Source organism: Elgaria multicarinata, chromosome 7, assembly GCF_023053635.1.
Source record: "Elgaria multicarinata webbii isolate HBS135686 ecotype San Diego chromosome 7, rElgMul1.1.pri, whole genome shotgun sequence".
NCBI classification, from domain to species: domain Eukaryota; kingdom Metazoa; phylum Chordata; class Lepidosauria; order Squamata; family Anguidae; genus Elgaria; species Elgaria multicarinata.
The window spans coordinates 4,333,779-4,394,726 of record NC_086177.1 but is presented as its reverse complement, the minus strand read 5'-3'; the positions used below and the strand labels follow the sequence as shown (position 1 = coordinate 4,394,726).

The following is a 60,948-nucleotide window of genomic DNA, read 5'->3' as shown; positions in this document are numbered from 1 at the left end:
TTTAAATTCAGTGTGTTGGCCATAGAACCTTGTTTAACTTTTTGCTCTTGCATTAAAGGAAGACTTATGATAGTCAGAAATAGAACTACATTCCAGTTAAGCAATTTCCTTCCCCTAACATGCATACACATCTCTTCTCCAACTTCCACAATGATCAAATGGGTAGTAATTGGAGCCCATGCTTCTAAAATAGGAGGTGGTGGTTTTGTTAAAAACAAAACAAAAAAACCGCACGGAACCCCCATGTGAATCTTATCACCCTTTCTCAAAAGGAAATTGCATTGGACTCAGTTGTATATGTGGGAGTAGTATATTGCTAGCTAGGAAAACCAATGGAGAGCAAATCTGTCAGCTTCAGTGTTAAATGAGGCTAGCAAAGTCCTATATTCGAGATTTTCCTCCTACAAGCGAGTAAAAAAAAGTGTTGAATCAATTGATGCCGCACCCCCTTCTCTCGCACTTCTCGGAGGGAGGGAGTCGCCGCTCTTGGGTTCTTTTGTCAAGACTATATAAGAGGAGGAGGAGGAGACCATGCTGAACTTCGGGGGATGCTTTCCTTCTTAGCAGAGGAAAATGGGGGGGGGGGGGTCGGGTCGGGTCGGGAACTTGAAGTTGCCCTCTGCGTTGGAGTCCAATTCCCAGCTTCTCGATAGGTCCTCAAGAGTGTCAGGTCCTCAAGGCAGATGGATGGGCGCGCTCCTCCAGAGATCCCTGGAGCCCGGCCAGGATGCAGCCCGGCCAAGAAACCCCCCTCTCAAGCCATGTTCCAGGTGGAATGCCGCAGTCCTCTGCCTCTCACAACGAAGGTCCTCCTGTTCGCCAGCGGCAGCCAAACAGGGTGGCCGCACTCGTCTTCTCTCTCCAACCCAAGGACGTGCCCAGCCTGTATTTCGTGCCTAGGCGAGCGTCCCGAACTCCCCTGTGATCAACCCTTCCGCCTCGCCGAAGACCAAGCAGTGCTTGCGAGGGGCGCTAGGGAAAGAGGGGGCTTTCTGTCCCATCAGTCCGAATCTTCCTTCGTCGGCAACCCCACTGCAGCGGTCTCGGCCTGCAGCAGCCTAAGGAGTCCTGCCGGCCGATCAAGCGCTGCGGAAAGGAGCCCAACGGCGAGGAAACCAACTCTCTACTCGCCACAAAAAAACAAAGGACGGGAAGATAGGGCAGGTTTCCTTGGCTCCAACTTTTTGAGGGCTAGGTGAGAATGTTCTATGTTTCAGAATACATCTGGTGTGCAAAGTGCTGAAGACCAGTTCATACCCTCGTTTTTAACTCTGCATTTTTCAACTTGCAGGTATTTGGGGTCGTCCTCAGTGGGAATGAACACTTATTTTTCCAGGTGCAAAGGGTTTAGAACTTGCAGGTTGTCTCATTGGTAGCCCAAGATCTGCAACTGTCCAAAAAGGATGTTTCTCAGATCTGCTCCTAGCAGTCTGAAGGACTAGTCTTAAAGGAGGATTAAGAAGGGAGGCCTGAAAAGCAAAGGGGTGTTATGATAATGTTTAATAGTTAGGGTCGTTATTATGCATGCTTCTATTTCTGTTCCCTTGTATACCAGTCTACTTTTCATTGTTTACATAGGACTACTATGTGGTGTATACACACTAATGTATCTATCCTGCTATGAAATGGAAAATGGAAAGGATCACAGTGCATCACAATCACAGGCCATGAACACATGAGCAGTTATTTTGTACCTAATAAGGATTTTGGATTTTTTCCTATGGCCAATATGGCTACCTTTGTTTTTAGTTAAAGACACTCAGGCACACTTTATAAATCCCATCAGTGGGATTTACTTTGGGATGTACATTCATGGGTTGGGGCTGCCGGTCTTTAATGCTCTTTCACTCCTCTACTGTTCTACAGAGGCTGTGTTCACCTTAGCTTAAGCAACAAGGGCTCATGCACTAGCCCTGAGAGGAAGGCCAAAGTATTTGGGGGTGGGGTAGTTTTGGGGGGGGGGAAATATTACCATTAGATACCGTTATAAAAGTATTAGGAGGATTCTAAGCACCTGTGAGTTCATGTCCACAGGCAGTACACCTCTGAGAGAGAACCAGATGACAGGTAACTTTGCCACTTGTCCCTACAAAGAGGATCCTAAGATGTCCTCTTGGAAGTGTCCCTTTTCTCCATGATGGTCAGAGGGCACCTGGAAATGATAGTAACAGCAGCTAATATTCAGGAGGAGGGGTATTGCTACTTCTATTTTATTCTATTGAAAAAGAAGGCTTTACTCCTCCTCTCAGGGGAAGTAAGAAGATGTGTAAACGGTGGGTTATTTTTTTACTCTTTAATGTGGACGGACCAGGACAGTTTTGATGCGATAGGAATTACTCCGGATAATAACGCTTACTACTTGGGCACATCATTTTAAGGGGGTGGGGGTGGAGAAAACACAATACCAAGGTTTTTGAATTGTGGTTTTAATAGAATGGAAGCCTGAGTTAGGGACTGTCTTATCACTGATCTTTGAAAGCTGCTCTGGGAGCCTTTATTTAGCTTAAGAGCGGGGTAAATAGCCATCAAGTATCTAAGGCTATAATCCATTTTCCTGGGTGTAAGCCCCAATGGATTCAATAGGACTCCCGGTTGGGTAGACATGCATAGGATTGGAGACTGACTGATGGAATCCGACTTTTAATTTTGGAGCCTTGGACTGGCAGGAAATCTTTCCTGAGGTAATAAATTCCAGTAGGATCAACCTGTGAGTCTCTTGTAGCAAAAGTAGCTTTGTGAGACCTTAAAGAGAATTTATGTATTTATTTATTTATTACATCTTTATACTGCCCAATAGCCGAAGCTCTCTGGGCGGTTCACAAATTTCTGGTGCCACAACAAATCTGATAACCTTTCAAGTACTATCGGGCCCTAGGATGTATAGGACTTGCTGGCCACTGACATATATAATGAAAGAGAAACATGGGTTCCTGGACAAGCTCTCTCTTTTTGAAGGTTTTTGCCTTCTGAGGTCTTTTTAAAATATATATATAATTGATGGCGTGAATGAAGTACCGCCTAGGATTGAAATACTTGAGGGGTACAGAAGACGAAGGTTTGGGTCCTTTTATGAGTGGTGGGATAATAATAGCGATGAGGTGGAGTGGGGAGGAAGTGGGGGAATCGGTTCTTTTATCTCGGTGTCTTTTTGGTGAAGAAGTGTGTGACCATCTGTGACAGCCGCCCTCATGGATGGAGAGCCACGTGAAAACCGCTCTTGTCTGAAGAGGGAGGAGGAGAGTCTTGCCGAAGCCGATTAGTTTGGCGATTTTGGCGCGTATTTATATATTTGATCAGAGGCCCCCGCTTGTCCCGTCCCGCTTCCCCCACCCCCCTTGTCTTTAGGAAGAGGAGGAGGCCTCGGCCTCGTGTGTGTGTGTGGTGTGTGCGCGCGCGCGCGTGTGCGCGAGAGCGAGCAGGCGTCGGACGGCGCCTGGGTCGTCTGGGTCTCGCCTGGCGCGGCGCGGGCGCAGAGCGAGGGACGGGTGAGGGGGCCTGGTCGCTGGCTGACGGGCGGCCGTGGCAGTGTGGCGCTGAGGGGAGAAGGCGCGAGAGCCGAGCGCAGGGGCAGGTGGGTGGGGCCTCCGTGCCAGGAAGCGAGCGCCTCCCTGCCCTCGCCTAGCCTGGCCCAGCCCGGCGGGGCGCTGCGGGCGGCTGCCGCCTCACATCCCGGGGCTCCCCCTCCTCTCTCTCTTTCTCTCTCTCTCTCTCCCTCCCTCTCCCGCTCTCTCTCGCTCTCCTCCCTGCCCCTGTTACTGTAGGCAGTTGCGCGCCTCTCTCCCGCTCTGCCATGTTAGCCGCGCTCTCTCTTTCTGTCTTCTCCACAGATCTCGCGAGAGCGGCCGGCTGCTGCTGGTGGCTGCGGAGGGGGTTGGAGCGGCGGCGGCGGCGGCGGCAGTAGGAGCAGTAGCGGCGGCGGGAGGCGGCGGCGGCGGCGGCGGCCGGGGGGCGCAGGCAGGCGGGCGGGCGGGCGTCGGGCAGCCCGGCAGCATCATGGCGGACAGAGACAGCGGCAGCGAGCAGGGTGGCGGCGGCGGAGCGCCGGGCTCGGGCCCGGGCGGCGGCGGCGGGCCCGGCAGTAGCAGCGGCGGCGGCGGCGTGGGCCTCCAGCACGAGACGCAGGAGCTGGCCTCCAAGCGGGTGGACATCCAGAACAAGCGCTTCTACTTGGACGTGAAGCAAAACGCCAAGGGCCGCTTCCTGAAGATCGCCGAGGTGGGCGCCGGGGGCAGCAAGAGCCGGCTGACGCTCTCCATGTCGGTGGCGGTGGAGTTCCGCGACTACCTGGGCGACTTCATCGAGCACTACGCGCAGCTGGGCCCCAGCCAGCCGCCGGAGCTGGCGCAGGCCGCGGACGAGCCCCGGCGGGCCCTGAAGAGCGAGTTCCTGGTGCGCGAGAACCGCAAGTACTACATGGATCTGAAGGAGAACCAGCGCGGGCGGTTCCTGCGCATCCGGCAGACGGTCAACCGCGGCCCGGGCCTGGGCTCCACGCAGGGCCAGACCATCGCCCTGCCGGCCCAGGGGCTGATCGAGTTCCGCGACGCCCTGGCCAAGCTCATCGACGACTACGGCGTGGAGGAGGAGCCGGCCGAGCTGCCCGAGGGCACCTCCTTGACGGTGGACAACAAGCGGTTCTTCTTCGACGTGGGCTCCAACAAGTACGGCGTCTTCATGCGGGTGAGCGAGGTCAAGCCCACCTACCGCAACTCCATCACCGTCCCTTACAAGGTGTGGGCCAAGTTCGGGCACACCTTCTGCAAGTACTCGGATGAGATGAAGAAGATCCAGGAGAAGCAGAGGGACAAGCGGGCTGCTGCCGCCGCCGCCGCCGCCGCATCCTCGTCTTCCTCCGGGGGTGCAGAGCAGCAGCCGGAGACGGAGAGCAGCAGCAGCACCGCTGCCGCCACCGGCCCGCCGGGAGCCTTGCTGCAGGCCGAGGAGACAGAGGAGGATTGATCTCCATCCCTCCTTTTCTCCCTCCTCCTCCCCACCTCCCTCCCCACTTGGCTGCCTCCTCCCTGCCCTGCTGCACAGAGACACTCGTAATAATAATGACAACAACAACAACAACAACACAGAGAGAGAGACTTTATACTGTAAACGAGAGAGAGAGAGAGAATCAACACCCACACACCGCAAATAATACATGCAGTTAAATATACCTGTTGTTATAACTCCAAGGGGAGCACCACCCACCCACCACCAAAACTGACAGCCGATCAAGCAACTTCTTTCTCTCCACCCCATCGCTGGATTGTTCCTTCCACTCTTGCCCATCGTATAAAACAGTAAGCAGCTGCTAAAAACAAACAAAAAAAAATTACAAAAAAAGTAATAACATTATATATGATGAACTGTGTTTCCTACTTGATTAAAAATATAAAGAACTGAGTGTTTATTTCCCTAATTAACCAAGAACTTTTGTACACGTTTAAGCTATTATTATTAAAAAAAAAGTGTTTGCAAAAATGGTCAAGATTAAAATATTGCTGAATTATATTAAAAAAGAGAAAATGTCCTTTTCATGTTGAGCTAACATTTGACTTTAGCACAAAAAAGAGATATTTTAGAACACGTAAAATAATATTTTTAGTTTTTCTTCTCATTTTGTTACCAAATTTCAAAACCTTTCATGGAGGTTATTATAGTATATTTGACACCCTATATACCTGTGATTAGAGATGTGTATATATATATGAGGGCTAGGCATGCTGTGTGTCTGAGCTTTGTCTAAATGTTATGCAGAAGTCTGTAGAGTTAAAAGGTACGTAGGTTTAATTCATGCAAGGTAAACAATAAGTGCTCTCTTTTATACAATATGCATTGCATCTGGACCTTAAACATATAAAATGGTCAGTGAAACTTCTGTGAACATGAAGAAAAATTATTAAAAAGGCATTTAAATGAAATTTGCTAACTTGTGATTTTTACGGTTTGAACCAAAGGTATTCAAATAGTAAAAAGAGAGAGAAAGAGAAATGTTCTCCCATATTTTTCTGCACCTGTTTGGTTTACAACTAAGTAGGTATATTGTCATTATTGTGTATATGAGATGTACTTGTATTGTTCATAATATATATTTTTTAATGATGTGTACTTAAAGAACTTTAACGTAAAACAATTTCAAGTAAACCTGTTTTTGAATAACAGGTGGTGAGGGTTTTTTGTGTGTGGCTACTAGCACTATCCCCTTAACTTGTTCAAGTCTGAATCAAAACTCCAATTTGTGCTAGTGCTAACTAACTTACGTAGGCCTGTTATAGAAGTCAGTGCAACATGATTATAGTGTAATCCTACTGAGCCATGGATTTTGAGTTTCCTTTAAAAGTAAAAGCCAAGTTGGTGTGTTGTAAAGAAACTTCATGTAGCTGTGGTGCTAGTTATTACTGGCTACATACTTTATACATGTAGTAGCGATCCCCGAGTGTGCAAGCCTTCAGTCAAAAGTATGTACTTTTGTGTGGTATATTAAAACTGTAGGGTATGAAAACAGTCTATAGGAACACTAAGCTGTCAAATGGTGTTCTTCAAATTGCAATTATTTGTAGTAATATACTTTACAGGTTTTTCTTTAAAAAGTGTTTGTGTGCTTTTAATTGACTAACTCCTTGCTGCTGTATAGTAAAAATATTAATATATTTTTATCATTAAACTGCTGCATGACTATCATCATTGCAAGTGAAAATAATATGTTATAAATGATGCCTTAAAACAGTAGGAAAAAATAGTTGGAATTCTGTAGGAAGAGCTGACAAAAGAAGAATCTGTTTGATTCTTGAATTTTGGAGCGTACTCATTTTCTCAACATCTTTGACAAATTTAACAATGTAGATTTAACTTGCTGTATGTAGAAGATGCCACCTGTAGGAACAGAAACATTTTATGCTTCTCATTGATTGTAAGAGGTTGGGTCTAGGAAAGACAAAGATTGTTCAAAGGAAATGTGTCTTTTTTGTTTTCATTGATTAAAATATAATTCCCTTTTTTGGAGATGTACTGTAAGATATACTGGAGATATAAAATCTATTTCCATTGTATCATCCATTTCCAGTTAAACAAGTTTGCTACTGGTGTCCATAGAACACCTAATGTGCAATAATGTTGTAGTAGTTAGGAATTTTTGTTTAAAGAATCACTGGAATTTATTACCTTATTTTCTAAGATGCACTTTCCCACATAGCAAAAATAAGCTTCCATAGTGCACAATGTGATAACTGAAATGGTTTTTGACTTCATATAAGCTTTGAGTGGTAAGCTTGATTTGTTTTAATTGGAAGGTTTGTTAAGAAGTTTCATACTGTATTTGAACTGTGATGTGGAAAGGACTGTATTTTCTATGCTACAGGTAGTTAGGGAAGGTTAAATTGCTTTGATTGTACTATTTGCTTGTCCTCATTTTCCTATTCTCTATAATTTTAAAACTTGCAGTACTGCAGTTTGGCAGAAGTTTTGTTTTTTAGCAATAACGTGTGGGTCACTGTGTGCAGCAAAGTGTCTTTTTGTTCTCTTTGAATTAATTCAAACTTAAAGAGTAAAATCTTTTTTGGTTTTTAGACTAGACACAAACAACAGTCTTTAAGGCTGCAGTCCTGTGCGTGTTTAGACAGAGAAAAGTCCACCTCCCAGCATTCCCCAGCCCACCATACAGACTGGAGAATGCTGGGAGCTGCTTCTCTGTTTAAACATGCATAGGGTTACATCCTAAGAGTGCTAAAAGTGATTTGAGAGTGGCTTCACTTCTTATTATGTGAACACACATTCTTTGTGTCCCACTATTGCCTTTGGCCAAACAGCTAGTTTTGCAGGTTTATGAAACAAGACAAACACCTGTTTATCAGAGACAGAAGTAGGCTGAATATACATATTACAAGCAGAGATTTCTCTTTCAAACTACCTTTGACTGTCTGAAAATATATTGTCTGGTTCCAGACAACATTTGATTGATTTATACATAAGTCAATAGAATCAGCATTTTGCTTATTTCTTTTTCCTGAGAATCAAAATTCATGAAAGGGAACTCTTCTTGACCTAAACACCTGAGAATCCTATCTTTAGCCTGAGTGAGTCACAGTGATACGTGGATTGTGAAGTTCTCCTTGTATCATCACATCTTACCACAGTTATAGCGAAGTTCCGTGTCCTGAGTGTGAAAATGGTTTGATTTATAGACATAATATAGACATTCTAAGACTTGATCAATGGTAATGACAATGTTATGTTGACTATGAATTACGTTTTTTTGAGTTTCACTTATTTCCAATTGAGGTGCTCAGTACTCTACTAAGGTTCTGTGGCTCACTGTTGAAAATAAACAGTAGTGAGAGGACCTTGTTTTAAGGCCAGAATAAAATAAATGGTATATTTGACCATATTTGGTGTTCTAAAAACAGTATGCTCAAATGTGCCAATCAATCCAGCTTTTGGAAAACATGCCTTATTTTCCTTAATATGTTTTCAATGTCTTGTAGGAAAGATCCACAGTCATAATGCTACTTTATATGAAGTGCAAGAAAACTTGAAATCCACTGCAATACAAACATAGTTGCTTTTGTTTTGTTTTTTAAGTGAAAGGGACACTGTCAAGTAACTTACATTTAAAACGTGACCTCCCTTTCAGGTGATTAGAGCATGGCAAATGTCCTCATTTTAAGTCCACTTGTTTTTTTTTTTTAATTGCTCTGTCTGAGAAATTAAATAAACAAGTTAAAAATTAGACACTGTTGATTCATGCCTCTTTATTGTTTTATGCTGTAAAATACAGTTTTCAGCCAGAGGGGGAGCTAAAGTAACTAAAAAATAAAAATAAAATCTGAATAGTGCTGAAATCGTAGAATTTGACTGTGCCAGAGGAAATGTGCCAGGGAGGAGGGAAAGCAGAGAATCCAGCATTTATTAAACAAATAATTGAGGTTGGAGGTAGGGATATTTTCAAGTTCATAGGCAAGCCTTGCATACAGATGGTGGAAGACTTGTGAAAATGTACATATTTAACGTACAAATACTTGACAGTGTCACTTTTAAAAGTATCTGTTGCAGGGGTTGCAGCTTGCTCCATTAAGCTCTCTTTGAGAAGTACTACGAAACAGAACCACCCACTCAGAACTTTGGAAAATGTAGTAGATCTGTCTACTGTGCAGACAAAGAACTAGCATATCAAGCAATGAAGAAAATATATGAGTGTGTACAGTAGGACAATACTTTCATTTGAGAACAATTATATTTTTGACTTTTCAAAACCGCACTGTAGCAATTTCTTTGATCAGCCATGTCCCCTTTAAGCTATGCAAACTATTGTATATATTGTGGTCAGTTGACTGGATGGGATTTGTGCACTAACAAGTATATATAATTATAGTCATTAGTGTTACTTTTTATGCTGATAACAAACTATAACAAATCTACCTATTCTGAATGGTAAATATAATACATCCTGACTTCTGGTAATTTGGAAAGAATAAAATATCTTCCTGCAATGGGATTATGATATTTTATAACTGTTTCCATTAAATATTTTTTTTGTCCGTTTTTATTTAACTTGTAAAATAATTTTTGCTTTGTACTGGCATACATAAAATAGGGTATTGGTATATTTTTGAAGCCAACTGATCAAGTACATTTGTAATAAAAAACACACCAATGGATCTGTTTCGGTTGTACTCACTGTTTTCATTTCTTGTATGTTCTAATGCCATAAAACTTGGGAGGGAAACTGTGAATAAAACTTGGGAGGGACAACAAAGTTAGGGAGGTAAAGGATAAATATTAACTTTACAAAAAAAACCCTGTTTTTTTATTCCTAAGTTAGGTTTATTAGTACTCACCGGCCTGGTTCAGGCATATTGTTCTAGCAACCCAATGGTTGGAAGGATTTTCAATGTCTCACATTTGTGCTTCCTTTTTCCTTCCTCCATTTCCAGGTTTCTTCTACCCACTGGTTGCCATATCATTCAAACTGAGCAACTATGTTTAGTGTTTTGTCTCCATACTGTGGGTTGCAAGTCCATTTCAAACTATTATTTGGAGGTTACCATTAACCTTCGCCTGATTTGTACTTTCTGGCAAACTTCCTAGAAGAAACCTGGAAAAATCAGGAGTTACAGTATGTGATGGAGGAGAAGCTGAGCCCATACCACCTTCCTGATTCTCCAGACCGTACTTTGGAGGCTTATATGGATTGACTCAGTAACATTAAATAAGAATTTCATTTGTATTAAGTCATATTGCTGCCCTTTAAATTTTTTGCATGAACCTAAAGTCATTCAGTTTTTCTGATCATACTCCATTTACTAAACTTTGCTACTTTAATGCGTATTGGAATCTACAGATATTCAAATGCCCATTGGAATCTCCTCCCCTTTCTGGCTATTTAAAAATATTAATTATTGTATTTATGTATTCCATTTCTATACTGACTGACCAATAGGGATCTACTTCTTTCTCAAGCTAGATTTCTTTTACAAACGTTCTTTTAGTTTCAGTTCTATGCACACTTGGGAGTAAGGCTCATTAAATACAATGGGCCTTAATTCTGAGTAAACATATATGATTGCACCGTTCTATTAATGTAAAATACTTATTTTTGGATGGACTAGGTAGGATTAAATGGTCTCTTTAAAAAAAATCTGGCTTAGATTTTTTGACACTTGTCAAACTCAGTTTTCCCATTGTCAAATACTTCAAGACCTTAGACTTTGTGTTTCAGCTTTCAGAGCACATTTAATATCTGACATGTTTAAAATCATGAAAGTGGAAATCCTGGCACTGATATACAAAATATTAATGTAAACGTACGTGAATAATAGAGAACTTTTGAACCTTGCACCCTCAGACCTCAAACTTAAATAATTTGGTTATTTAAAGAGCTACTTTAGGTTTGCCCAGGCCTTTGGCATTCCCAATGGGATCATTGGCTTTTATATGGCAGAGCCTGATACCACATCACAATCACTTATGAAATTCACCTCAGTTTCAAAAGAAGTTTATCATGCTGTATGGAGAGATGCTGTTTGAGAAATGGAAGTTCCTATGGCCATGCAGAACTACTTATACGTTTCTTTAGATCCAAGCCTTTGAGTATCATGGATTTCATTGAAAAGACTGCAAGCTTTGTATACTACAAATTCTATTTTAAAAATTGGTTTATGTTTAAATATTCATCAATTGTTTTACATTCTTGTCCATACGATTGGAAATGCATTTCAAATTCTAAGGAACTTGGCTTTTTGTGTGTGTCCCGATCTGTTCACTAAAGCTTATCCTGTGCATGTAGAAGTAAATCCCACTAAATTTAATGAGGCTTAGTCCCAGATGTGCACAGCATTGCAGCCTTGGCTAAAAACCCTGCCCTTGCAAAAAACAACAATGAAAACAATAAAAAAACCATACACATTTTAGTGCTAATATGTTGACCTATTTATTCCCCATAAGTAGAGAAAAGGCAATACAAAGTTATCACCTGAACAGTTAAAGAAGAAGAATTTAATACCCTTGGGAGGGGAATTTAAAATATTCTCCCCAGAAATGTCTCCAAAAGGATCCAACTTTGCCCATAAAGTTTATAGCATCTGCAGCATATGCGTTATCTTCTACAGTACAAAACCTGATCCAGTTTTTCAAACACTGAAACTCTCTACAGCTGTAAGGGCACTGGTTCTTGCCCTTTGGTGCACCATAAGATTGGGTAGGCTAAACCATGCCTAGATTACCTGATTCTGGATAGCAGAATAACTCACTGCAATCTATTAAAATTTGATCCTTGATAGGAATTTACAGAATTCTCTACTAAAGGTTGAAACACATTTTTATTTGTTTCTGTGATTTGGTGAACTAGTGTTTCAATTTCCATTGTTAGTTTTGCCAAAAGTTGAGGCTTTCTAATGTAAATTATGTTTTTACATGATTATGAAAAGAAGTTTAAAGGTTTGGTTGAGTGGTATGGCCATAGGAATGTCTTGCTTCTCAATTCATTTTCTGGTAAACGTGCACCCTAACCTTGAGCGATGATCATGAATGATGCCAATGCTGATTTGGTTTTTATTTCTCTAAGTATGGCTACTTGTAATGATTATCTTCGGCATTAACTGTAACACATTGGAACAGCTTATGAAGATAGCTTGGAAGCTGCAGCTTATACAAATGCTGCTGTTTACTTCTTGATGAATATTTAAGAGATAGACACATATTACACCAGTCCTGCAATAATTGCAAGACTGGTGTTTATCTGATTTCTGGTGATGGTGCTTGAAAGCCCTTCTCAGCCTGCAGCCCGAATACCTTAGGGCAGTGGTCTTCAACTGGTGGGTCATGACCTGAGATCAGAGGTCATGGCAAAGCTGTTGCCACCATGTTGGGCATGGAGAAATATTGGACACAGGTCCCATGTGGCAGGTTGGTCGTCCAAAGTGGGTCTTGGGTCTGGATTAGTTGAAGACTGCCTTAGAGACTGCCTTGCCCTATATCAGACCGCACATTGTTTTTGTTCAGCAGATCAGGCCTTGCTCTGTGGACCCTCATTTTATGAGGTCAGAACGTTGGCTGCCAGCAGTAGAGTCGTTGCTGCAGTTAGTTGCCCTTGTGGTGTTTCTCCTTCTTTGTTTCCTGGAAAGATTGGACCTTCCTGTTTCAGCTTTCATTTCAGGCAAACCTGGCTATCAGTTCCTCTGCAGGCTTTGCATTTTAATCTTTTAGCTGCTGTTCTGTTTTAGTTAGTTATTAATCTGTTTAGCTTATTTTGTTAATTTTTAGTGACTTTTAAATAGGCTTTTATTATTTGTAAGCAACTTTGAATACTGGAAAAGCAGTATATAAATGTTTTACCATTAAAATTAAATGTTGCTTCAGCTGATAGCTATTTGTATATATTTAGTATATATTTTCATTAGAAGTTGCTGACTAGAGCTCATTCTAGCAAGTGACATCTTTCCTTTAAGTTCCTCGCAACTACATCTTTTTAAAAAACCCAGTTACTTAAGTCAGTGATGGACAGCCCACGCGCTGCATGCGGTACTCCACCACGCTCCATGCAGCCTGGGGAGCCCCACCCACTTTTCCCCACAGCCCAGCTAGAATAGCGATGGGGTAACAGCGATCCCAGTCAGGGTCACTGGGGACGGGAGAGGCTTTAACCTCCTGTTGCAGTAGACCTGGCACTGTTGAGATCACCACTAACAGTAGCCAAACAACTATCTCAGATGGGATGGCGGGGGTGGGAGGGGGTGCACACTGAGATGTGGAGGGCCGGGGAAGAGTGTGAGTGTGCATGTATGGACATCCAGCCGTGGATGCAGCCCTTGTGGCCTAAATGGTTGCCTTCCTCTGTCTTAAGTAGATGAAAAGTTAGTAATTTTTAAAAAAAGTTTCGCCTCCCACCCATGGTTTATAAAAAAAAACCACAAAATTATCAGCATTGTTTTCTGAGTATTCCTATATTGATCAAATATTTTAACTTGAAATGTTTTAAGAGTTTTTGCCTTTAAGGAATTTGAATGATGACCATCTCATCAGCAAAATGTAAAGCAACTGAAAGCATGTGTATGAATCTTTCAGTTGTAGAAATCAGCTTCAAGTGAAAGTGGTGGATGTATTTTTTTTTTAACCGGACTAGACAGTTCTGGACTAGATGGATCAACTGCCTTGCTTGTAAAATTCAGCTATCTAATTCTGTGTAAAACTGGTTCAGTCTTATTGTGGCCGTTTGGATTTCAAAAGAAGTAATCAACCTAACTGGATTGTAACCTGGCTTGCTTAAATGTCAGAGATTCATATTTTTAGGTTTGTTAGCATGTGAGTGTTCAAATTGTTTTTTGTTTTCATAAAGTTTTAATTTCCTTACGTATAAAAACCAAATATCTCTGGCCAAGATTCTTAAATTGTTTATGATGCTACAAATCAAAGAACGTTTCTCCAAATAGTGTTGTCAGTTGGTGTTAGTCTTAAAATGGCTCATACCTTAGTTGTATTTTTATTTACCCATGAACAACCCAAAATGTTCAGATTCAAACGTCACACAGCAACCTACGATCAGTCCAATTGGACGTTGCATATTTAACGAGACAGCAGCACATGCATGGCATAGCAAATCCTGGGTAATTTAATCCAAGATTTTCCACAGTTACGTGCAAACTGGGTGTTACTGTCTCTTCCCTGCCTCTATGTGTGTGTGAACTTCAGAGGTTTACTACTTAACTTACAAAAGTTCTGTAACATGAATGATCACAGTTTTGCAGTTGTTATTACATCTTGTAGAATGTTTGAGTTTGACCCGGTTCTTAGGTCACAACAACACCACAAAAACCTGGGTTGTTATAAATGAAGCAGGAGTGAGTTTGCTGGTTCTCTGTGTCTGATTACTCCAACTACAGCCAAGCCAAGTTAAACAATGTAGGGATGCCTATGGTGGGTTACAACTATGGGTTCTTTTTTGTGATCTCTGTGCGTCACACATATAGGCTCAGTGCCTGCGCAGAGCTTGTTTCGGGAAAGCTGAGGCAAATGTTTTGGCAGGAACCCTCCCCCACTGTCCAGTGTGCATGTCCTGTTGATTCCCGCCCATCTCAGTTCCTTGAGTCCAAATTGCTGTCCCATGGCAAGGAGATGCACAGTGCCAGTAGGCGTGAATGCATAGATGACCACTCAAAGAACCAGTTACAGATAAGCAATCTGTTCTTGACCCCAACAACCCAGAATACCAAATTTGCACATCATAATCAACAGCCCAGAGATGGGTTGTTTAGCTCTGCCCAGCTACAGTGGGAACAATTGGGTGTAAATAACCAGCACACTCCTGCTTTGTTTACAGCAACCCAGGGTTTACTTTTATACAGTTCATAACGTTTTTATACACTGATTGGAGATAAGATAGCTGAGGTTTTCAGTGAACTGGCATTATAGAGCCTGAAAATTCTTCATGGTCTCTGTGCATCACACTTATGGGATTCTGCGCCTGTCTGGAGCCTCACTCAGAAAATTCCAATAGCTGAGGAGAATATTTTTTTGGCGGGAACCCCTCCTCCACCGTCATATTGCGACTGCATATGCCTGCTGTGTTCCTGCCCAATCCCTCAGTTCCCTGAGACTGCCGTTTCAGTCTCGAACTGGAGGATAGGCACGCTCCCAGTATCGACATCCTCGACATTGACTCCAGAGCGGCGGCGACGGTGGGAGCGTAGTGTGACTGCACAGATGACAACTTGAAGAGCCACAGTTACAGGTAAGCAACCCGTCTTTGTTCTTCGTGGTCTCTGTGCATCACACTTATCGAGCGATTGACTAGCTGACTTACTGGACGTGGGTGAGGTGTCTATGAAAGGATGGAGGCCAGCACCGCTCTTCTGAATCGACAATACAACCGGGATTGGACATCAAGTTTATAATGTCTAATAAATATTGAATGAAGCCGCCTTGCACAAGTCTGACAACAGAATCCCTTTCAAAGGCTGTCAATGTCGGCCCTTCACGAGTTGAGTGAGTTTTAACATGACAGGGGATGTCCCATTTAGCTATTTGACAGGCTAATGTAAAAGTCTGTCGAATTCATGATGCCAGGCGCTGGGATGGCACTGGGAGCCCCTTTTGGAACTGACCAAAGCAAATAAAGAGCCTTTGGGTAGAGTGGAAGGTCTCAGTCTTGGACTTATAGAAAACCAGCGCCCTCCTCACATCCAAGGTATGGATATCTGTTGCGTTCCTGCCCAATCCCTCAGTTCCTCTTCGACCGCTGTCACAACTACCTCATCGGGAAGTTTTTTGGTCTTATTACCACTTTAGAAAATCGCTGAGGCTGTAAATTTCAACTTACCTCTTCCATCTTTTCCTACAAAAATAAATACATTCTTACACCCTTTCTATCTTTGCTCATTTGAGCACATGGCCTTGAAGGCCCTATTCACCAAATGCATCCAATGCGGCAGTAAATAACCCCCCTCTGATGGTCACACACTATGTTTATTGTGCCTTGGAGAAATGCATATTGTAAAGACTTGGAAGTTTTGTATGTCCTTCTCCAAACAAGCTAGGAAAAACAGCAGACTGATTGAAAGCACTCCTCTGGCAGGGGGCATTAGAAGTGGTGGACACTCAGAAGATCATGGCCCCAATCTTAGGCATGGTGATGCAGGAGAGACTGGGCCCCTCTACACCAAGACCCACTATCTTCAGACCACTCGATTGTACAGTTGGCAGCCAAGCAAATAGTGAAAAAGGCAAAGGAACTGAGGACACCGGCTGAACCAGCCACTAAAAAGAAGAAGTCTGTTGGGGGCAAAATAATTCACCACCACCCTTACTTGACTTCTCAATTTGGGTGACACTGGGCTCTCTGATACCACTGATTGTGATTGAGCCGATCTCCACAGTGTCAGAAGGAGAGATCAGAGATCTCTCCCTGCCTCAGGACTCCGCTCTGATACTGAGGGACTGATCTTGAGGCCCATCCCAAGAACGCCCAACTCCACCGCACCAAGACCAATGGGCTCCATTGCCTCAATACTGGTGCATGCCATCGCCCTTGCAAAGTGGGACATTAAGCTCTCGATACCGATCTCCGTCGCGTTCTCGTAGTAGAGATTGGGGAGTGGGAAGATACTATTAGGTAGACTGCCGAGATTGGACTACCGAGATTGCACAAAGTCCCCTCACAGAGATTCTGACCATTTCTCAGATCGGTCATTTTCACCTTGAAGTTATTATCATTATGATGACTGGGGCAGACATCACAATCGTTACCTTTTTTACGATCAATCTTGGTAGTGTGAGAGTGCTTCCCCGCAATGTTGACTGGCCGCATCAGAGATGCTCGCTCATCTATCAACACAGGATCCCTTCCTGCCTCCGCTATCGGTACCACGATGTAAAGCTCCATTGGACCACTGACCTCTGCCCCATGGATCCCTGGCTGCTGGGACTCCACCAATTGGAGAGTGACCCTTACCGCCTCCACCTTTTACTGCTCAGCCTACGGGCATCAGGTCAACAGGCACACAACTCCCGGTCACCACCAGTACCTCCCTGAATTTGGCAGATGATTACCAATCCAATTCATCCTCTTATTTGTCAGTGCCTCCTTCCATTCCCTCCCCTGATGATATCATGGGATCAAAAGACAGGGCAGGTTCTTCCCATCAAGGCTCAACAACAGGGGGAACGAATAAAAGATCCTGTCTTCATTGCAGTCTACACTGACTTGACCATGCCCATAGCTGTTCCATTCCTCCCTGCTCTAATGCATACAGTTTAACAAACCTGGACTGCCCATCTTCAATGGCCCCAACAGCAAAGCATTTGGAGTCCATGTATAGGATTCAAGGAAAGGAAGATGCCTTCCTTTTCTCACACCCTTGCCCAAACTCCATTATTGTGGAATTCGTGCAGGGACAAACTCAGAAACAGCACACATCTCCTGTGGACAAGGAAGGAAGAAGACTACTACATGTCCTGGGCCATAGACTATACTCTTCTGCAGCATTGGGTCTCCGTGTGTTGAATTATGAAGCAGTGATGGCCCGATACCAACTCTTGTGGGAAAAAATGAGCTCCTTGTGCAACTACTTGCCAGACGAACAGAGGGAGCTGGCCAGAGTCTTTCAAGCTAAAGCCGCCAAATTATCTTGACATCAGATAAACACTGCACCAAACTGACTAACGCCAAATTTATGGTAGGAGCTATTGCCCTAAGGCGTCATGCATGGTTAAGGTCAGCAGGCTTTACCCCTGAGGCCAGAGCTAGAATTGAGGACTTCCTTTTTGATGGGGAGGGTCTATTCAGCCTTTGAAAGGGATCCTGCTGTCATACTTGTGCAAGGTGGCTCCATGGGCTTTGCATTCAACATTTATTAGACATTGTAAACTTGATGTCCAATCCTGGTCGTATTGTTGATTCGGAAGAGTGTTGCTGTCCTCCAATCCTTTCATAAACACCTGACCCACATCCAGTAAGTCAGCTAGTCAATCGCTCGATAAGAGTGATGCACAGAGACCACGAAGAAGAAAGATGGGTTGCTTACCTGTAACTGTGGTTCTTCAAATTGTCATCTGTGCAGTCACACTACACACCCACTGTCGCCACTCTGGAGTCAGTCGAGGATGTTGATACTGGGAGCGTGCCTATCCTCCAGTTCGAGATCGAAACGGCAGTCTCAGGGAACTGAGGGATCGGGCAGGAACACAGCAGACATGCACAGTACGACGGTGGAGGAGGGGTTCCCACCAAAACAATATTCTCCTCAGTTATTGGAAGTTCCCAAGCGAGGCTCTGCGCAGGCACAGAGCCCCATAAGTGTGACTGCACAGATGACTGCTCGAAGAACCGCAGTTACAGGTAAGGGACCTATCTTTCTTTTAATTTGAAATGAAGACAATTTGTACTATCATTATTATATTTAGCATTGAGATTCTGTTTAGCGTGGTAGAAATTAGGTCAGATTTCAGGAAAAAATCCAGTGAAAGATAGTTGAAATTATAGCAGTGTTAACATTTTGTTTTGAGGTGAACGGATTGAGTGTTTCTGACAGTTTTGTATCTTCCTAAAGCACATCTTGATCTAAATTGCCAGAAAGAGAAATTTATGTCAGAAGTTCAAGAATCTTCCAGGGATCTCCTCTTATCTTGTTGGCAAAAATCTGAACGTTATGAAGCTTTGAAATGTACACATCTCTTAAACCTTAGAGTTGGATAAAATAATTGTTATGCTTATCTCTGCTAAGTGACGTTGGTTTTCCAAAAATTTTGAACTGGAAAAATTTCCAGTTTAAATTTAATTTAATTTGCATAAGGTGAAATTTTCCAATGCAAATTTCCATGGAGTCATTTGCATAGGAAAAAATTCATTTAGTATCAGAAAATGTTCTGATGCCCTAGAAAGAACTAATTGAGTGTGTTCATTTTATTTTACTTGTGTTTAGTAAGGAACACAGGTTAGAAAAAATACCCCATGATCATTTTTTTGTCCCACAAGTATATGACCTGAAATATTTGTGGAGGGGAATTAAAGCACACTTAGTGCTATTAAATATTATATCATGTAGAAGATTTTATTGGAATATTTGAAAAACAGTAAAGACAATATGTTCTTCCCTTACGTTGTTTAAATTTAAAGAAAAGTACTGAAAACCACTGACACATAATTAATTTTAGCAGCCCAAACAATTGTGCATGATGTGCTGACAACCACTCATCTACTTCGACAGTGATCAGCGCTCCTTCACTAAGGTTGTTGGGGCACCTTCAGTTTCACTGTCACTATTTGTTAATTTAATTTCACTCGGAGACATATATGTATTTCAATGACATGTGTATGCTATGGAAAATCATCTGAAAAACATTAAATGCAACAACCTAGAAGTTGCCAAGCTTCCTGAATACTGCATTTGCAATTGGCACCTATTCATTTTTTATTATCAAACTTCTGAAATGGAAAATTTTCTGTGGAAAAATAAACCACTGGAAAAATGTCTATTTGGGAATATTTCCCACCCTACATCACTGGCTGTCTTACACTGATAATCATTTAGGGTTGGATTCAGATGTAGGCATGTTTATCTGGGCTGGCAGAAGCAGATTCCCCCTTCGCAACAGCAGCCTCTCCACCCTCTAAAAATGCTACACAGGGGCCAAAGCTAGACCTCAGGTTTATCATGGGAACATCCAGGGTTCGCCCCTGCCTGAGCATTGGATCCCCTGTGTGTCACCTAGATGAACAGGTTTGAACCCTGGACGATCCAGGGCTAAACCTTAGGTCTAGCTATGGCCAGGGTGGCATCGGTCCTTGCTGGATGGGATTAGTGCATAGGGAAGGGGATCTTCAAAATTTAGCAGAGGCACCTTCCATAAGTGGAGCTCTTCCATCCACAGAAGACAAATCCTGAATCCAACTCCTAATGTTTCTACCCTGATAGTAAATATGTTTATTTGAAAATTCGCTCCACTGAGTTCAGTGAGAATTACATTCTATTATTCCTACCATTTCCGCTAAGATGAGAATGAGTTGCAAAATTTTGAGCACCAGACTGCAAGTACTTAGTTATAATTAGAGGAGGAGGTTGTTCCAATTTAAAAAAAAACAAAATAACCCCACAATTGTACAAGAAAGTGTGTATAAACAGCAAGAGTAGGCTACTAGTGTTTCTGTAAATTTCTGTTAATTTGTATCTGGAGGATGGTATAATGAAACCAAACCAAAAAGGGTTCCAGAAAAGAGGTCTAGAGAAGATTTTTTTAAAAAAAGATTCCTGAATGCAAATTGGAAGCTTTTGTGTTGGTGAATTTCCCTAAAAATAAAATTATTTGGGGCTGCTTCTTGCATTACTTTTTAAAACATTCCAACCCTTTTTTGAAGTTACTTATAAATCCCACTGTGGGCCGGCTCTCACGTCACACTAAGCCATCCTGAAAATAAGCCATGATGGGTGGGTTGTTCACAGTATGCCTGACAGATGATTGGGCTTGCCCCTCAGCCCTCCAGCCATATATCTTAGGCACTTTTGCGGCACAACCCATTTTTTCTCCTCGTCCTGGCCCCTACCATGCTCTGTTCACAACACCTTTTCATTTACCACCCTTTTCCAGTGCTTTTGGAGTACAAAAATGGGGATGTATTTTTTTAAAGTATTTTTTCTTGTACCTTATTCATTCTCGTGGTCTTCAATACCATCCGTATGCCTATGATACCCAACTTTACCTTTCATCTCCTGATTTGTCTTCCGATGCTCAGGATCGTATCTCGGCCTGTCTCACTGATGTCTCAGCCTGGATGCTTCGGTGTCGCTTGAAACTAAACATGGCAAAAACAGAACTGCTAGTTTTTCCTCCTAAACCCTCTCCTCTTCTCTTATTTTCTATCACTGTTAATAATGTTATACTCTATCCTGTTGAGGAAGCTCGTAGTCTTGGTTTTATTTTTAACTCTTCACTTTTATTTTCTTCCCATATTGAGGCTGTAGCTAAGTCTTGTCATTCCTTCTTGTATAACATCTCTAGAATTCGCCCGTTCTTATCGGTCTCTTCCACCAAGACTCTCATTCATGCCTTGGTTATTTCCCGCTTGGACTATTGTAATCTCCTGTTGACTGGTCTTCCTTCTTCTCATCTTTCCCCATTGGTTTCCATTCATCATTCTGTGGCTAAGATTATTTTTCTGGCTCGTCATTTTGATCACGTCACCTCACTTCTAATATCCCTTCACTGGCTCCCTATCTCCTACAGAATTCAATACAAGCTTCTCCTTTTGACTTTTAAAGCTTGTCATGGTCTGGCTCCTCCCTATCTCTTGTATCTTATTTCACCTCACTGTCCTGCTCGCACCCTTCGCCCTAATAACACTATGTCTCTTACTCGCCCAAGAGTTTCTACTTCTTTCTCACATCTTCGCCCGTTTTCGCTCGCTGTCCCCTATGCCTGGAATTCTCTTCCAGCGCATCTGCGAACCGCGACGTCGATCACAGTTTTTAAATCTTATTTGAAAACATTTCTTAAAAGCTTATAATCTGTAGTGTGATGAAACTAGTTTTTATTATTTGTTTTATTGTCCCCCATGCTGGTTGGCCTTTCCCCTCCCTGTTTGTTTGTTACTGTGATTTTAGACTGTAAGCCATATGGCAGGGTGTTTTGTATTTTGTTTTATTTTGTTCTGTACAGCACCATGAAAATTGATGGCGCTATATAAATAAATATTAATAATATTTAATTAATACATTTCAAGTGCACAAGAGGACACTTTTACCTATCCCAAATGTGTAGCTTTGCCTTGTCAATTTCCTTGTATGTTTCAGCTGTCAAAGAGAGTGCTGAAGTGAGAGAAGTAGGTGCACCAAAAAGGGTGGGGGGCAATGTCTCCCTCTCACTTTTAAGTGTTGAACTGACACTAGTCAGTGTCCTCTTTTCATTCAATGCTTCCCTGGGTCTCCAGCAAGTCCAGAAAGGGGAGATATTGGCTTGTTTGGATTATTGTTTTTGAAAACGGCCCAGAAATTTCAGCTGTTCCAAAATAGGACAGCAAGATTGTTAACAGACTGGTCAATGTTGTTGTATTACACCAACAACAGTAAGTGTTGTCTGCACTTACTTCTAGTCCATTTCCGGGGTCAATTCAGGGTTCTAGTCTTAAGTTTCAAAGCCCTAAATGGCTTGGGGCCAGGTTTCATGAAGGATTGTCTCCTCTGAAATATGCCTGTCCAGACTCAAGGTCATCTTCAGAGGCCCTATTTTGGTGTCCCCACGGAAAGAGCCTTTTTAGTGCTGGAAGCACAGTTATGGGATGGCATCCCCCAAGAGGCTCACCTGGCACCTACGTTGTGGTTGTTTCAGCACCAGGTGAAACCCTTTTTATTTTCCCAATGTTTTTAGTCCTTCAGTTTTATTTTAAATGTGTTAATTGGGTTTTTGGATCTTTTACTCTGGTTTTTGCTTAGGTTTTATTCTGTTTTAAACTTTTAAAGATTTCATATTAAAGTCCCGTTACTGTTGTATGCAGATGACGCTGTTCTAATGTCACTGTCCAAAGTAGGCCTTAAACGCTTACTTCGAGCCTTTATGTCTTACTATAAGGACAATCTGCTGACAGTCAATTTCAGTAAAACAAAAATTATGGTATTTTCCAGGTGTAGAGCAACAAAAAAGTGGCCAATAGAAGGACAGTACATTGAACAAGTCAAGAAATTAAGATATCTTGGTATTATGTTTTCTTCTATACTCTCCTGGGCTTCTCACAGGCAGTCTGCAGTTCAGGCTGCCCAGAATATTAGTGAGGCAATTTTTTTATACTAAGGCGTACAATTTATTCCTGCTGCCATACAAGTATTTAAGGCTAAATCTCTGGCTCAGCTGCTGTATGCTATTCCAATATGGATTCAGGGATTTAATCAAACTGTTGAAAGTGTCCTTTCAAACTTCCTGTACTCACTCTTTGGAATGCCAAGGTGTGTTCCATCTGCTGGACTACGCTTGGAAGCTGGCCTTGCATCTATAGAAGGTAGACCTTGGTGCCTTGCCTTTCAATATTGGCTAAAGGTTATATATGCTGACCAATCCCAAAGCTATCTTTATCTGCTTCAAGGGATGTTTTTACAAGCTCATGGTCCAAAGGCTTCATGGCCAAACTGTCCTTATTAGGTTTATCTGTGGATTTTCTCTATACACGAGTTTACCCTGTGGCAAAACCTATTGTAGAACAACAGAGTAAGGACATAGATCTTCAATATGCTATGTCAAAAGCATGTAGATCCTGCTCTCCATTACACCTCAGTCTGTATTTTGAATTTCCTAGATATTCCAGATATTTGGACTATTTGACCATCCCCAAGTACCGCCATATTTTTTCAAGGGCAAGATTCAACTGCCTCCCTTCTGCAATATTAGTAGGGCACTTTCAGGGCACACGTTATGAGGATCACTTGCATGGCTGTGGTGATGAAGCAGTTGAATCATTAAAGCATTTTTTTTTTTAATGTAGCCTCCACAGGGAGGAACGAAATAGACTTCTTGGCCCCATCATGAGGAAATGCCCTGGAAGGTCATCTGAGCAGTATTTGGAATATTTCCTGGTAGGGATGTACAAACCAACAACAGAGGCAGTGGCTAGGTTCCTTTTCTCTGTACAAAGGACTCATAATTTCCCCAACATAATTGCAACTTCTATCTCAAGTTGTTGTTTCCTTTTTTCCCTTTTCTCTTTTTCTCAGGTGTTTTAACTATGTTACGATATTTTAAACATGCGTATGTTTTAATAATTTCTCTGCCTTCACCATAACGATTTAATGGTTGTGTTTTTACTGTCTTAATTATATCTGCCACTGTTTCTCATTGGGTCTGTGACCATATAATAAATGATGGATGGATTTTATATTATGTTTTATCAATTGGGGGTTTTAATTTTTGTGAATTGCCCAGAGAGCTTTGGCTATTGAGCAGTATAGAAATGCTGTAAATAAATAAAATTAAAATTAAGTGAAGAAACTTTGTGCTGGCAAGTCACCTGGTTGGACTTTCTATGTTAGAGTAGTTGTGAAATTGTATGAGCATTGTACTGATTCCTTTGGCTTCTTTCAATCAGATCAGTTTGGAAAGGACACTGGATTTACTTCTGGTTTTGGTAACAAATCAAGTTTCAACCACTAGCTTTGACATTCTTGGTTATATGGTAGACAGTGTAGTGCCAAGATTGTTTTGACTTTTGACTGATATTTGAAAGGTACTGTAGTGTATTATTGAGTGAGGCTAGTTTGCCACTTGTAGGATTGAGCATATTAAAAAGGTGTTGAATAGTGCAATCTTGTATATGTCTGCTCAGATGTTACCTTAATGAGTTTAGTGGGATTTACTCCAAAGAAGTGTGTTTAGGATTGAAGCCTAAGCTGGTGTGCAACGAAATATGGGCCTGATATGCTACTCTTGTTTTGCCTAGTCAGATTATCAAAGTATATGCTTAGTATCTAACCAAGATTGAAACCTGAATAAGTATGGGGTATTAGTCACTTTTACTACACAATAGAAATGGAACAACTTTTGTACATTATATACGTCAGCCTGCAGTACTGGTGAAATGGCTCTGCAATGACAGTGGTAGCGCCTTGGGCTTTTGTGGTTTGGAGCTAGTTTAATATTCCATATGTCCCAGGTAAGCTTAATGTTCCTAATATGGCAGATAGCATAGTACAGGAGTTGTTTTCAGAACCAGCCAGTATAATTTCAGCCACTGGCCTTTTGTAACCCTGCTTCAGGTTGCTGGCACCAGGATCTGTGTCTGGAGGCAAATCTAAGAAGATGGTAACTTAGAAGGCTTTGCTTTAGCTTGCCCTGCCTTCCTTCATGTGAATTTGGTTTGCTGTGGTATTTCTCTAGGGAAGGCAGTTCTCCATGTCTTGCCAGCTACTGTGCCTCTTCTAAAGTCTGGGGTCTTATCTGCATAGCATTAAGGTTTTAGTCTTGTAACACTTTTTCCTGCTTGTCTTTATGTGATAATGATGTGCGATAGTTTGTGTTCCGAAGCGTACAGCTCGCTGTTGTAGTCATGAATGGACTGTTGTTTTCAGAGGCTCTTGTTCTTTCAGAGACTGCCTTCCTACTTGTGATCCAAGTTCCCAAATACAGCCAAAATCTGGTTCATAAGAATATTTGGGGAAAGTGGTTGCCAAAAAAAGGTCCTTATAATTCTTGAAGTAGATAGAAGCAAGAGTTTGTAAATCTGTGATTCAATTCAGTTTGTATAGCCCCATCTCCCAAATACGATGATGAGATGGATTAGATTATACTTTAAAAATAAAAAAGGCACAAGTGTTTGTGGTAGAAGGATGGCTAAAGAAAGAATTCTCCCTAAGAGGTAAGTTCAGTGGTAACGTTTGGTCTAATCAAGGGAATACCAAAGAGAATAAACTGGTGTTGACTCTATACAGCTCTGGCAGCACTATCAGATATTGTTACAAGCGAATAATTGATGGCCAAAGACTGTTTCCCCAAATAGGATGCAAGTACCTTGAATGGGATGGTGATGCTAGGATTGAGGCTTGAACGCAATGGGTGGGTTTGCACATCATTTAAAACCATGATGGTTTATAAGCTACTTTTAAAAATAAGCTGCTGTTATTCCCCCACATGATCGGACAAATAAACTACCTTATTTTCTCTGCCCTTACCCCTCCTCCATCTACAGTCCTGCTTCTCAGATGGATGGTATCCGAGCTTCCTTTGCATTGAAAACTACATCCCAGAATCCCTTGTGCTGCTGCTACGTCAACTGCATCTCTCCAATTGGCCTGCCTTGCTCTAGGGGTATATTTTTCTGTCTCCTGTGTCTGCCAGATCCCTGCCATTATCGGGGCTTAGGTGATTGTTAGCTACTTTTCTGCTCCCACCCAATCAATGCCCCACTTCTCCTTCCCCCTTCCCCTATCTCCACTGCCCACTTCTCAGTTGATTTTCAAAGCTGTTGCCTTATCCCCGTATGCGTACACCAAAAGTGTGGGGGGGAGGGGGGTTGCTCTTTGGCAGTTTGCTGGAATGCGTGAAAAATTATACACAGGGTCTCCTCATGGGGAGCATCCAAAAGTGATCAGAAAAGAAAAAAATGGGAAGCGGGCTACAACTCCACAGAACTTTGCAGGACAGGAGCTAAAACTCATACACAGGTGTCCCTTGTGGGATGCACCCAATGCACAGCGAAACCCCTGCGTGGCTGCTACCGTGTGCTCAAAAAAATACTTAGGGAGTTTTAGAATGCACCGCTGGGGGAATAAGTTAGATCAGCGGCAACAAGGCAGAGACAGAAGAAGACGCTGACCCTCGTGCCACAGCTATGTTACGTTACCCTCTCTGGCTGGCCAACTGCACACTAGGGGACATCTTCTGTCTCTTCCTTGTCGCCATCGATCTCACCCTTATCCACTTCCCAGCACCCCCACTGCCATCACCCCACCCAAGCACCCCCGCTCCCCACCGCTTTTCCCTTCCACCCTGCTCCCCTCTCCCCACGTCGCAGCGGTGGTTTGTAGCGTGGCCACCTGTAGAACTATAATTTCCCCAAGTTTGATTAGGGAGTGCAGGCCAGGCTGTTTTTCTTTTAAGTAGCTGGCAATCTGTGCTTTCCCCCAATATTTAAATACTGCTCCACATCCAAAATTACTATTTTGAAAGAACAGAGTTCTGATAAAACCCGAGTTCTGGTAAAGTTGTAGCAAGTAACCAATGAAAAGTTTAATATTAGAGGGCTTGTCTCATGGGAACATAGTTGAGAAGAAGAGCTAATGAGGGCTACATACTTGACCAGTACTACATGCCTTAGAAGATAGGCACTTGGATAATTGATATGGCAGTATCGTTTCCTCAGTGGGATTCCGTGGATACGTGCCTCCCATGTTTTGGTGAAATTCTAATTAGGGAGAATTAGCCGCTAGCATTTCCATCCCATCTAATCACCATAGCTGATTTTGGGAAATCATTTGGGTCCCACATCATGTAGTTTGTTGAAATGTATCATGGGCAACTTAGCACAAATCATGGTACTATTTGGTGTATTTAAAAAATTAAAATATAGATGCCTTCATCGTTTTTAAAAAATACATATATTTATGTCCCAGCCATCACAGTGCTAGAGATGGAGCTGCAAGCTGATTTATCCTCAAGTACCTAAATATATTTTATTTTAGTTTTGCCTATTGGGAAAATAGAAAATAAAGTTGAAATTATAAAAACTATCAACATTACTTTCTTTTGTTAATAATAAAGGAAGGTTTGATTTGGATTTACAAACAATATGTAGACATAGCACTATCATCTCTACCTATAAAGCAGAAAGCAGAAAGCATGTGTGTGTCATGTATGTACAGAAATGTTTACCCACTTCCAGACGAGTTAGAAACTTGCAATTTGACATGGTGATAGGTCTAGCTGTAGAATGTACTAGGAAAAAATGTAAAAAACCATGAATTTTGGGGGTTTAAGTATTTCTAAAGAATGTAATAAAAAACTAGGTTTATGCCTACAACTCTCAGCATGCCTTGGGCGGGAGGGAAGGTTTATCGGGCTTTGGCAGCCATCATCTGGAAGTGGCTCTCCATCCTGGGCCTGAAGGGAGAGCACTTGGGGCCAGCTGCCTTGATTGCTAGGCATGATCAGGAGTGGGAGGAAAGGCGGGTGCAGCTCCAGGCTTGTTGCCAATGGCAATGACCAAGCTAACAGCCCGCCAGCCAGCCTGCGCCCTCACGGCCTACCTATGGGCACAGCTTGCACAGTGCAGCATGGACTGGCTTGGGCAACCTGAGCACAGTGGCAAAGAGCATGCTGGGAGTTGTAATTTTTGTTTTCTAGGCCCGACGAAGGGTGTGGGGGAGTGCCTAGGCAGGCCACAGTGCTTCGGTACAGCTTCCTGCTGAAGCACTTGGTTGGTGAGAAGTGAGGGCTGAGGCAGGTGCAGGCCTTTGACCCAGCTGCTCACCAAGAGCCTCAAGGAAAAGACGGTCAGGTGTGCCATGGATAGGGTGACCATATGGAAAGGAGGACAGGGCTCTTGTATCTAACAGTTGTATAGAAAAGGGAATTTCAGAAAGTCATTTTTATGAATGCAGGACCTGGTGGAATTCCCTTTTCATCACAATAGTTAAAGCTGCCCTCTTTTGTGTCTCGTCAAGAGGGCAGGGAGCCTGCAGCTTTAAATGCAGGGTCAAAGGCCTGCGCCTGCCTCGGCCCTCATTTCTCACCAACCAAGTGCTCCAGCAGGAAGCTGTACCGAAGCACTGTGCCCTGCCTAGGCACTCCCCCCCCCTTTTGCCACTGTGCCCAGCTTGCCCAAGCTCGTGGGAAGTGAAGACTAGCCAAGCCAGTCCATGCTGCACTGTGCAAACTGTTAAAGATACAGGGGCCCTGTTCTCCTTTTCACATGGTCACTCTAACCATGGAGAGCTGCAGCTTCAAGGCAGCCCTCTAACACCCTGGCCTCCACCGGGGGTGAAAGAGACAGAGAAAAAAAGAAAGAAATGAATTTAATTCATTTTAAAGTTACCTCACAGGCCTAGCACCAGCCTACCTCGTGGGGTTGTTGTGAGGGTGAGAGAGGGGAGGGGGAAACAAATCTAATTCATTTTAAGTTAACTCACAGGCCACTACTTTAAGATGATTACCTAGCAGACCTATATCTTAGGGGGCCCAGGCAGCACCAGGTATATCAGCTAGTGCAGAAATAAAAGAAACTCTGGTTTTAAGATTAAAAGCTCATAAAACCCTCATTCTCCATTAAAAAAGATAAGAGGAGCTGTCACCCAGGGATTAGGACACCGGGATTCAGTCTCAGAAGGTATCATTCATCAACCTCTCTGCTTCTCTTAGCTACTCCAGGCCAGCAATCTTGACTTCAAGAGAACAAACCTGTTCCCTGAGAGCCAGCAGCTCATTACACCAAGTACACATCCACAACTAATGTCCATTTGACAGAGAGTCATACATGTGGCACTTTCTACCTTCATAATTGTGGTGATGGTGGTTTACCTGAAAAACTAAGTTTTTTACTAGTAAAAGGTGGGGGATTTGGTTATAGTTATTTGTTTATATTTATATTTGTTTCTTTGCACTTACTATGAGAAGGGAGAGAATTGTCGATGGATGCTTAACTTGCTTGTGTGCTGACGCGAGATGCTTCATCAGTGGGGCTCCTCGCACTCAGAGAGCCAGCTCCTGCGTAAGCCCTTCTCCTTATATGGCTCTACCTAGCTTGGCCCAACTGTGCTACAGCCAATCAGAGTAGAGGGGCTTGTTTGAAAAACAAGGTAGACTGTGGCTGAACGACTGGTCTACCCTAGCTTCTAAGGGAGTGGGGAGGAGGGAGGGATCTAATGCCAAATCCTCCCGAGATCATAGGAATGTCTGTGGCCTCGAGAGGGGCGGGGGAGGGGGTATGAAATATCCTATGGTCCCTGGACATTCTCCCAGGGACCATAGGATTGCTCTGCCCATGTGTGATTACATCCATATCTTAACTGAAGGCGAGGGAAAAAGCAGCCACAATAGTAACGGCACTGATTTGGTTTTACCCTTTTACCTTGCCCCATTTTCCCAACACTCCCCCCTCCAGCTACTATTTGCCCCAGGAGGGAATTTTCTCTGTGCTCAAATGGCGCAGGGGGGGGGGGGGGCTGCTGGAAAAAATGAATGGTTCTTTCTTTCTTTTTAAGCCTTACTCTGCAGATCCCCTCCCCACTGCAATTTAAAATAATATAGAAATGTCATGTATTTAATGTATGGTCTTCGTTTGACTTTTAGTTTCTGATAACCTTTGACTGCTGTAACTGTTAGGAAATGAATGGAACAAACCTCTCAACTCTTTCACAGGTTTTGTTTGTCCTTGAATGGATGTGTGTATTTTCAAGCCCTCGTCAGTTTATTTCATTTAATACAGAAGATGGAAGAACCTGATGAGAAGATCATAGAATCATAGAATAGCAGAGTTGGAAGGGTTCTACAAGGCCATCTAGTCCAACCCCCTGCTCAATGCAGGAATCCACCCTAAAGCATCCCTGACAGATGGTTGTCCAGCTGCCTCTTGAATGCCTCTAGTGCGGGAGAGCCCACCACCTCCCTAGGTAACTGGTTCCACCGTCGCACTGCTCTAACAGTCAGGAAGTTTTTCCTGATGTCCAGCCGGAATCTGGCTTCCTTTCACTTGAGCCCGTTATTCCGTGTCCTGCACTCTGGGAGGATCAAGAAGAGATCCTGGCCCTCCTCTGTGTGACAACCTTTTAAGTATTTGAAGACTGCTATCATGTCTCCCCTCAATCTTCTCTTCTCCAGGCTAAACATGCCCAGTTCTTTCAGTCTCTCTTCATAGAGCTTTGTTTCTAGACCCCTGATCATCCTGGTTGCCCTCTTCTGAACACGCTCCAGCTTGTCTGCGTCCTTCTTGAATTGTGGAGCCCAGAACTGGACGCAATACTCTAGATGAGGCCTAACCAGGGCCGAATAGAGAGGAACCAGTACCTCACGTGATTTGGAAGCTATACTTCTATTAATGCAGCCCAAAATAGCATTTGCCTTTCTTGCAGCCATATCGCACTGTTGGCTCATATTCAGCTTGCGATCTACAACAATTCCAAGATCTTTCTCGTTTGTAGTATTGCTGAGCCAAGTGTCCCCCATCTTTTAACTGTGCATTTGGTTTCTATTCCCTAAATGTAGAACTTGGCATTTATCCCTATTAAATTTCATCCTGTTGTTTTCAGCCCAGCACTCCAGCCTATCAAGATCACTTTGAAGTTTGTTTCTGTCTTCCAGGGTATTAGCTATCCCACCCAATTTTGTGTCATCTGCAAATTTGATCAGCATTCCCTGCACCTCCTTGTCCAAATCATTAATAAAAAGCACTGGGCCCAGGACTGAGCCCTGCGGCACCCCACTCGTTGCCTCTCCCCAGTTTGAGAAGGTTCCATTGATAAGTACTCTTTGAGTCCGATTCTGTAGCCAACTGTGAATCCACCTAATAGTTGTTCCATCTAGCCCACTTTTAGCTAGTTTGTTAATCAGAATGTCATGTGGTACTTTGTCAAAAGCTTTGCTGAAGTCAAGATATATGACGTCCACAGCATTCCCACAGTCCACAAGGGAGGTTATCCTATCAAAAAATGAGATCAAATTAGTCTGACAGGATTTGTTCCTGACAAATCCATGTTGGCTTCTAGTAATCACTGCATTGATTTCAAGGTGTTTACAGATTGACTTCTTTATAATCTGCTCCAGAATTTTCCCAAGGATGGATGTCAGACTGACTGGTCTGTAGTTCCCAGGTTCCTCCTTTTTGCCCTTTTTGAAGATAGGGACAACGTTAGCCCTCCTCCAGTCGTCCGGCACCTCACCCGTCATCCATGATTTTGCAAAGATAATAGACAAAGGTTCTGAGAGTTCTGCTAGCTCCTTCATTACTCTAGGATGCAGTTCATCGGGCCCTGGAGATTTAAACTCATTCAAGGAAATTAGGTGTTCTTTGACCATTTGTTTATCAATCTCAAACTGCAATCCTGCCCCCTCAACTTCTGCTTCACTTTTTCCAGGGGGGGTCATAGACCCGCTTTTGGGAGAAGACCGAGGCAAAGTAGGAATTGAGCACTTCAGCCTTTTCTTTGTCGTCTGTTATCAATTTGCCATTCTCATTAAGCAGTTGAACCACCATTTCTTTCCTCTGTCTTTTACTACTCATGTATCTGAAGAAAGCCTTTTTATTGCTTTCAGGATCCCTCGCTAATCTCAGCTCATTCTGAGCTTTAGCCTTCCTGACACCATTTCGGCACTTCTGCGCCACATGTCTGTACTCTTCTTTTGTAGCCTGGCCTTTCTTCCACTTCCTATGTGTATCCTTTTTTGTTTTCAGGTCATCTCTAAGCTTTTTGTGGAGCCACATTGGTTTCCTCTGTTGTCTTCTATCTTTTCTCCTGGTTGGAATTGTTTGTAACTGTGCCTTTAAAATTTCCTTTTTAAAATATTCCCACCCATCCTGCACTCCTTTTCTCATTAGGCTCACTTGCCACGGGACCTTACTTATTATAGTTCTGAGTTTATTAAAATCAGCTTTCCTAAAATCCAGAGTACGTGTATGGCTACGCTCGACTTTTGTCTCCTTCATAATCAAGAATTCAAGTATGACGTGGTCACTTTCCCCCAGAGTTCCCGTAACTGCCACTTTATCCACTAAGTCATCCCTATTGGTCAATAACAAGTTAAGGATTGCCGATACTCTAGTTCCTTCCTCCACTTTCTGTAGGAGAAAGTTATCACCCATACATGTCAGGAATTTCTTGGAAGGGCCGCTTTTGGCAGTAATGGTCTCCCAACAGATATCGGGGTAATTGAAGTCCCCCATCACTACTACATCACAATTCCTTGAAACACTGGCAATTTGTTTCTCAAAAGTTTCATCCTCGTCTTCTCCTTGATTGGGTGGTCGGTAGTAGACTCTGATTATCATATTCTTTTTATTCCTTGCCCCATTTATTTTAATCCAGACGCTCTCGACGGGGCTCCCAGTCTCATCCGCCTGTATTTCTGTGCAGGGATAGGTATTTTTAACATATAGTGCAACTCCACCTTCCTTTCTATTTCTTCTGTTCTTTTTGAACAAGTTATATCCTTCAATTGCTATATTCCAGTCATGGGAGTCATCCCACCAAGTTTCTGTTATACCTATCAAGTCGTATTTGCCTTCATGTAATAAGAGTTCAAGTTCATTCTGTTTGTTTCCCATGCTCTGGGCATTAGTATATAGACATCGAAGACAATGTGTTTTATAGTCTGGCTTTGTTCCTACATTGTAGCAGACACTATTTTGGGACACTATTGGAGCTGTTCTCTATACTGTGGTGCCTTGGCCTTTATCCATTGTTGCCTCGAAATTTACGTCTCCCGCCCCCATAAGATTCAGTTTAAAGCCCTCCTCATCAAGTTCTTCATGCTGTGGCCGAACTCATTCTTTCCAGCCCTTGTGAGGTGCAACCCATCCCTTGCCAGCAGTCCATGTTCCAAGTAGCTTAGCTCGTGGTCCCAGAATCCAAAACTCTCACGACGGCACCACCTTCGAAGCCAGTCGTTCATCCGGAGTATTTTTCTTTCCCTTTCTAATCCTCTTCCAAGAACTGGGAGGATGGATGAGAAAACTACCTGGGCCCCAAAGTTCTTCAGTTTCCTTCCCAGAGCTTCAAAGTCTGAAATGATTTCTTCGTAGCTCTGCTTGGCGACATCATTTGTTCCCACATGAATGAGAAGAAAGGGGTATGTGTCCGTGGGTTTTATGAGGTTCGGTAACCCTTCAGTCACATCTCTAATCTGTGCTCCAGGGAGACAGCACACCTGGCGAGTCCATGGGTCTTCACGACATACTTGGGTTTCAATCCCACGCAACAGGGAGTCTCCCACAACGACTACTCTTCTCTTCTTCTTGGTTGACCTACCTTCTGCCTCTTGGGCCACAGCTAGATGTAAGGTTTATCCTGGGTTCATCCAGGGTTCACCCCTGCCTGAGCACTGGATCCACTGTGTGGCACCTAGATGAACAGGTTTGACCCCTGGACGATCCAGGGATAAACCTTAGGTCTAGCTATGGCCTTAGTCACTGTTGCATAGTGTCTCCTGTACTTCTTCCTCTGCAAACTGTCCTTCAGTCTCATTCTCCAGAAACTGAAAGCGGTTGGTTCCACCGGTGCAGAATGGTTCCGCCGGTGCGGAATGCCTTCTAATTCTTCTGCTCCTAACTGTCACTCTTTTCCAGGGAGTTTCCTCTTCATTGGCTTTCCTCCCCTCAGCATACTCCACTTCTGCTTCAGCTGGCTGTTGCTCATGTGCTTCTTGTTGCTGTTGCAGTTCCACCGTTCGGTCTAAGAACTCCTCGACTTCTCTTATTCCTTGGAGGGTGGACACTCGCCGCTCAAGTCCTCTCACTTTTTCTTCCAAAAGTGCCACCAGCTTGCACTTGTTGCAGGTATACGCCATGTTGAGCTCAGGCAGAAACACGAACATTGCACACCCTTTGCAGGTCACCACCTCTAGGGACTCCTTTCCATCCATATTGTCGATTTCTGCTTTGATTATAGTGGAATTGCCTTTACTTTGTCCTGTCCTCTCTGAAGGTACGCAACTATATGAGTATGTCTTAAGGGAAAGTAAGATCTTTTGGGGTTTTTTTTGTTTTGTTTTTTGTTTTTTGGTGGTGGTTTTGTGGGTTTTTTTTTCTATTTATGTTTTTCTTTGTTTTTCCCACCTCTTTTTTTTCTTAGAGGCCTCCCCCTTGACCTCCCCTGCCGAACTCCTGTTTGCTCTTCCTGTTCGCTCGCTTCCTGGGAACTGGCTTACTTTTATAGCTTCTACTTGAGCTGGGCCAACTGCTCTTCCCTGCTTCTGCTCAGCTCCAAGTCAGGAACCAGAATGAGGTCACTGGGAGGCCAGCAACAATCAACAGCAATCAGGCCACAGATTGCTGAGTACAAAGTACAACCAGCAATCAGGCCACTCCCCCTTCAGCTCCTGCAGCAACTCTCCACACGGACCCTCTTCACTCAGCACTCAGGAGCACATGGCAAGCACACGGCCTCTTTGAATTGGCAGCCTCCTGGGTTTCCTTGAGGCTTCTCTTCTTCCCCTTTCCTTGGTCTCCTCTTCCCCTACACTCCCCCTGTCAAACTCCTGTTTGCTCTTCCTGTTCACTCGCTCCCTGGGAACTGGCTTACTTTTATAGCTTCTACTTGAGCTGGGCCAGCTGCTCTTCCCTGCTTCTGCTCAGCTCCAAGTCAGGAACCAGAATGAGGTCACTGAAAGGCCAACAACAATCAACAGCAATCAGGCCACAGATTGCTGAGTACAAAGTACAATTAGCAATCAGGCCACTCCCCCTTCAGCTCCTGCTGATGAGTCAAACCGTATAGAACAAAGGATTATTACAGGAGCGGTGTGCTTGGCAGACTCTCAGATTGCAAGATATTCTATATTGGTGCTGCTCAGATGTTCTGGACTGTACCTCTCATCATCCCTGACCATTGGTTTTGTTGGCTATGGCTGATGGGAGTTGTAGTAGAAAACATATGAATGACACCAGGTTAGGAAAGGCTGTTCTATATACTGCAACCTCTGAAATTACTTTTCCAAGATCAAGTCGTAAAGGTGTTGTTTGTTCAGCCATATGCAATGGCATTAAAACCACAAATTCAAATCTGAGTTACCTAGTTACATATTATCTACTTGAGTAGAGCCTTGCATTCCAGAACACATGCATTGCAGACGATAGTCTGAGAGAGAGCATTTTAGCCTCAAAGTAGTTGTTACATGGAAAGCTCACTAGAAGTGAGCAAACTCTTTTATGGGAATCTGACTTCAGTAAAAGCCAGCCCTTAGCAAACTGTTGTTTTGTCCAATAAAATGTGATAGCCTCCATTTCAGTGACGTAGCCAACAAATCAGAAAATTACTTACTGCTTGTACTCACCTTCCTAATGACAGCAAACTTCCATCTCAAAAGATGGAGCCAGTTTGAACTACTTAGCCCATTATTTTAAAAAAGAGTGTATGAATTTGGATGCATATTGGAAAAGAAAGAGGGTGCTAATTTACCAGATGCTCTAGGGGGCACTGTTGAACTACATCAGAATAACATGGCACACCTTTTCTCAACTCAGTGCTCCATCAGAGAGGGTTTTATTGCATGCTCCTTACTGGGCTCTCACAGATTTTCGTGGGTCCCTTTCATGACGTCGTCTGCCTCCTGCATGCCTCCTTCCCCTTCTAGCCTTCCTCATGCCACAAAAAAACACCCCAGTAAGTCCGACTTATTTTTAAAGACAGAAGTTGCCACTATCTCCTGCTGTATGCAGGAGAAGCAGCGGATCAAACCAGCCCGCTGAATGCCCTACATGCAAGTTGTTTACTTCCTCGTTCAAAAGAGGAAGTAATGAGGGACAAATGCACGGGCGGAGAAGCACCGTAAGCAAACATGATAGTCCCCTGTGTGATGATACTCTGAGTCCCCAACTGAAGTCTGTTTGCTTTGTCCTATAAAACTTTGTGGGGGCCACTGAGAATCAGCCCAGCCTTATCTGCATAGTCCTGTTGGGTTTCTTGATGCTACGATGTGTGTGAGGATGGTACATATTGTAGTCATTGTGAGATTTATGTCAGTGGTGATGGCCATCCAGGGGTATTGAGCAGGCTTTTCCCCCAACCACAATATTGTCCCCAAGCACAATGCTTTATTATTCCCTATATGAGTGAATGCCATCAATGAACTTAAATTCAAGAAAGTAAAGGGATGCATTCATTTGACTGAGACTAATCCTGTGCCCTCCCCCTGATGGCAGCTATTAAGAATCAAACTTCCTCCTTTGCCCTACTATGGGTTCTTGCTCTTGGTCACAGCAGAATATGATGGGATACCAGGAGCTGGCTTTTATTGCTACATCTATTAGGTGGCTTCTGTGTCCACGTGGGACACTTACTAGGGGACTCTGCAGGGTTGATGAGCCTACCTTGGTGAAAAAATAGCATTAGTTCAGAATAACCCCTTGCCTATCCCCGAAACATGCGTTTAATGAGGGTTGTGCAGGCATGTTTCCCTCAGTTGTGTGGGCTGAACATAAGGAGACTCTGGGCAGGAACAATCTCTGAGGAGGCTTGGATCCCCTCACCTGCCTGTACCCTGGAGTTGCCAAGCAACAAGACTACTTCCAGTGGAGATATGGGAGCTCAGTTCTCCACTGCCAAAAATATTACCAAAGAGGGGAGTTGGACTCTGATGACGTGTTGCTCACACAAACTCCTGGCAGTGAACAGGCAAACACTTCTTCATCACCATAAAGATAATTGACTCCAGATAAATGTGTGTGTGGGGGGAGAGAGAGGGAGAGACTAGTGGAAATTAATTTTTATGATTGGCTGAATTCTAGAGAGGTCTGCTGCATCTTTTTGCACTCTGCATATAAAGGCTCATTACACCTGGTGAAGGATCTGTCAGGGGAGGTGGGGAGGAGTCAGGTGGAAGGCAGATTTTGCCCTCCCTACATCAGTGTTCCCAAATGCATCACTTATGTTCACAAGAATTTAAATGGAAGAAAGTCAAGGAACTCTATGAAGGTGGAAGCTAAACCTGCTCCTGCCTGCCAATAACCCCAGAAATGTAATAATCTTCTCCTATCAGCGCCCCATGCTAACTTGTATCTGTTGGTCACAGTGGAGTGTGATGAAATGTTGGGGGCTGGTCTTTATATAAAGGTTGATAGATTATTTAATTACATGGCTTATGGACTGTCATCTATGCAAGAGAGAGAGCTGAATGTTAAGGGTTTGGAGAAGGGGGAAGCTTCCTCTGTGAGATATGCATGGGGGGTTGCAAAGTCCAAAAACAGGCCAAAACAAAACAGGGCTTCTTCCCAATAGTCAGAAATTCCATAAGTAAACTTGTAAGTAAACTTGATTTATTTACCAAGTTTATCATTGTAAGAAGCCTTTTCTTTCAACCACTATTCTTTATCTCAAAAATTTTGAATATGGATTTTCCTCAGTTTACTTACTTTAAGTAAGGATTTTGAATATAAACTATTCCTGGCCTTGAAATTTGTTGGGGCCTAAAATCTCTACAGTTAGATGTAGTTTGTGTTCTGGTTTTCTCTCCCATTAATGTTAAGGATTCCCAGGAGTTGCATAATCTATAAAATTTATAGATTACTGTTTTGTATGTCAGCTGATAGAGAACAATCTTCCCCTGGAATTCCACACTATTTGTATTTCAGCTGCAAGAATCCTTGTTGTAATGTCTAATGCAGAAATAAATTCTTTGGTCAAGTGCCTTCATGAAGATGCATAATTTATTTTCTAAGTTAAATGTAGATAACATTTCAGTTACAGATGTTGAGTCCTCAGGTTTTTTTTATTGACACTGAAACTAATGTTAAGATGTTAACTTTAAATGTTTAGCTCTATCTACGTAGTCACGCTTTGTGTCATTTTTACTTCTTACATCTGGGGGCTGTCTATATGCGGTGGGTGCGTAGTGGCGCTGTGTCGGTTATATGAGGTGGCAGCCACTTCGAAGCCACTGTGAGACTTTCCTGAGAAGTTCTGCATTTAAAAAGTCAGGGACTGACCCCGACCTTTTAGGCTGGAGTGAGTCAAACATGGCTCTTCTGCCATCTAAACTCGCTCCAGCATCCATACAGAGGCATTCCTAGGTGGAAGGTGACCCCTGATTGGTTGTCAGAAGCCTGGGCAGGGGGTGGACCGCCGGAAACCCCGCACCCTCCCTCTGTATCGGGATTAGCTATCATCACCCTACAGCAGAGAAAGTGAGGGTTTTGCTTAAGGAGGCAGCAACCTGACAGGGTGTTTGTAGTTTACATGAGTTTCATCCTCATTTAAAAACAAAAACAAAAAACCCTCATGCTTCTTTTAAAAAAACTATGAACAATAGGATTTATAAGCAGCACCTGACAGGGTGTTTGTAGTTTAGGTAGGCATTTCATCCTCATTTTAAAACAAAAAACCCTCATGTTTCTTTAAAAAAAAAAACTATGAACAATAGGATTTAGACTAGAAGAATATTTTGTTTATTTTGCACTTGGATATGGATTGTGACTCAAATCAGTAATGGTTGGCACATAGGAGTTAAAATTCTATTTGATGATTTTCCACACTGTGGACCAACTTTCTGTTTTTGCAAATGTATCAACATATAAATAAAAGTAGAATTATGTTTCTTAAAGAAAATCATTCTTCTTAAATGCCAAAATCTGGAGTCAGGCAATGCCTTTATGAGGGCAAATATGCACAAAATTGTGGACAAGCTTCCCTCATCCCTCACCATTTGCTATGCTGGTTGGAGCTGATGGAAGTAGTAGGCTAAAACACCTGGAGGGCCACATGAAACGGATGACAAGCTCAGGGGTGGAGTGGGGCATGTGGCCCTCCAGGTGTTTTAGCCTACAGTTTCCATCAGCTCCAACCAGCATAGCAAATGGTGAGGGATGAGGGGAGTTGTTGGTCAAAACATCTACAGGGCCACAAACTTCCACCACCACCACCTGGCAGCCAGACAAACACCCTGTCAGGTTGCCTAATGGTGGAGTTTAGAATTTAGATATTGCCTGACTATGGATTTTTGGTTTGGTTTGTTTTTATTTTTTTAATGGACCAACATGGCTTAGCTTGTTATATGTTCAATTGGGACAGAGAGAAATGGTCTCACGCTCTCTCGAAGATGTTTGGGAAATTAAATTGTGTGTGTGTGTGTGTGTGTATGTGTGTGTTTTGGTTAAGTTTTATTTTTTCCTGGTAGCACAAGGCTTCTGGTTTGGGGCAGTTACTTGCCAGAAATAATTCAGGCATGGTACATTTTGTTCAGACTTTCCCGCTGCCCCCTCTCCCTCTGACAGTTTTAAAGAATAAGAATAGTAACCAGAATAGGTAAAGTGGAATACTCTGTCGAAAATGGGGAATTCACTGATGGTATTTTTCTTCTCCACATAAACCAATATTTACCAGTAATCTTGTGTTTCTATTTTTGTTTTTTGGCAGACTTTTACCAGTAAATATCGGTTTATTCCTGAAACCAGAAGCCCTAAACATATCTTTGTTTATAAGGTCAGTCTTCATTTCCTGTTTCTGTCCTTCCCCATCTATTTACAAATTCTGTTGTCTTTCAGGTAATGGAAAGTATATTGCTATTGCTTTTGTACTTGCAGCACTTTTCTAAAAAGAAGTGAATACTGCTAATATAGGTGGACTTAAATTATGTATGAAATTTTAAACTTTTAGGAAATGGTTTTACACCTAGAGAGTTTACATCCAGATAAAGAAGCCCAGCAAAGCAGTTTACAATATCGTAGATGGTTGTTGTTGTTGTTTAGATACTTTAGATCTTTATAACTGAAAGTCTACACCAGAAAGTGAACAAATTACTAATTTAGCAAAGGTTGTGATTGGGAATGGAATATTTCAACACTGTATGTTAAACATTATATCTTACTATTTGTAGGAAAATGTAAGAAAAATCTAATCATTAAATTTTGAACTCAAAACAAGTTAGCCATGTGCTTAAAATACAGACTTAAAATAGATTTTACAAAATGAATAAATGTAGGTTTTAATAAAAGTATAGTCTTGTTCTTTAGTGTTTGTGGCCAATGATTCACACATAAGGGTTTTTATATATATATAAAAACACACACCTTGAGTTGCTATGAATGAGCAAGCTTGCTAGTTTGCACTACATGATCACGCCCACTTGGCTTCTCCTACCAATGGGAGTGGCTAAGCAACCCAGGAATGCTCCATCCCTGGCTTGTTTAGTGTGACTAGAACTCTGGCTTGTCTTTCCCCCAACAAGCCAGAGTTCTGGGTTTGGATGTCACACTAAACAACCCAAGAATGGACTGTTCCTGGGTAATGGATACTGTTGTTTAGCCACTCCCACTGGCAGAAAGTTGCCAAGTAAGAGCAAGCAAGCAGCATGAATTAGCATGCTCGCTCATTCACGGTGAACCCTGATGTGAAACTGAGATTTAGGCCACAGCTAGACCTAAGGTTTATCCTGGGATCATCCAGGGTTCGCCCCTGCCTGAGCATTGGATCCCCTGTGTGTCACCTAGATGAACAGGTTTGACCCCTGGACGATCCAGGGATAAACCGTAGGTCTAGCTATGGCCTCAGAGATGCTGTCAAGTGTCAACTGATTATAGTAATGTAATAAATATCTTCTAACTTCTGTTACTTGCAATTGTATTAATGCTAGCACCTCTTTTTTCTCATGAAGTCTTGAATTTATCTTTTTTAAAAAAATATGTTAGTACCATCTATCAGTGTCATGCAATGTTATTTGCAAAATGAAATAATCTGCACACATAGTGGGGATGTGAAATCATGCACTGCCCCTCCTTGTGCTTCATATCATTCCTAAATGGTGTGTGCCTGCCTAGAGTACTATGCATGTGGGGGGAAATCTCACATATTGATCAACTCTGCACGACTGCACCATTTATACATTATATCCAATATGTGGAGGTGAAGTGTGATTACGGGGGGAAATGATCACCATGTGTTGTTTTCCCAGTTTTTGAATGTGTGAACAGGTCTCTTGTAGAGAGTTTTCTAGTATTCAACATTATTAGCAAAAAATAATAAATAATAAATAAATCCTTCCTCCTTAGATGAGATCCCTACTGTATTTTGAAGCTCCACTGTGTGTTATCTCAATTGAAAACTACTTTTCCTCCCCTTTTGCAGCCTCCCTTTTTGTGGTTCTGATTGTGCAATATAATTGGCAACAACTTTAATCTGAGCAATTGACACTGGTCCTTCTTCGAATCATTCAGAAGGCTTGCGGAGAACCCCTCTTGCCACTCTGGAACACATGTGAAATCACTTATTTAATGGTCAAAGACTAATTATCTTCAGCACTGATAAATTACAATGCAATTCAAACAATCCAAAATAGTATATTATTACTTTTTCCTACATAAAAAAAACCTTTACAATTTCAAATTGGAAAGAAGGTTCTATTAATGGTGTATATCATTCTCAGATTTTTAATGTCAATATTGTAATTTTGTAATATTGTCATCACTTAATTAAATTGTTTAACATGGATATTCTATGTAAATTAAATTTTATTCCAAGGTGCTCCAAATTTCCATGCTATGTTGCAGTCAGTATTATTCCAATAAAAGATTTCTTTATTAGAAAGGTGAAGGTAGTTCTGTATGTCATTCTTAAATCTTCTAAGTCCTGTATTGCTAAAACTTTGTAGTTGTGCAATGTCTTAAAAACTGAGTAGCTCTTAACAGGACAGTTTGAAATTGTGTGTGACACGATTTCTCACATCATACTAAGCTTGCAGTTTGATCATCCACCACACCCTTACAGAGCCGCTTTGCACTTCCCTTTATGTAAATGGGAAAACAAGCCAGGATTCAACACTTAAACATACAGTAGCTTCCCATTACATGCAAAACAGGGATTCCAGACAAGCCAGAATTCATAAGCTAACTTCAAACCCTAGCTTAATGCTGGCTTCTGATCCTGGCTTGTTTGAAAGCCCTTAACTGTAGTTCCCAGTTCACACATGATGGAAAACTTTGTTTATGTGCTGAATCCTTGCTTGTTTTACAACTTGCACAAATGGAGGAATGAAATGGGAGTGAATTACTGTATCTGTGGGCACTTCCACTCTGCTCATGCATATTCTGAATTATTTTGACTTTCTGTGCTAACACAGCCAATGAAGTAGAAAATCTCTACATATTTTGACTAGGCACCTTCAAGAAAGTAGAAACGCAGGTAGTTCAAATCAGTTTACAATATTCCTCTAATCTGAGATTTCACCCCAAAAAATCTGAAGTGAGGTTTCCACAGTTGTAGCACTTGTGGATCAGACCCCTTACACTGCTCAAACATTTAAAGTTTTTTTTTTTTTTAGTGCATAAGAACGAGAGATGAAGGCAAGAAAACCTTCATTCTTTATTGGCTAAACTGAAGGAACTTTCCTGTACATTGAAGATGAATGGGAAATAATCTATTAGCTTTTCTGGAAAGAGCAATAGTTCCTGGAAGTCCAAGATTTCATTATTATGCTGAATATTTATGACAGACAGATTACCTTTTGGCATTTGTGAACCGCCCAGAGAGCTCCGGCTATTGGGTGGTGTAGAAATGCAATAAATAAATAAATTTTACTATAGGGTACCGTTAAATTCATAACCATTTTAAACCAGAGAGCTTTACCTTTTTAACACAATGGCGAACCATGACAAGCCAACCCTCCACTCAGTCATGTTTGCAGATACATGTCAATGTGAAGAGAGGCAAGTAGAAAGCATGTGGAGAATGGCAGCAATCTGTTGAATCACAGCTGATAGGAAAAGTCTAGCCATGGTAATGGTTTATGCTAACTGTTCTCTATATGGTTACATTACACCATGTACATGATGACATGGAAGGATTTAACAGTGCAAACTAGTCCTGGGCATTTTTTTACTCTCAGAAGAAGAGGATAAAAATAGTTATGTATTATTCACATGTGAGTTTCCTGAAAAGACAAGAAAAATATCTCTCAAGAAAGACTAGAAATATCTCTCAAGTCTCTGTATATTTTTTGCTAGTTAACCTTTATTAGATGTGCCAGTATGCATTGTTTTTTTCTATATTTTTAATTATCATACAAGCATATACTGTAAGAGTACACACTTATTAGAAGATGGAAAGTGGTACTAGGCAAAAATACTTGTTTTTATTTATGTAAATAGTTGCTATTTTTGTTCTTAATAAACCTGGCAACCATCTCATAACTCTTGTATTTTAACCTAACGGGCAATGTTCAGATGTTCTGTGGCTTATGTATTTGTGTAATTGTTTGTAAGTAACTACTAACTCTGAATTGTAAGTAAGAACCACGCTAGTTTCATTTATTCAAAATAGTTTCTCTCCTGTCTAAAAGTATTTTCAGTTACATGAGAAAAGGAATTTATTTATTTTTTTAAGATAGTCAATGCAAGTTCTGGTTTCTCTGCTTTTAAAAAATACCAGGGTGGGGATTTTATCCAGTTTTCACTTGATAGACCAAAGTTACCATTGACACTGTCTTGCAACGCTGATCAAATTTATCTTCTTTGCACTTTAAATGGATTTTAAAAAAAAGGAAAATCAAGGTGTCAATTGCATATACATTCACTGTATAGTAGAATGTATATCATTAGTCAGTCTGTTTATAAAGAGGGTATTTTCCTTTGTTGCGGGAAGGAGAGTACTCAAGCAATGTATTTGCTAGTCAATATAAAGTGTTTACATGTAATTATTTAATAAATTATTTGATTTTAAGATGGATCTTAGTGATGATTTTTAAGTGACAACAATTGAGAACATCTGGCTCCTATCTTTCTGTCCATTTTGTTTTGAAAATCTTTTCTAATAGTCGCTTTAAATGCATTCATTTGATTAACATTTTGAGGAAGGAACAAAGCATACACTTCTCCAAGATTTCTGACTGCCTTAAATGTGTGTAACTTTGCTCATTCAGACTCATCTCTTTAAAACATCCTTACGATAAATATGTTGTCTCCTTGTCTCAAGGTAAATGCTGCAGCTTTAAATAGATTAAGCCAAATAACTGCTTTTCTTATCACTTTTGTAGGTGTGAGTGTGTGAATCGCATCCTGATCCTAGATATATATGTAAAAGTCTTTTGGTAGATTTTGATAGATTTTCTTCTACCCATGTGAATTTACCTTTCGGGTGGGGTGGGGAGGGGAGGACACGTTCGTTGCAGACTAGTGGCAGTCTTGAGACATGTCTTTAGTGCATCCAGGCTGCTGAGGCTATGCCCACATTGTAGCATATACCTGGCTGATATCATATTGGGAATTGATGTGCCACAGACTCCAACTACTACAAGAAGGCTAGAAATCCTGTAGCCACAATTTCAAAGCTATTGTACTTGTCCACACTCCATTAGATAAAAATGAAGAGGCTTATGAGATTTCCCTCTTTTTTAAAAATGGAGTAATTGTATTTTATCAAATTAAACTCAACATTGAATATATAAATGCAGCAGGGCATATTTGTGTCCTTTTAGTATATATATATTTAGTTGTGCAAATACAATCATGCTAATCTCCGTATTAAGAAATAAAATTCAAAATGAGACAAATACAGTATGCATACATACTTTCCACCAGATGATTGTCTGGGAAGAAGACAATCAGAAAATCACACCTAGGTATCTCCAATGTCATCCTAATTGCCAGGAGACACAGGATGTAGTTCCAGCTAGGGGGCAGGTAAACAGAAGCATATCATCTCAGCCATGAGTCATAGAATCATAGAATAGCAGAGTTGGAAGGGGCCTACAAGGCCATCGAGTCCAACCCCCTGCTCAATGCAGGAATCCACCCGAAAGCATCCCTGACAGATGCTTGTCCAGCTGCCTCTTGAAGGCCTCTAGTGTGGGAGAGCCCACAACCTCCCTAGGTAACTGGTTCCATTGTCGTACTGCTCTAACAGTCAGGAAGTTTTTCCTGATGTCCGGCTGGAATCTGGCTTCCTTTAACTTGAGCCCGTTATTCTGTGTCCTGCACTCTGGGAGGATCGAGAAGAGATCCTGGCCCTCCTGTGTGCCAACCTTCAAATGCAGTGAATTAACTTACAACTCTGTGAAAACAAAATCAAAATCAAAATCAACCATCTTCTGATACTTTAGGCTAAGAAATTATTATGACGAACCTTCTGTGGACAGGAGTCCACTTCATCAGATATGTGGTGTATTATCCTCAATTGACAGGTATGCATGAGAGAAACAAGAAAACATGTAAACAGCATGCTTAGATGGAAATGGAAGTGTAAAACCAGTCTGTGACAATTAGGTTAAAGCTTTAAATATATGCAAAATAGGCGGAGTGACCATTTGCATCAGTCGTTGATAAGTCATTGCTGCTGAGAACGTCACTGTGTTGATTTTACATACATTGAAACTTTCAAGTGAATTGTCGGGCTGTACTTTTGAATTTCATGACATTTGATCCCACATCTTTCTTTTCTCTACACTATGTGTATATACCCGCCAATTGAAGGTAACTCTTCATCCATATTTAAAGTGGCACAAGACATTCTTGATTTTGCTGCATCAGACTAGCATGGACACTCCTCTAGAAATTATTCTATGAAAACTGTGCAAACATGTTTTAGTGTTGCTGCTGTTGTTTTAATGTTAAATGTTCTTCACTTTGTAGGTAGAATTTTTTTTTTGTAACATGGGATTCTTGTGAACCAGAGCTGACCAAAGTGGTGTGACATATGATGGATTTTGGACAAGCTGAGAAATAGTATGCAGAAAGTAGCTTGTCATCGTTATTGTTTTCAACTTTCTAAAATTTCATTTACAGTGTATTCCATTTCTGTGACAGAAGGACACATCTCCTGGAATCCTGTATCAGTCAGGTTATAATGCTCCACATTGCACACGTACCACTATATTGATTTGGTTCACTTTTCATTTTTGAAAGTTAGCATGTTCTGTGTAGTTTTGGAATAAAATTCCATGTTGCCGAAGGGTTTGCTTGAATATTTCAGAAACCAGGAAGTACAGAGTAAATACGAGCCAATGGGAGGGTTTGAATGTTTTTCTGTCATTTGTTATACTTGGTTGTTGTCTTACCATTAATGTAGAACATCTATTCTATACTAGAGTTTAATGTAAGATATAGGCCTGAGGAAACAACTTGCAGTTACCACAGTCGTGTTGGTTTACCTGCCATCATAACAGCTAGAAGGATGTACCAGATGAGAAAATACTCGTTGTGAGAGGCAAGAGTTTCCTAGCGGCATGTTTGCTAAATGTTGCCTCTAACCTGAAACCTAGCTTTTATCTCTCGATGGAAAAATTCATGGAGGATAAGGCTGTCAATGCATACAGATCATGATGGTTTTATTTATTTATTTCTATTCCACCCTTCCTCAGATTCAGGATCAGAGGCAGCATGCTTCTGAATACCCGTTGCTAAAAAAAACAACAGCGGGAGAGGGCTTCTTGCCCTTGTGCTTACAGGCTTTCCACAGGCATTTGGTTGGCCTGTATGAACAGAATGCTGGACTGGTTAGTCCCTTGGTTTGATCCAGGAAGGCTCTTCTTATGTTCCTAATTATTATGGCTGCCCAGAGAAGCTTAAACTACTATTTTAATTTCTGGAATCTCTGGCCTTAGCTAGACCTACGGTTTATCCTGGGATCATCCCGGGGTCGTCCCTGCCTGCTCCCGGGATCCCCTGTGTGTCATTTACATGAACAGGGATGACCCCGGGACGATCCCGGGATAAACCTTAGGTCTAGCTAAGGCCTTAATCAAATTAACAAACATTCATTACTGTAATATTCATTCATTTGTTAAAATGGAACACTCCAGTTTGCCTCATTTATATTTGTAATTGATGCATTCCAGATTAAAATGTGTTCTTAATTAACCACTTGTGAAAATACTTAGGATTTCTGCTTATTGCATCATCTTTAATCAAAATGGTATATTTTGGCATTTTAAATTGTCTTCTATGCTAGATTGCTTGCATACTGTTACTTCAGTTACATTTAAGGACAAGGCTCTTTTGGTCTTGAAACTGAATTTTGTCACCCTAACCAGTATAGGATGTGTTGCAGTCACCGGGTTCACATAATCACAGTAGCTTGTTTAAGCTGTGGTGTGTGCCAGGCACCATTTGCCTAATTACCCACCAGGCGGCAGCTTGTCAGGTCATCTGAACCCATGGTTCATTTGAGGGAGAACAATCCTCAAATAACCCATGGCCTGTTGTTGATCATGTGAACTGGGCCGATATTTCAAGAATGCTAAATCCGGATTCCCTATATTTTTGGTTTGGTATTGGTTTTTCTTCAGATCTACTTGATGTGTTCATTCTGTGCTTTTTTTGTTGTTGTTAATTTTTTTATTTTTAAAAAATACAACAACATAATACTGATTAAAACACATAAATCAACATATAAATTGCTTCCACATTTAAAATTATCATTTTTACCTAATCACATAACATAACATAAGTGCTCCCCTCCACCCTTTGGGATCTATTCCTGCTTCCAAAATCTCATTGTTTCTTCTGGTGGTGGTTTTCCACTCCCCTTAGAGAATACATATTCTAGGAACTGTTTCCAAATTCCCTCAAATTCATTTACCTTTGTTATACCTTTTCTTAGCTTTATATTACATGTCTGTTTATCATTAATAGCTATATCCCAAACTTCCTTATACCACTCTTCAATATGATAATCTCCTTGAACCTTCCAGTTCCTAGATATAATTAAACTTGCTGCTGTCAACAAATTTGTTATCAATTCTTTGGTGTCTTTGTAACCCTTTAAATTTCCATATAATTATAGTAATGCCATTATAGATGTCTCTTCAATCTCAATTCCAACAATTTTTTTTATCTCAGTAAACACCATTTTCCACAATTTTTGTACAAATTCGCATTCCCACCACATATGCAAATACGTTTCTTTTCCCCCACATCCTCTCCAACTAGGGATGTGCTCCGCTCCGATTAGGAGCGTAGAAGCAGTAGCGGATTGGCCTGCTCCGCCTTACCCAGAGGCGGAGTAGGAGCGGACCGCGGACCCCCTAGAAGCAAGGCGAAGAGAAGCGACCATTTTTCGGAGCTCCGAGTTCAGTCGGAGCGCTCCGGTCGCCATCTTGAAAACATTTCGCCATAGGATTGCATTGCGGCAAATAATCGCGCATAACTACGTTGTTTTTGAAGCTATCGTTCTGGAAATTCTTGTGCACAGAGAGTCGTGGATGGGGGTCATTTTGAGACCACTCTCACCTCTCTGCGTGCTGTGGTTCACGTGCAATATTTTTTTAAAAATCGGGTCAACCGCGGGGCTCAAACTGCGTTTCGGCTTTTCGCCCATAGGATTGCATTGAGGGAAAGAATCGGGGATAACTGGGGGGGGGTTTAAGCTATCGTTCTGAAAATTCTTGTGCACAGAGAGTCGTGGATGGGGGTCATTTTGAGACCACTCTCAACTTTCTGCGTGCTGTGGTTCACGTGCAATATTTTTTTAAAAATCGGGTCAACCGCAGGGCTCAAACGGCGTTTCGGCTTTTCGCCCATAGGATTGCATTGAGGGAAAGAATCGGGGATAACTGGGGGGGGGGTTTAAGCTATCGTTCTGAAAATTCTTGTGCACAGAGAGTCGTGGATGGGGGTCATTTTGAGACCACTCTCAACTTTCTGCGTGCTGTGGTTCACGTGCAATATTTTTTTAAAAATCGGGGTTTGGGTTTTTTTTTATTATTATTATTATTTTTTTGGAAGCGATGACAGGCACATTCAACTCCCAATCCTGATGAGAATTCATCTCCTCAGAAAGCATCCTCCTCCAATCCCAGCGTTGGAGGGGGGACTAAGGCAGACCCACCCTGAGAACTTTCTGTTTTGTGTCTCTTTGTGGGTTGGCGTTCGTGGAGGGAACACTTACTTAGCTAGTGCTCCTGCTTTGGAGATAGATTAATTTAATATAGGTTTAGTTTGGCGCGTGTGTGTGTTTGTTTGCTTCTTTCTGACTTGTAGCTTAGTTTGCCCTGTGTTTTCCCCTTACTTTGATTTAATATAAACTTTATTTTTGAATTTTGGAGTGTGTGGTTGGGTTGGTTGCCCCCCCCCTTCCCTGTATTAAAGCCTGACTGTTCTGCTTTTGTGAAAGCTTTCTTTTGAAAGCATACACACACTTTTTGTCCCATTTCCCTACATTTATATTCTTAAACATATTTTATTATATTCTTTCACATAGTCCATTAGTATATATTCTCATACATATTATATTAGTATTCATATTTTGTTCTTCTTATAGTAGTGGTTGGTTCTTTTTCCCCCTCCCCTCTCTTAAATCCTGATTGTGTTTCCTTCTATCTTCTATATACCAAATATACCAAAAAAATTGGATTCTCTTTTTCTTCTCTGTGTAACTTCGACGGAGTGGGCTGCTTTTGTCAAGTTCAACAGGCAGCCACAGATTGAGCATTTTGGGGAAAGCATACGCACACCATTTCCCTATTCTTAAACATATTATTATTATATTCTTTGACATAGTCTTAGTAGTCTATTAGTATACATTCTCATACATATTAGTAGTAGTATTCATATTTTGTTCTTCTTATAGTAGTGGTTGTCCCATTTCTTGTCCCATTTCCCTACATTTATTAGTAATATTCTAAAACATATTATTATATTCTTGTAGATATTCTTAGTAGTATATTCTCATACATATTAGTAGTAGTATATTTTATTGTTCTTGTCCCATTTCCCTACATTTAAACATATTATATTCTTCTTATACATATTCTTAGTAGTACCTTATACATAGTATTAGTAGTATTAATATTTTGTTAGTCATCATGAAAAGAGAAAGCAGGCGTGCTGAAAGCAGCAAGGCTCAGTCTGCCAGCAGGGCTTCCTCTCCTCCTGTGAAACTCAAACGGGCAACTCCTTGGCTGACTGCTCCAAAACAGAAGCAGGACAAGCAGCAGGCAGAGCCACTCTCTTCTGCAACTTGTGCCCGGCGTTCTCTTTTTGAGGGTGGGAATGGGAAAAGTGCCCGTTTGCAAGAGGCACGTGGCAGCAGTGCCATTAGAGGAGGAGGAGTATCCCCAACTCCTTCATTCTCCTTTCAGCCCACGAGCCCGCTGATGGACCTAGACGAGGTCCTCAGCACAGTGGAGGGGGGGGAGGAGGAGGAGGCGGTGGGCCTCCAGGATGTGGGGGCTGAGGAGGAGCAGCAGCAGGCCGAGGCTCTCTCCCCAGTCTCATCCCACACCCCTGTTTCTGTGGCAACACCAGAGAGCTCAGGCGGGCAATTGGTGGTGTCACCACAGAAACGAAAGACAAGCATCGTGTGGGACCACTTTGAGTTGGGAGCGGATCCCCGCTTTGCTGTCTGTCGCCACTGCAAACTCAGCCTAAGCAGGGGTTCATCGACAGGGCATTATGGAACCAGCAGCATGAAGATGCATCTTCATAGGCAGCACCAGGCGATCTTGCTGGGGAAAGAGGCGGGCAAGGCGACTGGTTCCAGGGGAAAGCCGAAGGCTGCTGCTGGCACTGCCACTCTAAGCTCTCCATCTCCCATCCCCACAAGGGTTAGGCAGGCAACCCTGCAGGACATGGGGTGGGGGAAGTATTGACCCACAAGATGGCGTTTTCCAATGCCCACCCAGGGTGCTACTGTGTTGGGGCATCTGCCGGGACTGACTCCTCCCCAATACTAGATCTATGACATGTCACTCTGCCTGCCCCTCTGCTAGCCTGTCCTCCTCGGTGACCGACTCGCTGGGATGGTTTGCGTTTGCAATGCGTGACTAACTGCAATGCTGGCTTAGAAACCAGCCATCACTTCCTTGTGCCCCCAGAAATGCCCGCAGCCTGCCTGCCTGCCTGCCCGCCTCCCCCGGGGTGCTGCTGTGGTGGGGCATCTGCCAGGACTGACTCCTCGCCTACTCTGCCTGCCTCTCTGCCCGCCTGGTGCCTGGTTTGCTCCCAATCGTCCTCCTCTGTGCCCCTCAAGGCGTAACTGCTGGCTTAGAAAGAAACAACCAGCCATCTTTGCCTCACTTTGCGCCCACTTATGGGTTGGTTTGCTATGCGTTAGTGCTCAAGCCATCCTTGCGGCACTACAATGCATGCTGCCTGCCTGCTTTCCATTGATGGTGCTATATAAATAAATAATAATAATAATAATAATTCTCCCCTTCCCGCCTTGCAGCGATGGTGTATGTGTCTTGCTTTGACTAAGGGGAGAAGTCCTTCCTGCGCTCACTTAGACTTTATCAAATTCAATAATCCCTTTTTCAAATGTGCCAGAAGATTTAGGGTTATCTCGTGGCATGTTGGGATTGCCTTGGAACTGGCCCCATTGAGCTGTCTGCAATTGCAACTTTAAATCCCTGACATACTGGAGTGTTCAAATTTCAAAAGTTCCCCTAACATCAGGGGATGATGGGATTGCCTTGAAACTTGGTGTCCATGGGGACACATGGGTAAGCTGTCATGGGACCAAAGGATAGGTTTCTAACGTGCAAATTGACGTAGTTGTAGAATGGGACTTGATTTGGGGTGAGTTAAAAAGTTTAAGCCGCGCCAAAAATCAGGGGATGATGGGATTTGCTTGCAACTTGGCGTGCATGTGGACACATGGATAAGCTCTCCTGGTGCCGAGTTTGAGGTTTCTAACATGCAAATTGACGGAGCTATCCCAAGGGGTGTGAATGGGGTGCCCGATTTTCATAAATTCCCCAAAAATCAGGGGATGATGGGATTGCCTTGAAACTTGGCGTGCATGTGGACACGTGGATAAGCTATCATGGTGCTGAGTTTGAGGTTTCTAACGTGCAAATTGACGTAGTTGTAGAATGGGACAATTTGGGGTGAGTTAAGCCATGCCAAAAATCAGGGGATGATGGGATTTGCTTGCAACTTGGCGTGCATGTGGACACATGGATAAGCTCTCCTGGTGCCGAGTTTGAGGTTTCTAACATGCAAATTGACGGAGCTATCCCAAGGGGTGTGAATGGGGTGCCCGATTTTCATAAATTCCCCAAAAATCAGGGGATGATGGGATTGCCTTGAAACTTGGCGTGCATGTGGACACGTGGATAAGCTATCATGGTGCTGAGTTTGAGGTTTCTAACGTGCAAATTGACGGAGCTATCTAAAGGGGTGTGAATTAGGGTTATGGGAGGTGCGTTAGAGGGTAGAGCCGCGCCAAAAATCAGGGGATGATGGGATTTGCTTGCAACTTGGCGTGCATGTGGACACATGGATAAGCTGCCCTGGTGCCGAGTTTGAGGTTTGTAACATGCAAATTGACGGAGCTATCCCAAGGGGTGTGAATGGGGTGCCCGATTTTCAAAAATTCGCCAAAAATCAGGGGATGATGGGATTGCCTTGAAACTTGGCGTGTGTGTGTATACGCCCATGAGGTGTCATGGTGCCAAACGTGAGGTTTCTAACTTCAACGGAAAAAAAGTTGTTTACTTTTTTAGCTTTCAATGCAAGCCTATGGGGGGGCAAAAACGGAGCTCCGGATCCGATCCGGAGCTCCGGGCGGAGCGGAGCGGAAGTGGGCGGAGCGGGGGCGGGGCGGAGCGACCCGCTCCGAAAAATGGCGGATCTGCAAGTGAAGCGGAGCGGGGGGTCCGTGCACACCCCTATCTCCAACAATTTGCTGAATTCAGCTTGTTTATTCTGTTTAATCTCACTGGGGTCAGATACCACCTCCATACAATTTTATAATAATTTTCTTTTATTCTCACAGACATATTTCTCAACACTCTTTGTCTCCATATTCCCTCCCAACTCTGCTGTCCTATCTGCACCCTCAAATCGGTTTCCCAAACCATCTTCCCCATTTTTTCTATCTCCCTCTTTTCAGCCAATATTCTATATATTTCACTTGTTAAACCTTTTATCCTTTTATTTTCTCCTTTCTCAATTTCTTTCTTTAAAATTAACTCTTCAAATTTCGTCATTTTACTACACTCTCCATTATCTCTTACCCATTTTTCGTCCATTGCTCCAATTGCCGATAATTTAACCAAGTTAAGTTCTTCCCCTTAAACACCTCTTCTAGTTTCCCACCATTATTTGTCTCTCTCAACCAATCTTTTAACCTCATTATTTTTTTCTCTATTAAAATTTTACTCAGGCTGTAGCTAGACCTAAGGTTTATCCCAGGATCATCCCAGATTCATCCCTGCCTGAGCGCTAGATGCCCTGTGTGGCACTTAGATGAACAGGTTTGACCTCAGGACAATCCTGGGATAAACCTTAGGTCTAGCTACGGCTTCAGTCTCTCTTTTAAATTCCCAGGGAAATTCCTTAACATTATCACAGGTGTTAATGGAGATATACTCAAAAATAACTCCTTTTTATGTAATCGCCAAATTTCCCAATGGTTTTTCAAAAGGGGGTTTCCTATTTCTTCCCCCCACTTTTTACTACACTTTCTAAAAAATAAAATTTCCAAATACCATTCTTTATCCATTCTTGTTCCATCCTCCAACCAACCTAATTCCCCTACTCCTATACCTTCTACTATATGTCTTAACCTATTGGCTGTATAATATGCCTTTATATTGGGGATTCCCAATCCTCCTTTCTTCTGTGCTAAGTACCACAACTTTTTATTTATTCTCGCTTTCCTACCTCCATTACAATAATTATTTATAATATTCTGCCAACTTTTTATCTCTTTTTCCGATATTCTTATTGGTAACATTCTAAATACAAAATTAAGCTTTGATACTATTTTCATTTTTACTAATGCTATTCTACCAAACCATGATAAATTTAACCTTTTATATTTTTCTATTTTATCTATAACATCTTTTTTCAATTTATATAAATTCTTCTTTTCGAAATCCTCTAAATTTTTGGTAATTTTAATTCCCAAATATTTAATCTGTTCTTTAACTCTCATTTTCTCTTCCTTACCTTCCCAATCTTTCACTTCTTTTTTTGTATAGTTAAATGTCACCATTTCTGATTTTGACCAATTTATTCTTAATCCCGTAACTTCTTCAAACTCTTTCAAATGTTGTTTAATTCTTTCCATTATCTCAAGTGGATCCTTAACGGTTAACAACGTATCATCTGCAAACATATTTACTTTTACTTCCTTTTTCAACCCTACTCCTTCTATAATCCCATCCTCTCTTATCGCATTTGCCAACAATTCCATAACCAGTACAAATAGAACCGGTGAGAGTGGGCAACCTTGCCTAGTTCCTCTGGCCAGTTGTATCTTTTCTGTAATCCCATAATTTATTACAACTGAAGCTGTGTTTTGAGAGTATAATTGTTCTGTTTTACCTTTAAATCTATCGCCAAATCCCAATCTTGTTATTACCGTCTTTAGTGCTTGCCAGCTCACACAATCAAACGCCTTAAATATATCCAACGCTATTATTCCCGCTTTTATCTTTAATTTCTTTACCTCCTGCGTCATATTTATAACTCTTCCAACTAAATTATGCATTTGTCTTCCTGCAACAAAGCCACACTGATCCTCTCCAATATAATTCCCTATGAAAGTATTCATCCTCCTTGCCAAGATAGCTGAGAAATTTTTTGCATCCTGATTTATTAAAGAGATAGGTCTATAAGAATCGGGGATTGTCAAGTCCTTATCTGATTTTGGAATTAATATAATTAATTATTGTTCCCATGATGGCGGTATCTTCTCTCCTCCTATTATTCCATTATATAATTTCAATAATTTTGGTACCAACATTTTTAAAAAAGTTTTATAATACTCAGATCCCAACCCATCTAACCCGGGAGATTTACCCCCTTTCAATTTCTCAATAGCTTCCTCAATTTCACTTTGAGATATAACCCTTTCCATTAATTCTCTATCCTCCCTTATCAATCCCCTCTTTATATACCTATCTATATAATCCTCCATCCTCATCTTATTTGCATCCCTTTCTTTATACAACTCTTGATAAAATTCCTGAAAAACTTTTATTTTCCCTTTCATAGTACAACATAATTTCCCCAACTTATCTTTTACTATTCCAATTGAATTCTTTGATTTTTCTTTTTGTGTGAGCCTCGCCAGCACTTTAGAGTTTTTATTACTATTCTCAAAAAACTCTCTTTTCAAATAATTTTTTTTCTGTACTTCTAAATTTATATTTTCTAATTCCTTTTTCTTTGCTTGCACTTGTATTAATATTTGTTTATTCCTACTTTGTAAATATTCTTTCTCCAGCTTCTTAATTTCCTCCTCTAACTTTTCTTGTATTACATCTTGTTGCCTCTTTAAAGTACACATTTCTCTAATACAAATCTCTCTAGTCACAGCTTTCATTGTATCCCACACAATTGACATTGAAATTCCTCCCTTTTCATTAATTTCCCACATTTCTGACAATTCTTTCTGCATTTTCTCCACAACCAGGTCATATTTTAAAATCCTTGTATTCAACTTCCACCTTTTCGCTTCTCTATGATCTCTTTTAATAGTAAAATCTAAACTTACTAATGCGTGATCTGTTACTTTAATTACCCCTAGTTTCATATTACAAACCTTACTTGCCAATTCTTTTGAGACAAAAATATAATCTATTCTGGAGTAAGATTTGTGAACTGAAGAATAATAGGAATAACCAGGCTCCCCACCTCTGACTAAACGCCACCCGTCAATATAATCTTTTTCTTTTATCATTTTATTTAAAATTGTGATATTATTTCTCTTTTCAAGTCTAGTGGGGTTAGACCTGTCCATCCTATTATCCATCACCATGTTAAAATCTCCAGCTAAAATAACGGACCCTTTTTAAAAACCCTCTATTTCCCTAAATAATTCTTTATAAAATTCTTTTTGTCTCTCATTTGGGGCATAAATATTTATTAGTGTATAATAGTTACCTTCCAATTGTCCTTTTATCATTATATATCTACCTTTCTCATCCTTTTGTGTCTCCTCTATATCAAATCCGCTTCTCTTTGATATTATTATAGCCACCCCATTTTTTTTGAAGTCCCCAAAGACTTTTCATATAACACTGACCATTTCAATCGAATTTCATTTATCCCATCCTTCACCTGGTGTGTTTCCTGAAGAAAGATAAAATTAGAATCTTCTTTGTTTAATAATTGCTCAATCCTTTTCCTTTTAACTACTGCCCCCAAACCTTTGACATTGAGTGTTGAAATCCGAATTTTCTTATCCATATTCCTTTTCTTTCTTTCTTTTAGATCCCTTATACACACCCATATGAACAATAACAAAATTTCAAACACAACATATAACCCCTTCTCCCACCACCACCCCTCCCCTCCCCCTCTTCCCCCTTCCCTTCCCCCCCTCCCACCTATTTCTATTCCCCCCTCTAATTCTCCGTAGGCCTAGCGCCCTGGTCATGGCTATAACTTTAAGGAGGGGGAAGATGGAGCCCACGGTCCCCTTCCGGCAAGCCTCTGCTTTAACTATTCAAACTTTATTATTATTATCTTTTGACAAGAAAAAGTTTATTTTCCACTTGTGCCAGGAATTTCTTCTCCTTCTTCTTCCTCTTGGGATAACGAATCATCATCCATCCCCAGGCTTCTCAGCCTTGGGCCAACGAGGTTACTCTATGCTGTTTTCCATCTCGCGTAAACCTCAAAAACACTGGGTAACCCCAAGAATAAGCAACCCCCTCCCTCCTAAGCTTTGCTGTAATCAACTTAACACTCCGCCTCCAGGTGATGGTTTTCTGACACAGATCATTGTAAATTTGAACTGTTGACTCTTGAAACTTCAACGTTGCTACTGATCTTAATTTCTTCATAAGCTGCTCCTTCTTGTAGTAGTTAGCAAATTTAACCAAAATATCTCTTGGCGTTGCTCTGGATCTATTTCCTGCTACTCTGTGGGTTCTGTCTATCTCCATTTCTGTTATCTGGAAGTCTGGGATCAACTCTTTGAACCAACTCAATATGACCACCCTCAGATTTTCTCCTTGTATTTCTGGGAAATTTTTGATTCTCAAATTTCCCCGTCTATTCTGTCTTCAAGCTGGCTCAATCTCTTCTCATATTGATCAAAAATCAGATTGTGATCAGTTAGTTGTTTTTCATGCTTAACTACTTGTTTGGAGAGCTCATTCATTTCTGTTTTAACTTCTTTCACATCTTTCTCTGTTTTAGCTACTGAGATAGATCTCCTGCATTTTTTAAAGAACTTCCTCCTTCATCTGCTTCATTTCATTGAGCGTTGCTTCGCTGCTGGCTTTGAATAGCTCTTTAAGCTCTTCCACAGCTGAATCTGGCTTCTTTCCAGCTTTTGCCACCATTTTTTCAGCTTCTCCAGACTTTCCGGGTTGTTTACAAAAATCCTGATCACTCTCCTCATCACTCTCACTAGAAGTAACCTTTGTCAGACATGCATGTGATTTATCAGAAGGATGAACTTTATCCCTGGACCAGGTGGTTTTTTTTTATTATTATTCGCTTTGTTTTTACGTTTTGGCATTTAACTCCGACATGTTAATTACTGAGCGGAAGTCAGTCCTTTAATAAATCGCCACTTCGACTCTTCCTTTAGCTCAGTAACATAAGCATCTGTTATATATCTTCCAAGTGCTGATAAAGAAGTTTAATTACTGTCTCTGCACTCCTGTAGCTATGATTTACTGTTAGCAGTCCGAGCTGCATTTGTACAAAAACGAAAGTAAGTTATTTATAGCTCCTTCCAGCCCTCTGCAACACAGTTCATAGCTTTTCGCTGGCAGAGAAATCTCACCAAGCATTTAGAATGAACATTTCTCATATATTTTGCCAATTTGAAGAGTTATTAACGCTTTTAGGCCCCCCTTTCGGGAGCTCATAAAGATTGCTTACTGATTCATGGCCGTCAGGCTCCGCCCCCCCATTCTGTGCCTTTAAGGTGTGATCTTGATATCATGTTTAAGTCTGTGATTTAAACAAACCACTCCAATGTTTGTTTGCTAGCTCTTCAGATATCTACTAAAGAATAATATGGCTCTATAGCATAGTTCTAGATGTAACTGAATTATTTATTTATTTATTTATTTTATTGCATTTTATACTGCCCAATACCCTCTCTGGGCAGGGCACAATTAAAACCATAAAATACAACAGGTTTCCAAAGAAATGTAAAACTTTTTAAAGAAATGCAATATAAAATCAAATAAATTACAGTCCAGGGAAAGCCTGTGTTTCTCTCAGATATGTTTTCAGGATGTGTTTAAAGGATGTTACATTTTCCACCTCCCGAATCGCATGAGGGAGGGTTTTCCAGATGGTGGGTGCCGCTACACAGAAAGGCCATTGCCTAGGTTCTTCATGGCGACATTCTGTTTGTTTCGGAATGGCTAGCAAGACCTCCTCTGAAGCTCATAAATGTCATCTGGGTGTATATAAGGGAAGGTGGTCTGCTAGGCATGCTGGTCCTAAGTTGTTTAGGGCTTTATAAGATAACTAGCTGTACCTGGCGTAATACGCCGTTGTAGCATATCTTAAAGTTTATTAATTAAATATCATCACATTTTATTTATTTATTCATTCACAGCAGGCGAGTGGCCTCCCACCCAGCCACCAAGGGCCCTGGCCGTGCCTCGCTCATGCTTCAGACCCTTCCTTTTGAGGGGGGAGCGAAGAGGCAGAAAGGGGGGTAGGATTACCTTAGAAAGGGCTGGAGGGGGCACGGTCTGCTTGGAGGCCGCCGATACAGCGCCATCTGGCAGACCTGGGGGGCAGGGAGGTCGGAGGGTGGGGGAGCATGTGTCCCCCTCTCCCCGGGGTTCTTGTCAGCCTTGGGCCACCTGCCCAGCTCACATGAGATTAGGCCAGGGTCTCTGCTCGCAGCAGGCGAGCAGCCGGCCACCAAGGGCCCCGGCCGTGCCTCGCTCATGCTCCGGACCATGGCACTGCCCCCTTCATGGGGGGGGAGCGAGGAGGCAGAAAGGGGGGTAGGATTACCTTGGAAAGTCCGGAGGAGTCAGGCAAGGAGCTTAGCAACCTGTATCAGCTGATGTTACACGTTACTGTTGCTTAGCAACCTGTATCAGCTGAAGCCATTCTAGAATTCCTGAAGGCAATGTGGGCATGGCAAAACCATAACATACCTAAGCGTTTTATAGAGAGACATAGCATAATCTTGTATGTGGCTCGGTAGCTAACAGGCAGCCAGTTAGCACAATTTTTAGTTGAACATTGCTAGGTGTCCCCATGAAAACCCACTAGCTGCAGCTTCTACACACATGGGTAGCCCCACGTAGAGCATGTCACAGTAGTCTAATCATGAGATTACTAGTGCATGAATGACTGTGGCTAGGCTATCCCTATCCAGGAATGGGCATAGTTGGTGTACCAACCAAAGTTGATAATGGCCACTCTGGGCCACTGAGATCACCTGGAACTCCACTATGGACCTACTCCTTCAGAGGGAGTACAACCCCATCCAGAACAGGCAAACACCCCAATTCCTGGATCTGGGAACCACCAACCCACAGGGTCTCTGTGTTATCGGGATTCAGCTTCAGTTTATTGGCCCTCATCCAAACCATAACTGTATCCAGGTGCCGGTTCAGAATGTGCACGGCCTCTCCCAATTCAGATGTCACAGAGAAATAGAGCTGGCTGTCATCAGCATACTGGTTATAAGCAGCAATTCAGTCTCAAAAACGCTTTAGTATTTTTTTTTAGCAATACTTGCTTCATCCTATCAAATTGTTCAGTCCTTTTTTAGGTTGGTCACATATAAGCACTTGATAATAAAAAGCCGTCCCTGCTTTATTTATTTCTTATCCCACTTCTCAGCCAAAAAAGGTTCCCAGAGCAGCTTACAGTCAATCAGCAATAAATAAATAAACAAACCCTGCACGCAGGCTTACAATCTAAAAAGGTACAACACACAAGAAAAAAAAGATGGGGAGGAAAGAGAAAAAAAGTCAACTGTCAGTAGGGATGGCCCTATTTCCTCCCTCATCTCGGGCCTGAGGGTGGAGCAGCAATCCAACCAGAACAGGTGCTGATGTTTCCTTTGCCTGGTTCTCTGTCTCTTTGTGTCTTCTTTTCCACAGGGCATTTGATGTTAAGCCCAGTTTGGGAGAAGGGTGGTAACCTAACTGGAACAGGCCCTGATGTTCCCTTTGCCAACTTCTATCTCCGTTGCTCCTTCTTTGCTTCTAACAGCTTGAGAATGCAATACAGAAAGAAGCAGTTGCCACGGAACAGATGTCCAGCAAGAATATTAAGAATATTGCTCAGGATAATATTCATTGGGTTTAATTAGGGTGACCCTATGAAAAGGAGGACAGGGCTCCTGTATCTTTAACAGCTGCATAGAAAAGGGAATTTCAGCAGGTGTCATTTGTATGTATGGGGAACCTGGTGAAATTCCCTCTTCATCTTGTTCCCTGTTCGCTCATTCTCTTCTCTAGCAAACAGAGAATGAGCAAACAGGAAGAGCAAACAGGAGTTTGACAGGGGGAGTGTAAGGGAAGAGGAGACAAAGGAAAGGGGAACAAGAGAAGCCTCAAGGAAATCCAGGAGGCTGCCAATTCAAAGAGGCCATGTGCTTGCCATGTGCTCCTGAGTGCTGAGTGAAGAGGGTCCCTGTGGAGAGTTGTTGCAGGACCTGAAGGGGGTGTGGCCTGATTGCTGATTGTACTTTGTACTCAGCAATCAGTGGCCTGATTGTTGTTGATTGTTGTTGGCCTCCCAGTGACCTCATTCTGTTTCCTGACTTGGAGCTGAGCAGAAGCAGGGAAGAGCAGCTGGCCCAGCTCAAGTAGAAGCTACAAAAGTAAGCCAGTTCCCAGAGAGCGAGCGAACAGAGAATGAGCAAACAGGAAGAGCAAACAGGAGTTTGACAGGGGGAGTTTGACAGGGGAGGTCAAGGGGGAGGCCTCTAAGAAAAAAAAAGAGGGGGGAAAAACAAAGAAAAACATAAA

General features: G+C 42.1%; 1 protein-coding gene across 2 annotated transcripts; it reads left to right on the top strand.

The window, feature by feature from the left end:
- The first annotated feature begins 3,991 nt into the window (after window positions 1-3,991).
- On the top strand, window positions 3,992-43,802 carry PURA (purine rich element binding protein A). Of its 2 annotated transcripts, XM_063130138.1 has the most exons (4): window positions 3,992-5,291; window positions 25,640-25,758; window positions 39,507-39,572; window positions 41,214-43,802. In XM_063130138.1, the coding sequence occupies exon 1, from the start codon at window positions 3,994-3,996 to the stop codon at window positions 4,957-4,959; it is 966 nt and encodes a 321-aa protein (XP_062986208.1). In that variant the 5' UTR covers window positions 3,992-3,993; the 3' UTR covers window positions 4,960-5,291; window positions 25,640-25,758; window positions 39,507-39,572; window positions 41,214-43,802. The 2 variants fall into 2 exon arrangements, with proteins under 2 accessions (XP_062986208.1, XP_062986207.1); XM_063130137.1 differs by lacking the exon at window positions 25,640-25,758.
- The last annotated feature ends 17,146 nt before the right edge of the window (window positions 43,803-60,948 follow it).

Excerpts from the sequence above, each read along its gene's own strand:
- PURA (XM_063130137.1), top strand. The coding sequence starts at position 3,994 with ATGGCGGACAGAGACAGCGGCAGCGAGCAGGGTGGCGGCGGCGGAGCG.